At 35.9% G+C, this 68,472-nt stretch overlaps 7 protein-coding genes, 2 long non-coding RNA genes and 1 pseudogene across 10 annotated transcripts; 2 read left to right on the forward strand and 8 right to left on the reverse strand.

Moving 5' to 3' along the window:
* The window catches only part of LOC9310455, a 2,031-nt pseudogene extending 1,631 nt beyond the window's left edge, over positions 1–400 (forward strand).
* Positions 401–2,727: 2,327 nt separating this feature from the next.
* On the reverse strand, positions 2,728–3,781 carry LOC9308349. Its single transcript, XM_021021309.1, has 3 exons — positions 3,616–3,781; positions 3,402–3,490; positions 2,728–3,323 (listed from the first exon to the last, which is right to left on the reverse strand). The coding sequence occupies exons 1-3, from the start codon at positions 3,740–3,742 to the stop codon at positions 2,877–2,879; spliced, it is 663 nt and encodes a 220-aa protein (XP_020876968.1). The 5' UTR covers positions 3,743–3,781; the 3' UTR covers positions 2,728–2,876.
* Positions 3,782–6,613: 2,832 nt separating this feature from the next.
* On the reverse strand, positions 6,614–8,110 carry LOC110227338. Its single transcript, XR_002331103.1, has 2 exons — positions 7,278–8,110; positions 6,614–7,184 (listed from the first exon to the last, which is right to left on the reverse strand). It is a non-coding gene; the product is annotated as an uncharacterized LOC110227338 (long non-coding RNA).
* A 25,571-nt stretch (positions 8,111–33,681) lies between these two features.
* Positions 33,682–34,588, reverse strand: LOC110227362. Its single transcript, XM_021021450.1, has 4 exons — positions 34,448–34,588; positions 34,343–34,358; positions 34,158–34,270; positions 33,682–34,089 (listed from the first exon to the last, which is right to left on the reverse strand). Exons 1-4 carry the CDS (start codon positions 34,586–34,588, stop codon positions 33,682–33,684), a joined length of 678 nt encoding a protein of 225 aa, XP_020877109.1.
* On the reverse strand, positions 34,261–36,103 carry LOC110227364 (submandibular gland secretory Glx-rich protein CB-like). Its single transcript, XM_021021451.1, has 3 exons — positions 35,385–36,103; positions 34,820–34,907; positions 34,261–34,735 (listed from the first exon to the last, which is right to left on the reverse strand). Exons 1-3 carry the CDS (start codon positions 36,101–36,103, stop codon positions 34,589–34,591), a joined length of 954 nt encoding a protein of 317 aa, XP_020877110.1. The 3' UTR covers positions 34,261–34,588.
* Positions 36,104–46,597: 10,494 nt separating this feature from the next.
* LOC9310457 (pentatricopeptide repeat-containing protein At5g27270) lies at positions 46,598–50,824 on the reverse strand. Its single transcript, XM_021021212.1, is given in 9 exon segments — positions 46,598–47,149; positions 47,289–47,353; positions 47,500–47,621; positions 47,713–47,800; positions 47,881–47,985; positions 48,247–48,558; positions 48,651–49,787; positions 49,790–50,054; positions 50,140–50,824. Coding segments are annotated over 9 exon segments (3,114 nt in total). The 5' UTR covers positions 50,680–50,824; the 3' UTR covers positions 46,598–46,669.
* A 101-nt stretch (positions 50,825–50,925) lies between these two features.
* LOC9310458 lies at positions 50,926–55,256 on the reverse strand. Its single transcript, XM_021021208.1, is given in 6 exon segments — positions 50,926–52,434; positions 52,437–52,485; positions 52,487–52,519; positions 52,521–54,432; positions 54,529–54,667; positions 55,071–55,256. Coding segments are annotated over 4 exon segments (3,342 nt in total). The 5' UTR covers positions 54,369–54,432; positions 54,529–54,667; positions 55,071–55,256; the 3' UTR covers positions 50,926–51,022.
* Positions 55,257–56,693: 1,437 nt separating this feature from the next.
* Positions 56,694–60,746, reverse strand: LOC9310459 (FRIGIDA-like protein 5). Of its 2 annotated transcripts, XM_021021215.1 has the most exons (7): positions 60,611–60,746; positions 59,368–60,530; positions 59,105–59,286; positions 58,686–58,980; positions 57,807–58,397; positions 57,531–57,709; positions 56,694–57,433 (listed from the first exon to the last, which is right to left on the reverse strand). In XM_021021215.1, the coding sequence occupies exons 2-7, from the start codon at positions 60,524–60,526 to the stop codon at positions 56,867–56,869; spliced, it is 2,973 nt and encodes a 990-aa protein (XP_020876874.1). In that variant the 5' UTR covers positions 60,527–60,530; positions 60,611–60,746; the 3' UTR covers positions 56,694–56,866. The 2 variants fall into 2 exon arrangements, with proteins under 2 accessions (XP_020876874.1, XP_002874392.1); XM_002874346.2 differs by having other exon boundaries at positions 59,368–60,746.
* On the forward strand, positions 57,086–57,549 carry LOC110227351. The gene is made up of 2 exons (XR_002331126.1): positions 57,086–57,180; positions 57,259–57,549. It is a non-coding gene; the product is annotated as an uncharacterized LOC110227351 (long non-coding RNA).
* A 1,572-nt stretch (positions 60,747–62,318) lies between the features above and the next one.
* LOC9310460 (early endosome antigen 1) lies at positions 62,319–67,041 on the reverse strand. The gene is made up of 5 exons (XM_002874347.2): positions 66,760–67,041; positions 64,173–66,618; positions 63,340–63,912; positions 63,069–63,229; positions 62,319–62,979 (listed from the first exon to the last, which is right to left on the reverse strand). Exons 2-5 carry the CDS (start codon positions 66,580–66,582, stop codon positions 62,548–62,550), a joined length of 3,576 nt encoding a protein of 1,191 aa, XP_002874393.1. The 5' UTR covers positions 66,583–66,618; positions 66,760–67,041; the 3' UTR covers positions 62,319–62,547.
* Positions 67,042–68,472: the final 1,431 nt, after the last annotated feature.

The following is a 68,472-nucleotide window of genomic DNA, read 5'->3' on the forward strand; positions in this document are numbered from 1 at the left end:
GGTTAGGAAACGGGTTATGAGAGAGCATAATCAAGTTTCCTCCGTTGCTACCGTCTAGATCGTTTGATTATTGACGATAACCGATGTCATCAAACCGGTTTTAGTGGTGTGTGAGTGTACCGTGAGTGGTGGAACTTTTCACATGGTCGGTCGTTGGATGACCAAAGAAAGACCCGTCATGAATGCTCGGTGTGGGTTTATTTTTTCCACTCTATTTTATTTTCTTGTTGTTTTGGTTTAGTTTGCGTAGTAGTGAAGTAACATTGGATGCATCAGCTGCCATGAACGTGTGTTTGATAATTCATGGCTGCTTGTGCATGCATTGTTCGTAGGCTTTCTATGTTTCAACTAAATGCTTCTTTTGTTTGTAGCATATATTTCAGTCAAAGACTTTTGAGTCCTTCAAAAATTGGTATTAAGATAATTTAAATGAACAATATTCAAGTTTGTAAAACATACCATAAATCTGAAGAGTTTTAATCTTTATGTAGTGGAACAGGTCTTTCTTCAAAATTCTTTATTTTTACACAGCTTAAAACATCTGCTTATTTTAAGGAAAATGATGTTTTGGTTTAAAAAGCATACCACACATTCAAATGAACGAAAATAAATATGATTGGACCATTGTAAAACGGGAAAAAACCCGAAAAAACCGCCATCTATTTTTTTTTTTACCGTTTAATGCATGTGTTTTTAAATTTGGAATAAAAATACCTCATTTAATTTCGATTGCCTTTTAAAACTATCGTTTTTTAAAACTTGGTAATTTTGAACCCGACACTTAACAGTCGTTACTAGGCGTAACAGAATTATTTAACGGCGTTAAATTTTAACTGGCAAAAAACCCAGCTCCTGAGGTTTACAAAACTGACATGCAACCGCCAAGCCACATTAACTATCACATAAAGTTTTGCAAACAGATAGTATATATTTATATAAACACGTGGGGTTAAAATTTAACGCTGTTAAATAATTCTGTTACGTCCAGTGACGACTGTTAAGTTTCGGGTTCGAAATTACCAAGTTTTTAAAAACGATAGTTTTAAAAGACAATCGAAATTAAATGAGGTATTTTTATTCCAAATTTAAAAACACATGTATTAAACGGCCAAAAAAAATAGATGGCGGTTTTTTCGGGTTTTTCGCCGGTTAAAATTTAACGCCGTTAAATAATTCTGTTACGCCCAGTAACGACTGTTAAGTGTTGGGTTCGAAATTACCAAGTTTTTAAAAACGATAGTTTTAAAAGGCAATCGAAATTAAATGAGGTATTTTTATTCGAAATTTAAAAACACGGGTATTAAACGGCAAAAAAAAAAATAGATGGCGGTTTTTTCGGGTTTTTTCCCATTGTAAAACCGCAGTCTTTAGAAGATTATTCCACATCAACAACACTCTATTGAAACTTTTGTTCTTACCAACAGCTTCATACTAAGCTGTGTAGCAAATTTGTCATCTTCCATAGAGATTTTTATCATTCTTTTGTATTACCACAGCTCGTGTATCCCTTTCCTCCTTTAGGATCATGCACCTGCAAAGATTGTCTGAACTTATTCCGGCTTTAGACATCTTGTAGTAGATCCTTTTTCAGCCTCATCGATCATTCAGCTTTGACATCAAAGCTCTGTAGTAATATCAGAGAACGACCCTCGCTTTGGCCTGTTTGATTTATGGTCTCTTAACATTATGTTTCTCATTTAGACCCAGCTTGATCCAAGCATTGCGGCATCTCCAACTGTTATGAGGCTCTCTTTTGAATCTCTCTAGTTGTATTTGTCGATAATTTAATTGACACCAAGCTTCCTATATTGGTTGCAGAATAATTGTATGGACGAAAAGAATACCAGATATGTCTTGGCCTTTCTTTTAACACTTTTCTTTTTAAGTCTAGAAATTTGGATGCTACATGAAAATGGATATTCTGAGAACTAAGGACAGAAGTCATCATTTACATGTCTTCTCTTCCTTTGTCTTGATTTTGAATGGGTTTCTAGTGTTTAGTAGGCATTTCTCTCTTCATTTGTAAGAAACAATGGCCATTGGGTTTACTCGTGCTAGGGGAGTAAAACAAAACTTTGCATTGTACATGTTTTAACAAGTAAGCGGAACATAAACCTAATGACACTTGCCTTGTAACTTGTAACAATATATATTCACCCACTATTCTCGTAGAACTGGACAAAGATTCCAGCTACATGAACAAATCTCCAACCCAAACTCCAGAAAGAGGCCACAAACAATAACTTAAATCCCCATTGTACAAAAAATTTTGCTCACCAAGTTCCAAGAGCCATCATCCTAAACCCGAGAGACAGATGTCTAGATCACACTGTAAAACATCAACTCATTCTGTAACAGATTCCATCAACACATTCCATTTGCACACAGTCAAAACGCAAACTTAAAATCACTATCTCTAAGCCTTTGAACAAAAGGAGCCACAATAGGTTCACAAAGATGTGTCTCTGTAATCTATCTACTCTCGAAGTGTTAACCTCTATAAACATGCTTTCTAAACCATACTTGAACCAAACCAAAATGGCAAGTTTTATTATCACAAGACAAACCTCATTTGATACTAGAGATCCCATCTACTAAATATCAATCGATTTCTCTGTATCCAATCGCTCTAAATACAAGGTTTTAACACTTACCATTAAAGAGGTAGATTCCAAATCAGAGTAACAAAGCATCAGTCTCAGATCCAAATCTACCTTCCCCAAGAAATTCAGAACATGAGCTATATAACCAATTTATTATTTCCAAATGTTATTTGACACCAAGATGGTAGGATGAAGTAGCTATATACACAGATATATAACACAGATAATCACATGACTGTAGAAAGGTTACTAAATAACTTAGTCCAAACCTCTTTACAAAGGGAAGACATCTTTACTATCACCAGCATCATTATCATTATCATCATCATCCTCCTCATCATCGAAAAGATTCAACCCGCTAACATCCCACTTAGCATCTCTATAGTTGAAGCTTGAGCTGCTCACATAATACTTAACCTCATGAAACAAATTGAGATTATCCACCAGCTTATGGAACACATTGCATCCGCAACACTGCACGAAGACGGTTCCGTCAGTGTAAGCATGAGGATTAATAGCTCTTGTAGTTCTTTGCCCACAGACGTTACAAGTGAATGCAACACGCATTCGCCTACGAGGCGATTTCGTGAATAATGACCATGGAAACGTTGAAACGGTCTCTGTATCGGGTTTAGCCGGTAGAGACGGTCCTTCCATACCGGAACCGGTTGTCCAACCTTTAACCGAAGCTGCACTCAACACCAATCCCATTGCCTCATCCTAAACAATCACAAAATTAACCTAATAAACAATCTGAATTCCACAAAACAAGAAACCATAATAGAGATCGAGATTTACATTGGAGAGAGTTCGATTTCGGAAGAGAGGAACGAGGCTTGATGAGTTCGATTCGGATTGTTGGGGATCGTAATCTTTGTCTTCCTTCTCTGGATCAAAGAAGACAAGAGTAAAATTAGGTTGAGAGACGATTCGAAAACAAAATCATCACGATCTGGAGATTGATTGAAGAAATGGAAATAGAAAGTCACGAGTTATTGAGTTTTTGTTTTACTCTTGGAGAGACGGACGATTCTCGGGGAAGGTGATGAGTCTGTTCTTTTCTTGGGAGAGAAGATGGAGAGTGGTGAAGATGAGGAGGAAATGATTGTTGCTGCAGAGCTTAGAGAGGTAGCTTCCATGGTTGATCTAGAAGAAAATATTTGTTTTTACTTCTTTGAGAGATATTTGTATCCCTGATGCCTGATGGGCTTCAAATAAGAGAAATTTGCATGAATAACCTTCAAAAATTATAAACTGTGAAATTAGCACCAAACAAAAAAAGATTTATATTTTATGTATTTTCAGTATTTAGGATAATTTTGTAATTTATCCTATTAGCCTATAGACTCACTACTAGTTTGGGTAATAAATAGCCTATAACTTACTCGCTTTTATGACCCAAACTGTTGTAATTTAACACCTATTAGCCTTAAAACTCACGCTAAGCTACGAGATATTTTTCTTAAATTGTATTTACTTCAAACAAAAAAAATATTTAAGAAAATAATCTTATATAGTCTAGACTCTAGAGCCATGCTCCATTACACATGCTTCTTTTAAAAAAATCAAGAGAATTAGTGGCGTTATTAGAATGCTTATACGCAACTATTTTGATTAGCATCTTTTCGTTAATACTTATGTCGAGAATACAAAGAAAAAAAATCTTCGATAAAAAGAAAAAAAACCAATCGATTTTGAAGTGATTTTGGCTGTGTCTAATCGCATACAGTAAAACCTCTATAAATTAATAATGTCGGGATCATGATATTTTATTAATTTATAGTGATATTAATTTTCAGTATGATTTATAGTATAATCAATATTTATAAATTTATAGAGTTTTATTTTTATTTTTAAAATTTTAGAAAAATATGAATTCAAAAAGTTTGATCTAAATAAGTTAATATATGTTTTGGATTTTATAAAAAAGGTTAGTTTTGAATTAATAGTTTAATATTTAGAAGAAGAGAAAATTGTTTTTCATAATTAATAACAAGGACAAGATAACTCACTTATATAAATGATAACTAAATTCAAAATTATTATTCGTGACCTCGATTGTTGTATTTGAGCCGCTTATATGACAATCGAAATAAAAATGATGCATATTTAGAATTTAAAAACATACATAAATTTTGGTTATTTATATGAAAACTTATCGACGACACTACAATAAAATAGTTTTAAAACACAATATAATATGTTTTATAAGAAAAATTCAATAAGAAAAACAGTAAAAGATATTTGATTTATATACATATATATATATATATTTACACATGATTATTAATTTATGTTATTAATGGAGCTATATATTTATATAGGGATTCAAAAAAATATTATCTTATCGACTTTTGTTCATTTTTACACACACCCGAGTTGGAACCAGAATATTTCTTATTTCTAGTGATTACTGATTTATCGAATATTAATTTATATAGGTTTTATTGTATAAGTAAGTTCGAAAGAGTAGATCACTGCGAATATTTTTTAAAATTAATTTTGCTTTATTATAATAAGTAATTACACAAATATTTTGTTTTATTATAAATATATAGGAATTTAAAAGCTTTTAGAGTTAATATTTTGCCTTCACTCAGATTTTATAGTTTTTATTGTCATACTTTTTGTATTTCAATATTATAAGGTAATCACTTAAATGTTATGAGAAAGATGAACCTTCCTTCCTGTGTGTATTTTTACTTATTTTTCCTTTTTTTTTACTCTAATTTTATTTTACTTAAAAAAATTAAAAAAAAACTTATTTTATTATTCTAAACAATGTTTTTAAATTTGATTTTGAAAGCAAACCGGGTCACTAGGTCGAGCAGGTCCGAATGCGGATCACTTATTTTATCTTTACATTTATTTTTAGTTAATAATTATATTTTGCCAAAAAAAAAAAAAGTTAATAATTATATATAATGACTAGACATATATTTCCTTATAAAGACTTTAAAACTTATTAGGTTAATTTTTCCTAATCAAAAATACATATTTTATGCTTGTTTGAGTTATTTGTTTGTATAGAGATTTTTAAAGGGAAATTAATTTTCTTTTTATCGAAATCATATTGATAACGAAATAAATAATTAATTTTAGCCTAAAATTATTATTAAAAACTAGTAAATAAGTTGACAAAAGCCAAGAAAATTAGATCTGATATAACATAAATTCTTCGGAAACGTTTAACATTGGACTAAGATATGTTCGTAAGTTTCTTAAACATTGAAGTCCTTTACTATCATTTTCATGTTAGTGAGACTTCATTGAATAATTTTTGTTGTTATTTCCCCTTTTGAATTATTAAACATTCATCACATTGGTTTCTTTATAATCCATTTCAGCACATGGATGGGAGCAATCTAAAAAATTATTTGACAAATCTAGTGAGCTGAAATTGTTCCTTTATTTGCTGAATTTTCTTGCTAAAAGTAAGAGAATTCATTAGAATTGAATTGAGTTTTTGTCTAAATTTCGTTATTAAATTTAGCAAACAAATACAAAAAATGATCTTTTTACTAATTTTATTCAATTGCAACTATGTTATGAACTTTATTCAATTGCTACTAATTCCTTAGAGCAACATTATTGGTAGTCTCTTAATATTGGCTCTTAGAATATTTTAATTGTTAATTTTGAAAATTTAAAACTTAAGAGTTTGGGTAAGAGTTGATATTTTTGGCATTGTCCAATGGTAGTATCTTAAGTGAGGGTTCTTAAAAAAAAAATGTTTTGAAGTGATTTGGTTCTTAAAAATTTGAAATGTTTTGGTTATTAAAATTTTTAAGTGTTTTGAAGTGTTTTGGTTCATAATTATTGTGTTTTCGTTTAAAAAATTGTGTGTTTTGAAGTATTTTGATTATTATGTGTTTTGATTAAATTTATGTGTTTTGGTTTTTGTGTTTTGATTTTGTGGAGAAAAGATAGATATGGTTTTGGTTTATGTGTTTGGTTTTGTGGAGAAAAAAAGATATGGTTTTGTGATCATATCTAATAAGGAGATTTAGTAAAACATAAAATGACGGCATTTTGTTCTCAATTAAGATCAAACATAAAAATACTTGCAAAGGCAAATATGTTAAACATTGAGAGTTTCGTGAAAGACTTAAAAGTTTTATCTAGGAGTATCACAAGCGAACTTGTATCTTTACAATTACCGTTTGGGAAGTGCATTGAAGCCATCAGAACTTTGCTTGTTTTCTGAGAAGCTCTTCAACTTGATTAATCATAAGATTGTTACTAACACATTCAAACTCAAAACCTCTTCTAGAACTTAATCTTCTTAGTGATTTTAGTCACCTAAACTTGTGTCAGCCTGATCTTGTGATCATAACATCTAAAATGCTCACTTAACTCTTATGTGCCAATTGACTTGTCTGCAACTCTAGCCAAACTAAAATCACATTGGACTGATAAGGCAAATCAAATGAAGATTCGTGAATTGTTGTTATAATAATGACGCATCTGCTTCTGCAGCATCACTATCTTTCCTTTTGGAAATTTCCTTGCATCTTTTCCAAACAGAGAATCCCATCACACACACCAAACAAATTTCCTCTCATACTCCATGAACACTCCCTATCATGTTCAGATCAAACCAAATCCAATTAGCAAATGTTAGTTGTGTATTGCATCATATCTCTGAGGTTCGTTTCCAAGTAATTTACTCACTGAGATTTGGGGTTATCGATTCTTCTGAGACTGGTTGTGAACATATGCAGCAAGCTTTCTAAGAGAACACAACGGAAAATAGCTTCATAAGCGAAAGAAAAGAGACAAATGCAAATAGCAGAAACAAAACTCTGTCCCATCTGTTTCACTTGTTCAATTCCTCCAGCTCCAAAAGTGTGTCCTCAAGGTAAAATCATAGCATCAGCCATCAAAGACCCTCTAAAATTGTGCAAAGAAAATCAAATTTAACAACAAAATAGGCTATAGATTAAACGCAAGCATGATCAATACCAATCCAATGGTTTCCAACTTAAAAAGTATCAATCTGATGATACAAATTTCACCAGCTTCTTTGTTCATGCCGATGTCACATTCATTTCTGTCTATGTCATCATCCTCGTCTTCTTCTTCCACGTCAACGTTATCTTCGCCGTCGGATCCACCACTGTCGTTAGGGTTTCCGATAATGGGTTCCTCCGAGTAGAAATTCTGACGGAATTCTAGATGAGGTGTGGATTAGCTGCGGCGGCTGCTGCTGCTGCCGCGAAATACCAGTGGTGGTCGCCGATAAAAGCTGCGAATTCACGGGTTTAAGGGTCTTCTTCACCGACCCGGAAACGTAACGGGTCAGCATCTTGGACAATCATCGGCGGCGCGTTGAAAGGCGCCGAAGATAGCACTTTTCCGGCCATTGAATGATGGAATCAAACGATCGCCCCTCCGGTTTCTCTCTGTTTCTCGATGAAATCGGGAAATGAGAGAGAGAAAAAAAACACCCACTTTGCCATGTGGACGCCTCTTAGTTCTGTTTTTGTCCCTTAACTAAGAGACGTTTTTTAGTTGCAAAGGTGATTTTGTATTTATTTTAATTAACTATTAAAGCTAAGAACTCACTAAGAGCCTTGCGATAAGGATGGTCTTAGTTTAGTTCTTCAATCGTTTCCCCTTAGATAACTAACAATCTAAGTAAGCAAATCGATCTAAGCCATTGATTTTTGTACTTTATATCTTATATTAATTATCATATTATCAGAAAGATACAAATCAATCTAAGGCATTGAATTTTAGATCTAACAGTTGCATTGATTAGTCACTTCATGTCTTATATCGATTATCACATTATCAGAAAAATTTGAATAAATTTAAGCCATTGAACCTTTTTGACCAAGCCCTAACTGTTGCATTGATATTGATTAGTCACTTCATGTCTTATATCGAATATCACATTAACAGAAAAAATACAAATCAATCTAAGACATTGAATGTTTTTGACCAAGATCTAACTGTTGCATTGATTCGTCACTTCATGTTTTATATCAATTATCACATTATCATATAAACACAGTCAACTTAAACCATTTAAATCTTTTTGACCAAAATCTAACATGTGCATTGATTAGTCACTTATTGTAACCTTCACTTCTCTATATAAATGTACACCACTCTATAAATGACCACACATCTTCAATTCATTTTCTTACCGCTAATATTTCTTCTAAAATGACAAGTCGCTATAAGTTAGAAAAAGTACAAATTTATTGTGATCAATCAATAAAAAATAACCAAAAGCTCTACAAAAAAATAAAAATAGTTTAAAATAAAAAACATTTTCTAAAATTAAAATTAAAATAAGATTTATCTCTCCACTATATTCAACAATCATTTATGTAAAAAAAAAAAAAAAAACCAATCATTCATGTCAACAGATAATGTGAATCACAAATTCACAATGCTATTGGTTGATCCGATTTTTCTTTTAACTGAACAAAATTTTTTATTAATAAAAATATATATTAGAAAATACAATACTAAATAAGATTTAAAAGCTGTTGACCGAAAAAAAAAAATCTTCTCCTATATATAGATATATGGAGCAAACAATTCATTTTCAATTGTTTTTGTAAATCACTTGTTTTTGTTTATTTTTCTACTCTCAAACGATTCATTTTCATTTCTCATCACGATCCGAAGAAAAAAGTAAACGAAGAACTCTTTATTGAATCTGAAACTTGTTTTTTTTAATTAAGACAAGAGACACACACTTATATACATATCCTACGTACATAACCGACCAAACCAAACGTTGTGACTTTTGAAACTAAGATATACTGCCGAACCTAAGTCACGCCTCTTACAAGCACCTTTTGCGATAACATATAAACTTAATAATTAAATAACATATTACCAAACTTAATTATAAACTAACAAAAAGAAAATAGCATACACTATTTCATTTCAAGTTATATACTATCAAGGAAATAATTAATTATTTATGATAAAATTTTTTGATATAATAATTAATTCCTTATGATATATTTATGTTGCTAATTTACAATTTATAGGTCAAAAATAATTATGTGAATAAAATTTTGATTGGTAATTGATAATTGACATTGTCGTATTATTAATTCCTTATGATAATTGACATTGTCGTATATAACAAATTCATGTTATGTTATGGTAATATAATTTTTATTTAAATGATTACATTTTTGTTAAAATGTAAAAATTATTTTATAAGATGATTTTTTTTTTACTAATTGTATAATTAATATCATTTATTATTGTCAAATTTAAATTATTACTAAAATTATATTAAATTGATTTTTCATAATTAATATTTTGTCTACAATATGTCTAATGAATGTCCAACCTTTTCACGTCGATGATAGAATATAAATAATATATTACATGTGTTAGTATTCATTTTTAACAGCTATGGATTATATTACCAATCGAACTTTTTTTTGTGTCTTCATCTTTTGTTTTTGTTTGCAATCATATATTTTAAAGGTCTTTTGTAAAAATAACCATTTTGGACAAAATATTTAAGATTATCATACTATAAGTGAAAACTTAAATAAATAGCATAAACAAGGGATGAAAGTAACTTCTCCTCGCTACTTCTTATTAAAAATGAATTTCAACTACGGTAGTTCATCTCTTCTTCATCTTCATCTTCTGATAATGGCTCTGAAAGGAGAAAGCGGATCAAGGGGATCAAATGGAACAAGTGCGAATCTAGCAGATTTAACGGTTCAAAAAGTATGTTTGAATGGTAAATGCGGTCAAGCGGTGCGGATCAAATATTTATATAGTAGAAAATGTCAAAATATGCTAACACACAAATTTTAGATAATATATTAAACAAAATATGACATATATTATAAAAAGTTATTGTAATATTTTTTTCCTTTTTAATATGTGTATGCTTATAATTCAGTGATAAAATATTTATATAATTTTATTAATATAATTTAGCATTTTAGATACTAAATAATAGTATAAACAGATAATAAGTATAACAAATCAGTTGTCTTATATATTATTCATAAAATTATCATTTATATATGATAAAATTAATTAAAATCACTAAACAAAAATTGTTATACTTAACAATAAAATAAATAGACATGATTTAACTTGTAATATAGAGGATCCTCTATATTACTAGTTGATTGTGTTAATGGATCAGATTCAAATGATAATGGTACCTAATATATTAACATAATTTATATAATTAACCCATATTTGTTTTCTACATCTTTTTTAATCAATTAATTCATAAGAATTATTTCTAAAGATGATGTATCGTTGTGTTATCTTATGACCAAAAAAAATAAATTTATTCTTCTTATTATTTTATCATCAAACAAAGTGGTTCACTAGTTAAACTCTTCAAATATGGACTTTGAATGGATAATGGATTTAAAGTGGAATGAATATTTTTCGAAATGTTTTGCTTTTATTTCCATTCAACTTATTATTATTTGTGTTAACTGATAAAATAAAATAAGTGGGAGAAACGTAAATGAGTGATTTTTCTGGCTGTGAATGGAGGAATGGTTCAAACGTGGTTCAAAGACAGAACATATCCTACTATATATATTTGTGTTGTCATTTACGTTACTTTAAAATAGTATAAGCGTTGCTAATAAAAAAAATAAAAAAATATTTGAACCGTCATTAATAAAAGTGCAAGAGCAAATTAGATGAACAACCAGGCGAAACTTGATATGTACCATTTTTGCATGTGTTTTTAATATGTATAATATATGTAATTTTACTTATAATATAGCTTAAATACGACTCAAGTTTTGGCATAAGCTAGTAGAAGGTTCGTAAAAAAGAGGCATAACTAAAAAATGCGGAGGTCGACTACTAGAAAAAATTGAAGAAGCAGTAGAAGCTGAAATAATATAGAGCATTCAGTTTTCTGTGGAGGGTTATATCCAAACCGAGCTCGTAATTCTCCTCGAGGCTCACTCAAATGGTGTTGGTGCACCTGTTGTTGTCGCTACCTCCTCGGATGTGTCTCCCGACGTGGATTTAGTCAGCATGTTGTATTGTGTCTCCCTCTTCTGCAAAAAGTCGGAAAGATATTGTGTTCGTACTTACAATCCCAATGTCTCTGATGGTCATATGCGACTGATTTCGGGACTAAGCATGAGCATAGCTATCTTTCATCACGATTGTGTGATGGGCAGTGCAGTCAGCTGGGATTCCATAATTTAATAAAACATAATGTTACCATAAAATTAAAGTAATTTTGTTAGTTTTATATAAAGTAGAAATATTGTAAATTTTATTCTTTTTTATGCAATAAAGAAACCAATTTGAATGTTTTATTTTTTATTAATAGCTAAATAGTATTAAAAAGAATATGTATAAACCTTGTGGTCGAATTACATAGATTTTGATTTTCATATATAACAGCATTTTAATTACACTTTTACAAGAGGATTCACTTGTTTTTTTTCCCAATCTAACTTGAATTAGTTATATACTTATATGTATTTGTAACACCCATAATTAAAAGAAATATGGAATCAGATTTTGGGTTAAATTGATCAATTTGAAACTCTGTTATAGGGGGATTTTTGATCAATTCAGAAGTTTGAAGCAGAATCTGTAAATAGAGAAAAGTACAGGGACTAAAGTGCAAAACCGGGAAAAAAGGAGAGAATTCGAGTTCATCCTTTCCTAAAACTGAGGGATAGTTTTTGGCAACTCTAATCTTCATCCTTCAACCCTAATATGACTTATATATATGCGTTTTGAAGCCCCGAATTTAGAAGCCGATTTTCCTATCAATTTGTGATTTTTGGTGAGTTTTTGAGTCCATTCTTCACCATCTCGGATTTGAATATTTTGGGAAACTTTTGATAGAAGTTTGTTGTGGCTTAGGTTGATTGTGCTGCACAGTATTAGTATCCTAGTCTTGATTCGTGTTCAGGAAGAATTAGGACTCGTGCTATAGCTTGTTAGAAATCTCTCGTTCATACGGATCCAACGCCACTGACAACTCATCAAACGGAAGTTGGAATTGATCGGAATCTGATTGGTAAATATTTCGATTTTGTTAGTTCATAGTCAAATCGGGAATTATAAATACCGGTTCTTAAGATTTTGAAACCGGTTTTGAGATGGTATGTCAGTTTAAAATACTAACCCGAAAGCTGATTTGAATTTCGTTAAGTTTTGATTTTAATCCGGTTATAATTCGCACCGGTTCAGATGGTTTTAAACCGGTGTTGGGGAATATGATACCTGATTATGATATCTCTTAATATTATTTTTCTAATGGTATATTTTTCGGATTTTTTGGATAAACGGTTGAATTTAGGTGAATTAATTGGTGGTTTGGGACGTGTCTAGAATTGCCGTTAACCACTTGTTCGATCTGAAAAATCTTTCCAGGTGAGTTCTAACTCCCTTATTAGTTATTATACATTTGTATAATATTTAGGGATATGATAGAAAGATGATATGAATTATTTGTATGTTTTGAATTTTGAAAATTAATTATTTGTTTTATTATTATTATTTTGAATATGATGTGGTGATGAAATATGTTATTCTGTTAAGACCGGTATCAGCATGCCATTCTGATTTAGCTAGCTCTATTGGGCAATCTGTGGCGGCCGGCATCGCCAACAGATGTATTCCGTATTCTGTTAGTCTGTTAGTGATATTGAGGTCGGTTAATGCCGTGGACTTTACTTCCTTATCACCTCGTTAGGGGCCAGCATCCCTATCGAGTATATTATGTAAATATTCTGTTAGTATATGGTTTGGGTCGACCAATGCTGGGGTTGTACCATTCCGATGTGGCATTGCTAAATACTTGGTCGTTCTGCTCTGATGTTATTATTCTGTCTGATGAAATTATTCGGTTCTGATGATTTGATTAAGTATTTATGATAGAATATGCTCTGTTGTGATTTATTTTATTATTATTTAAATTCAAATTTATGTCTGCTGGTACCAACACGTGAACATTTTTCTGTGCGGGATCAGACCGTGTTGGTACTTGTTCGTCGGGTTTGTAGTCTCACTAAGCGTTTTTTCGCTCACATAAGTTCTGATTCCGTGCAGAAGACATTGAGAAGGAGGAGCGTGTAGCTGACACTTAGAATCTTTGTTTCGGTTGTAGTGCGAGACTTGGTAGTTCTTTCAGTATTTTAAACCACTTTTATTTCTCAGATTTTGGATTTTACAAAATTTGACTTTGTGTATTTTGAGACTCTTAGAAGTTTAATTTTTATTTTATTAAAATTCAGAATTTATTTAAGAATTTTCGGGACGTTACAGTATTACAATGAAAAAGAATTAGTTAAACCCTAAGAAGAATATAGAATCTTCTAATGATAATTTCTTAATTGTATTTCTCACTATTTTTATTTGGGTTTCTTAGTAAATGCCCTCCCACTTATCTCTTTTTATTTTATTTATATATTTTATAATATGTGAATTATCACTGTTTTTATTTTTATTTTTTTTTTGAGATAATGTCAAACAAAACTATGTTAAAATACTTGGTTAGCCAAAGTAACACTAATTATGTATTTTACTCGCACTATGCGGGATAAAGTTATTATTAAATAAATAAATTATATTTTACTTACAAAATGTATTGTATTATTGATAACATGGTATTTTTGCCCATATTTGTTATTGTTTTCTTGTGTTTTAGGAAGTGTTTGGTGTGATTTCAAGGCCAAAGAGGAGCTATTCAAGTATTTATGCAGTCAAGAAGGTTTTAGGAGTTTCTTAGCAAAATGGACCAAAAGACGAGCAAAACCCGTTTCAGGACAGATTCGAAGATCCAGAAGTTAGGCGTCCGTTGGAGGCCTTCCTGTAAAGAAAATTTGTAGATATTGGACTCTATGGAAAGCTGGAAGAGTCAAGATTACAATGGAGGAAGAATCAACTCAATCCCTTCTGCCAAACAGAAGTTACAGCCGATTGAAATCAGCCTATCAAAGACCGGTCGCAAGTGAAGCCCTTACTTGGACCGGTTACAGCACCACGTGACCGGGGTGAAGCCTCTTGTGTAGAACGGTCATAGAGCCTCGTGACCGGACCAAGCCTCCTCGTCCCTGCACTTAATGAAACTACGTAGTTTTGCCGAGAAAACTCTAAACCGACTTGTTACTTCCCGAGGCCTATAAATACAAGTTGTAAACCCTAAATTAGGGTGTGTCTTTGACCCCTATCACCAGCAGCCTCCTAGAGACGACCAGAGAGGCCTCCAAAGCTCCCTCACCGCCGTTCCTCTTCGATTGCCGCCGTTGAAGCCGCCGATCATCACCAACCTTTCCCTTCATCTCTATTCTCTATTCTCTACTTGTTTAAGGGAGAAGATTCATCTACTTTGTATTCCAGAGAAGATCTCTAAACCCTTTTCATATTCATACTCTTTTATGCAATCTCTTATTCATATGGTTTTGCTTTCTATGAGTATGTGTGAGTAGTTCTCTCGTTGGGCTTAAGGGTTTTCGAAAGGGGATTCATGGATTGTTATTTAGGGTGATTAGATCTAGGTTTTCTAGTTTATTGTTCTCCAATCTAGGTTTACTTTGATGCTTACTGCTTGATTGACCCTCTAGCTACTGCTATTAGGATAGATTTAAATTGCCTAAAGTAATTTAGATTAGCAAAGCGTTATAACCAACCGAAAGTTGAGTTATAAAGCTTTGTGAGCATATTGAATTTGGATTGTTTATGTATGTTTGTCATCTTGATTACTTGCGGAAATAGAGTAATTTAGGGTGTTTAGACATAGTTATTGGTGCTATGGGAGTAGACCAATCTCTTAATCGAAATTCTAGTTCTTGAACATAAATAACCGAAATTCCTAGTTTGATTTCCTAGCATGATTCGATCCATGATACCCTGAGACTTCCCTGCAGCCTGACATTCGTTTTATTGATTTATCTTAATCGTTTACACTGTTTTTATTTTTAGTTTAGTTTAGTTACAAAACCCGAAACCAAACTCCTCTTTTGAATTGTCTTAGACATATTCCTTCTTCATAAAACTCGTCCTGTAACTTATTAGTCTCTGTGGGATCGATCCCTTAAGTACTACAATTGATTTGTTGTGCACTTGCAGCTTTATCGTTGTGTTCTTTAGGATTAAAACCTGACACACATCATGTTTTTGGTGCCGTTGCCGGGGACTAATTAAGTTGCCTACGAGTTTAGGACTATGATATCTTCTAGGACTTTTTTTTTTCTTTGCTTTTTAATTTTCATTTCACTTTCTTTTCTAGTTTTACTTCTTTATTTTTCTTTTCAGGTACTCTTGAATAGGAACAAGAACTCATTGCACTAGGACAGATGGATCCTCTAGGTCGCACAATAGGAGAGTCTGACTCATTGGAAGCTCTCCTTGAAGATCGAAACCCCATCCGTCCTCCACCACCTCTCGGAGAGTTCGAGATCAGTCCGCAACTCATCACTCTGGCCGAACATCACCAGTTCCATGGATTGAATCAAGAGGATCCCCTAGATCATATTGAAAGATTTGAGGGAATCTGCAGTACAAAGAGGTCAAATGGAGTCTCCGAAAACTACTTGAAGTGCATGCTATTCTCATTCTCTTTGGCTGAGAAAGCTCATAAATGGATGAAGTCTCTTCCCCCGGGATCAATCACTACTTGGGAAGAATATAAGCGAACTTTCTTCGAACAATTCTACCCAAGGACCAGATTAGATCACATGAAGAGAAAAATATTGGAGTTTCAACAAAGGCCAAATGAACCATTCTATGAGGTCGTAAAACGTTTCGAAGAGTACAAGAGGGATTGCCCTCACCATAAACTCGATGAACTAAATTTGTTAAGTATTTTATATGCAGGACTTGGTGAGCAATTCAGGAGGACACTCGACCTTTCAAGTGAAGGAGATTTCACGACAAGAACCGCAGCCGGAGCTAGCAAACTCATTAGCAACATGGTGGTGAGCAGTAGAAACCGATACCAGAATAATATGATCCTGGTTAGAGATCACAGTCCCTTGATGCACTTCATGTGGTTGATTGCATGATGATGATGATCAACAGAAAACAGTTTGGGGATTGACTGTTTTTGAGTGGTGGTGATCGAGTATAGGATCAAGAGTGGTGATGTGATCGAGTAGATGGTGTGATAGAGTAGATGGTGTGATTGATTAGCTGGTGTGATCGAGTAGATGGTGTGACGAGTATGGGATGATTTGGTGGTCGAGTATGAGGTGAAACTGAACGGATTGAGTAGCTTGTAATCGAGTAAGTGATGAGATGGTGATGGTTTGATTGGGTGATCGAGAAGAATGGTTGTGATTGAGTAAAACGTATGAACTGGTGAAACTGAATGGGTTGAACGACTTGTGATCGAGTGAATGATGATGTGATCGAGTGGAATGATGATGTGATCGAGTGGAATGGTGAGGTGATGAATTTGAACGGATCGAATGATGAAAGCGAGATCGAGTATGATGAGAAGATGAGGGGTCGTGTAGAACTTCCAAAAGCTGCGAGATTCCTTTGAACTTCTAGGGCTTGATCATGCTTGGATATGACACACCAAGAGCATTCACAAGATGAATTCGAGATATTACACACTCAAACTCAAGATCAAACAAAATAAAAAAAGATGATTGATAAGAAATTGTTTGATAACGTTTACAAAGGAGAAGAAGCGAAATATAAAGAAGAAGAAGAGAGTTCTAGGAAGATGAAGAGTTATTCTCGGGAAAGAAACGACATTAAATACACACAGGACTGATTTCGAATTTGTCATGGGCTTCTCCTTTGGTAATGGGCTGCGAGACATCATGGGGCTCGAGTATGAGTGTGTGAGCTTGCCTCGTTAAAAACCTCTCTTGGAAAACCCATTGGGACAAAACCAAGAGGAGGGAAAAAGAGTGCAAGTCACACACCTCCAATGATGTCACTTAAACGGCTTGAATCACAACCAACGTGGTTGGACAAGCTTCCGGTTTAAGGCTGCCTTCAATGTGTTGTAGAAGTGTGTTGATAGCTTGATCTAACAACTTAGTCTTGGATCTTGTCATGGGTCCAGTAACAACTTTCAATGACATATCCTCTTCAGCTCCAAGTGCTTCATGCTCCTTAGCTTCCTCTGTGGTCGAGTATCCCCTTGGTGTAGCTCCATACTCGATCACATTGTCCTCCTGGTGATCGAGTGTGTGGTCAAGTACTTCTTCTGGTTCAAGCTGTTCCTTAGTTCCTTGACCCAAGCTTACCATGCTCACATCATCCTCTCTCAGTTGAGAAGGATTTGACCTCAAATCTATTTTACCTACAATAAAAAGAACAAGGCAGTAAGATTAAATCTTTTTCCAATATGGTACTTACCTTGGAGATCAGTTGGATAATCTGGGTTGTTGATAAGTTTGAACGCTTGAAAGGGTCTATCCATCATTGGCTTCAGCTTCAACTTGTATATTCCATCTGGTGGTGCTTCTTTGATCAGTATGAAGCTGTTTATGTCTTGATGTCTATCTTGGTCCAAATTAGGAGGTTTAAACCGATTGTCTTCGTCTCTCCTTTCAGTAATTTGATGTGGTTCAGGTGGCTTGAATCGTTTGTCTTCTTCTCTCCTTCTAGTACTTCCCATGTGCTTCAAGACTACTTTAACACCTGCATTGGGCTCTTTTGACAAAGACAAGTGATTCATATCTGTGTGATCAAGAATAAAAGGATGTTTGAAAACATAGAAACTTGGCTTAGGGATGCTCCTCTTCTTAAGTAATGCATCAGGTGGGTGCTCCTTGATTTGAATCGAACACATGAATCTATCTTTTTGATCAGACATCAACACTGCATTGCCTCTAGTGAAATCTCCAATTGCACTCATGGATCCTTCTTTATGTTCTTTACGGATGTATTGAGGCTGACGCCCATCAGGCGACTTTTCTTTGATTGTCAATGGATTTAGTGCACCTTTAGCTCTTCTCAAGTCTTCATGGCTATGGTGTAGGACATTGAATGTGCTTTTCCTTGATGTCAATTCTCCTAAATTTATGCTTCTCCATTGCTCCTGTTCTTTTCTGAGCACTCATGGGACAGAGCAAGTGCATTATACTTGAAGTAGAAAATTTAGGAACATGATTTTTCACAGTGGGATTGCAAAACTCAATGAATGGGTTCAATTCACATGAAATGTTTTTCAGCACATGTTTCATTTCAGAAAATGTTTTTACCAATGCATATTCAGTTTTACTTCTAAACAGCTCAAATGCATTGCTACACAAAGAAATCCTCAAAGAAGAGCTAAATTCATGAAACTCATCAAAAGGAAAACCGTTTGACCTAAAGAATTCTTCAGGTTTGAATGCTTCAAAAGTTGGAATCATATTGTCAAAAACAGATTTTGAAACACGAAACTCTTTTACCTTTTCTAAACCAAAACGTTTTTCATCTTGAGCAGAAACTAACACAAACAAATTAGTTTCCTTACAGTGCTTTAGTTTGCATCCATTTGCCTTAAGGATTGGTTCTGGAACGAAGTCGAGTGGCTGCTCCAAGTGACTAACTGAAGGAAAACTCTTTGGTGTTTCTTCTTTTGCTTCTTCTTGAATGACCTGTGAAACATAAACAACACTACTCGGATGCACCGGTTCTAATTGGATTAGTGTTTCACAAGCTTGATTATTTTCAAGCACAAAATCAGGTTTCTTAGAATCACACGTATCTTTCACAATTTCAGTAGGAAGAGGAAACTTAGCTTTTTCTGAAGGAGAAGGAAGAGCACACTTAGCTTTTTTGGGTTTGTTATAAGTGTTGAGAATCTTGAGAACTTCTTCTTTAAATTGTTCTTCTGCTATGGTGTTGCTCTTAGCGCTTTCCTTTTGTTCCTTGGGAGCTAAGCTCTTCTTATGATGATCAGATCTCTCTTTAGTAGTAAAACGTTGATGTGAGACTGGTTTCTTTTCTCTAACTGCTAACTCTTGGACTGTGGCATTTAGCTAGTGGAGTGCATGGTGCTAGTGGAGTGCATGGTTCTTGCGGAGCATACTTATTCCTTAGTAGTTTTTTAAGATCTCTCCATGAGGTGATAGGTGGCTCCTTGTAATACCAGCGATCATCAACTTCTTGTACCCACCAGTTGTAAGCGTCTCCAGTGAGTTGGCTAATTGCACATCCTAATCTCTTCTTGCTCAAGAAGTTGTGGTAATAAAACCATTCGTCCATGTTTTTCTCCCACTCTAGGTAGTCTCTTTTTCCTAAAAATTTATAGAGTGCATTAGCAGGTGGAGAATCACAATAAAGCACATGTTTGGATTTAGGAGTATGAGAGATTTTCTGCAGGCTGCTCCATGTGGATCTCAATGTGTTGTCTGGTGGCTTTGGTTTAAGCTCTTGTTCCTTTCTTTTCTTGTAAGCCTCAAATTTCTCGTCCATCATTTTTGTCATTGTGGCTGTGAGAGCTTCAAGCACTAGTTTGCTGCAGTTTTCTCCTTCCTTTGCGTTCACCATGTCCCTGCAATGACCAAAACAAAATAAACAAGTAAAGTGTTCCTTGTAGATCGAGTAACAAAGCAATCAGAATCTGAAAAGTCAAAATTCTACACAGCTTCTAAAGAACCCCAATCGAGCAAGCATAGAAGTCAAAGAGTTTTGTTCCTAATCGCTCGATCGAGTACATATTTAACTAGTTCAGAGCGTGATCTAAACGATTTAACAAGTTTCATTCAAATCGGATAAGTACTCAAGCCTAAAACGATGAAACAATTTCGCAACATAAATCAGAAGTCGAAAAGTCTAGATTGATACAACCTGACACGAAGTGGTTCTGATACCACTTAATATGATCCTGGTTAGAGATCACAGTCCCTTGATGCACTTCGTGTGGTTGATTGCATGATGATGATGATCAACAGAAAACAGTTTGCGGATTGACTGTTTTTGAGTGGTGGTCATCGAGTATATGATCAAGAGTGGTGATGTGATCGAGTAAATGGTGTGATAGAGTAGATGGTGTGATTGATTAGCTGGTGTGATCGAGTAGATGGTGTGACGAGTATGGGATGATTTGGTGGTCGAGTATGAGGTGAAACTGAACGGATTGAGTAGCTTGTAATCGAGTAAGTGATGAGATGGTGATGGTTTGATTGGGTGATCGAGTAGAATGGTTGTGATTGAGTATAACGTATGAACCGGTGAAACTGAATGGGTTGAACGACTTGTGATCGAGTGAATGATGATGTGATCGAGTGGAATGATGATGTGATCGAGTGGAATGGTAAGGTGATGAATTTGAACAGATCGAATGATGAAAGCGAGATCAAGTATGATGAGAAGATGAGGGGTCGAGTAGAACTTCCAAAGGCTGCGAGATTCCTTTGAACTTCTAGGGCTTGATCATGCTTGGATATGACACACCAAGAGCATTCACAAGATGAAATCGAGATATTACACACTCAAACTCAAGATCAAACGAAATCAGAAAAGATGATTGATAAGAAATTGTTTGATAACGTTTACAAAGGAGAAGAAGCGAAATATAAAGAAGAAGAAGAGAGTTCTAAGAAGATGAAGAGTTATTCTCGGGAAAGAAACGACATTAAACACACACAAGACTGATTTCGAAATTTTCATGGGCTTCTCCTTTGGTAATGGGCTGCGAGACATCATGGGGCTCGAGTATGAGTGTGTGAGCTTGCCTCGTTAAAAAACTCTCTTGGAAAACCCATTGGGACAAAACCAAGAGGAGGGAAAAAGAGTGCAAGTCACACACCTCCAATGATGTCACTTAAACGGCTTGAATCACAACCAACGTGGTTGGACAAGCTTCCGGTTTAAGGCTGCCTTCAATGTGTTGTAGAAGTGTGTTGATAGCTTGATTCAACAACTTAGTCTTGGATCTTGTCATGGGTCCAGTAGAACTTGCAATGACATATCCTCTTCAGCTTCAAGTGCTTCATGCTCCTTAGCTTCCTCTGTGGTCGAGTATCCCCTTGGTGCAGCTCCATACTCGATCACATTGTCCTCCTGGTGATCGAGTGTGTGGTCAAGTACTTCTTCTGGTTCAAGCTGTTCCTTAGTTCCTCGGCCCAAGCTTACCATGCTCACATCACAGAAGTATGAGGAAGGTATCAAAGATGTCAATGCCAATTTGGAGTCAAAGCATACCCTTGAGCAGAAAGCAATGATGGTTGAATCTCCTAAGGGCCGACAAAGAGGAGTGTACCGACGTGATGACGTGGGAGATTATGATACTAATGACCACCGGAAGTGCAATACTAACGGTTCTCATGAGTATAAGAGGGAAATCTACTACATTGACGGTCTAAGGAACACACAACAACATGAGAACCATGGTGATTTCTCAAGAAGGCTGCATCAATTTGAAGAAGCAGTGGAGCAGATCGTCTAAAACAACAAAAATCTTAGCTTTAAGATTGATGGCGTGTTTGACTATCTCGATAAATAGAATGAAACGGTGAAAGCAACCCTTACTGGCCTATCTACTCATGTCAGGATGGTGGAAGTGCAAGTTGCTCAAGTTGCAGAAGGTGCAAAGAGACAAGTTAATGTTCTCCAGAGTAAAGCCGAGGAAAATCCGAGAGCAACTTGCAACATCATAACAACTGAAAGAAAGGAGGAAGCTGCTCCTATCGCCACAAATCAACTTGTCAAAGACCCACCATCTTGGCCAGAAGATTACGATTCAATTAATAAACCGCCACACCAGAGAAAGCTTCAGAAGATAGACGATCCGGTGAAGTTTCTCTTCCCTTGCACTATTAAAGGTATGGATTTTCTTGACTCTCTTTCTGACACAGGAGCTACTGTGAATGTGATATCTACGACCATTGCAAACAAGCTTGAGCTCGTTGAGATTAAACCTTCAACAATCTCTCTTAAGTTTGGAGACGCTTTCAACACCACTCCACACAGTTTTGTGGAAAATCTCTTGGTGTTAGTGGGAGGCTGTCTTGTTCCGGTTGATTTTTACATTGTGGAGCTGAGAGATGGATCCCATATGCCATTGATTTTTGGGAGCTCATTCCTTGACACCGTGGGAGCGATCGTTGATTACCCTAAAAGGCGAATATCTTTCTCCAAAATCAAAAAGAAAGTCTTTCACCCCGCAACTCCCGCGGAAGACTCTCATCGTGCAACCAAATCCAATGGAGAAAAGCTTATTCCGGGTGATGGAGACAAGGAGAAGTCTCAAAAGGTTACAAAAGAAACTCTAACGATCACGGTGAAAGAAGCTGTCAAACCGGCATTGACCCCACAAGGATGTTCTAAGAATGTGGTTGAACATGTCCTACACATTGAGAGACGTCCTAAGGCACCTCCAATACCAATCCCCTCTGGTCTTCCTTGGTTTAGACTAGGCCTGGGCAAAAAACCCGGACCCGATACCCGAACTGATACCCGGACCGAAAAAATCGGGTTGGGGCGGGTTAGGGTATTAAAAAATTACTTCATTGGGTAGAGTATTGGATTACCCGTGGGTATCGGGTCGGGTCGGGGATTACCCGTTACCCATTTAGGGTACCCACAAACCCGAAGAAATACACATGTTTATATATGTATATAGATAATTAAATATATAGTCTTATATAGTTATATACTTATATGTATGTCCTAGGTTTTAGGTTTTGTGACTTTTGACGTTTGAGTTTATATATGTATATAGATAATTAGATATATAGTCTTATATTGTTATATACTTATATATATACTTATATATATGCAATACACATATGTTTATATATGTATATAGATAATTAGAATCTACTCTTAACACTTAAGAGTGAAATAGTCATCTTTGTTATTTTGGATTGAATTTAGTATTTAAATGTCATGTTTGATGTTCTATTCTCTTTATTTGATAATTTGAGTATGTAAAGTGATTTTAAACTTCGGGTATTACCCAAACCGACCCGAACCCGACAATACCCGAACCGAACCGGAACCAAAACCATAGGAATACCCGAATGGACCATAAATTCATTATCCATTCAACCCAAACCCGAACGGATTTTACCCGAACCCGAACGGGTTACCCATATGCCCAGGCCTAGTTCAGACACATCACAAACTACTTAGCAGCTGAAGTCGAGCCTCCTCAATTCGTTGGTTACAAAAAGAAAAAGTTTTTGTGTGAGGTTAGAAGGTACTATTGGGATGAGCCTTATCTATACAAGAATTGCTCTGATGGTTTATTTAGGAAATGCGTTTCAGAGGAAGATGTTCCAGGTATTCTCTTTGCTTGTCATGGATCAGATTATGGTGGACATTTTGCTACTTTCAAAACTATCTCTAAGGCATTAAAAGCTGGTTTTTGGTGGCCAACCATGTTTAAAGATGATCATGCCTTTATATCTAAGTGTGATTCTTGCCAAAGACAAGGGAACATCAGCAGACGAAACGAGATACCGCAAAACTTCATACAAGAAGTTGAAGTTTTTGACGTTTGGGGAATCGACTTTATGGGCCCTTTTCCTTCATCTTATGGGAATAAATACATCCTCGTTGCTGTTGACTATGTGTCAAAGTGGGTGGAAGCCATTGCTAGCCCCACTAATGATTCAAAAGTGGTAATGAAGATGTTCAAGTCGATCATCTTTCCGAGATTTGGTGTTCCACGAGTTGTGATTAGCGATGGAGGTACGCATTTCATCAACAAAGTATTTGAGAATCTTTTGAAGAAAAATGGAGTGAGACACAAGGTTGCTACACCTTATCACCCTCAAACCAGTGGACAAGTGGAGATCTCCAACAGAGAAATCAAAAGGATCTTGGAGAAAACTGTTGGAAAGACAAGGAAGGATTGGTCGGTGAGACTTGATGATACTCTATGGGCATATAGGACCGCATTCAAAACTCCTCTTGGTAACACTCCTTTTCACCTCGTCTACGGGAAAGCATGTCATCTTCTTTTGGAGATTGAATACAAGGCTGAATGGGCGGTAAGAAAGTTGAATTTCGACATCAAACCAGCAGCTGAGAGACGTTTGGTTCAGTTAAACGAGTTGGAGGAAATTCGTTTCAATGCCTATGAAAATTCAAGGATCTACAAGGAAAAGTCAAAGGCATACCATGACAAGAAGATAATTCCCAAGAATTTCTCACCAAATGATCAGGTACTACTCTTCAACTCTCGTTTGAAACTTTTTCCAGGAAAACTCAAATCGCGATGGTCGGGACCGTTCAAGATCAAAGAAGTAAAACAATATGGTGCCGTGGTACTTCATTACCGCGATGGGGGTGAATTCACAGTCAATGGACAACGTCTCAAGCCATATCTAGCAGATGTGGAAGAAGAAATGGGAGATCCAATCTCCTTAGAAGATCCGCCTCAAGCCTAACAGGCTACCAACGTCGAGCCAACGACGTTAAACAAGTGCGCTGAGTGGGAGGCAACCCACTAGGTAAATACTCTTTCTTAGGATTTAATTTGCTTTTGCTTTTGATAGTTTGTTTTTGTTTCAAGTTTTTCTTAAAAATATAAAAAAAAAATAGAAAAGAAGAAAACAGAAAAGACCAAAAAGAAGAAGAAGGAGAAGGACCTGTGGACCGGTCACTCAACCCGTGACCGGTGCCACCAACACTCACCAGACTGGTTGCAAACTTCCGTAACCGGTGTGCACACCATTCCTCGGACCGGTCGCAACAGCCGCGACCGGTGTCGTCCCAGCCGCCCTGGCCGTTCGGGTACGGCCGTTCCTCGTGTAGCAGCTGCCAAGCGCATGAACCTTTATCGATCCACGATCATCCTAACAGCCATCCCACGGTCGAGCACCTTCCCACTCCCCATCCCGCAACACGACCCCCCGGTCGCTACTACCCGTCCCTAACACGAACCGCAAACCGCGACCCACAACACATATTTCTTTCCAGCTAGTCATTAGAACTATGATTGGTGCCCTGATGGAGAAGAAATCGGCCTTCTGGCCTATCCAGAGTAAGTTTTTATTTTTGTCTAATATCATAAAACTATTGATGGTTTTAGGTTTTCGTATCAGGAAAGATGCATCTAAAGATTTATATTGCCGATTTCGATTAACTTACCCGAGTTAAATCGACTACAAGTAAGTACCGAAGAAGAATATACGGTTAGTCGCCACACCAAGGTGACATTGTTCTTAACCCTATTGTTCTTACTCTTCCCTTGCTATTTTCCCACCGAGGACGGTGTGATTTAAGTCTGGGGGGATTCGTACTAATGCTACTCTTTATTTGTTTACCTGAGAACTTTTTCCATTTTTACATCAAGAAATTTTAGGGAATCAAGACGTTTTATCGAGTCAAAGTTTTATTGAGTCAAAACCAGTAGGGAATGATGACCTTATCATATGATGAAACCGACCGTTTATATGTTCTAACTCATTTCCTAAGTGACAAGTTTTGCAGGACTCGCTAAGAGCAGACAATACCTAGAAACTCTCAACGGGATCTTTCCCCCTGAAATCTCTACCGGGGAGATTTTGTTTGATCGAAAGTTAACTCTATTTTATTTGGACGATCTAACCTGAACTCAATTCTTTCTCATTAGGAGGTGTTAGATCGCGGAAACGAGCATATACATTCAGGACTTCTTATCCCTTTTCACCACTCTCTGCTGATCTTGAATGGCCACTCACTTTTAGTGGTTCCTACCCTTAAAACCCTATCCTGTTTTCAGACCTCACGGATTCTCTTTTTCCTTTTCTCATTTTAGCAGCTATGTGCAAAAACGTCGGAGAGAAAGGAACGACACAGTTTCCCGCCACGAAGATGGAGATTCGGAAGCTACAGGGAGGATGTGATGATTTGGTCTAGAGCTTATTCTTCCGTAGGATTCGATTTCAAAAGGTACTTATTTCGTGCTTATGAGACTCGTGTATATAATGAGTACCGCTTCCCCTTTAAAAAAAATATATATATATATATACGAAAGGAAAGGAAGCGGTTACCAGATAAGAAGTCTCATAGTACAGAGAAATCCCAAGGAAAGACATGGATCACATAGAAGAGAGATGGAATCATTCACAGAGATCCCCACAGAAAAGCCTAAGTCGGGGGGAATCGGAAAGACGAAAAGAAGTAAGGAGATGAGGTGTTTACAAGAAGAAGTGGTTGGAAACTGTGGACCTCAACAGATCCGTTCTCTCTCGCGGTTTTGCAACATATCCTGCATTCTCGAGATTATACGGTAACCCTAAACACTTTAACTCCACCACCAAACACCAAAAAGCCCCTTTCATACCAAGCGCCGTCTACTCTAAATGATGCCTCCTATTGAGAAAGTCCACGCCACTTTATTAATAAATGAAGAGAGTTAACTAATGTGATTTCAGAGTTCTCTTGTAGGTTTGAGATGGATGGACCAGGATTGTGAATGTCGTGAGTCTATAATGAGAATGTTCTAACGTGATGTCTTTGTATTTACAAGTCCGCAGGTGATCTTTTGGAACATGGTCTCTGATCATAGGAGAGTTCCCGCGATTTTCAAACCTCTCCACTTTATTTGCTTTCTTGTTTGCTTGAGGACAAGCAAAGTCTAAGTCTGAGGGAGTTGATAACATGGGATTTTTGCCCATATTTGTTATTGTTTTCATGTGTTTTAGGAAGTGTTTGGTGTGATTTCAAGGCCAAATAGGAGCTATTCAAGTATTTATGGAGTCAAGAAGGTTTTAGGAGTTTCTAAGCAAAATGGACCAAAAGACGAGCAAAACCCGTTTCAGGACAGATTCGAAGCTCCAGAAGTTAGGCGTCCGTTGGAGGCTTTCACGTGAAGAAAATTTGGAGATATTGGACTCTATGGAAAGCTGGAAGAGTAAAGATTAAAATGGAGAAAGAATCAACTCAATCCCTACTGCCAAACAGAAGTCCCTGCACTTAATGAAACTACGTAGTTTTGCCGAGAAAACCCTAAACCGACTTGTTACTTCCCGAGGCCTATAAATACAAGTTGTAAACCCTATATTAGGGTGTGTCTTCGACCCCTATCACCAGCAGCCTCCTAGAGACGACCAAAGAGGCCTCCAAAGCTCCCTCACCGCCGTTCCTCTCCGATTGCCGCCGTTGAAGCCGCCGATCATCACCAACCTTTCCCTTCATCTCTATTCTTTATTCTCTTCTTGTTTAAGGGAGAAGATTCATCTATTTTGTATTCCAGAGAAGATCTCTAAACCCTTTTCATATTCATACTCTTTTATGCAATCTCTTATTCATATGGTTTTGCATTCTATGAGTATGTGTGAGTAGTTCTCTCGTTGGGCTTAAGGGTTTTCGAAAGGGGATTCATGGATTGTTATTTAGGGTGATTAGATCTAGGTTTTCTAGTTTATTGTTCTCCAATCTAGGTTTACTTTGATGCTTACTGCTTGATTGACTGTCTAGCTACTACTATTAGGATAGATTTAAATCGCCTAAAGTAATTTAGATTAGCAAAGAGTTATAACCAACCGAAAGTTGAGTTATAAAGCTTTGTGAGCATATTGAATTTGGATTGTTTATGTATGTTTAGCATCTTGATTACCTGCGGAAATAGAGTAATTTAGGGTGTTTAGACATAGTTATTGGTGCTATGGGAGTAGACCAATCTCTTAATCGAAATTCTAGTTCTTGAACATAAATAACCGAAATTCCTAGTTTGATTTCCTAGCATGATTTGATCCATGATACCCTGAGACTTCCCTGCAGCCCGACATTCGTTTTATTGATTTATCTTAATCGTTTACACTGCTTTTATTTTTAGTTTAGTTTAGTTACAAAACCCAAAACCAAACTCCTCTTTTGAATTGTCTTAGACATATTCCTTCTTCATAAAACTTGTCCTGTAACTTATTAGTCTCTGTGGGATCGATACCTTAAGTACTACAAGTGATTTGATGTGCACTTGCAGCTTTATCGTTTTGTTCTTTAGGATTAAAACCTGACACAAATCAATTATTATCCAAAATCTGAAATATTAATCCAAAATAAATTTTTTCTATTCAAATCAACGATTTTTTGTATTGAAATTCGTTTTAGCCAAAATAACACTAACTATGTAGTATACTCGCACTATGTAGTATAAAGTTATTAATAAATAAATAAATTATATTTTAGTTATAAAACGTATTGTATTATTATCCAAAATCTGATATATTAAGTCAAAATAAAATTTTTCGATTTTTTTTTCTTTCTATCTTTTGTTTTTCCCCAACGTAAATAGGTTTTAGTTTCCAAGTTTTAAAAGAAAAATGGATTAGTTCTTTATTTTCTTGGTGATTTTGTTTTGGGGAAAGATTATTTTCTTTATTTTCCAAAGCAAACATGTTTATCTTCTGTCACCCAACAAAAAAGAATATTCCGTACATGTACAAAAAATTAGGAGATAATGGACTAGTAGAAAATTGCAACCCTATCATTTATCTGTGCTTCGATGTTATCCTAATTACGAGTCAGCTCATACATCGTATTATCTAGATTAAAAGATGTGGTCGGATGCGAAGATTAATGGAAAAGTAATGGACAAGTGAGTGGTCTTCTATTTTTCTATAACACGACTATTAAGAAATTATGATTCTTTGTTATTCTTTGTAATGAACAACGCGCGGTGAATAAATCTAGTAGTTATAATTGTGCATATTACATAATCACAATAATGCATGCTATTATTTATATTTAGTTGTAAATCATAATTATAAAGAATTTAAAATAGTTGATTTTATATATATATATATATATATATATATATATGTTAAAATCAAAATATAAATATAATGAAACATGTAAGATTAACATACACATAATATATATGACGTCTAATATTGTAGATATGTAAGATTAATATTGTAGATAAGACGTGTAATCGCCGACAAAACAAAAATAGTTTCGTGGAAGCTTATATAGATTTTCCGACAGAAACATCAGTATGGGTAAATATTTTCTATTTTTTCTCCAAATTTTAGCATAGTTAGATTATAATGGAGAAATTTTTGAATCTTTTAAAAATTTATCGACCAGAGAAATTTTCAAATAGACTCCTAACCGAGAAAGAATATTTTTTTAGTTATACGATAAAGCTATTGCCATGACTAATTACCATTTAAAAGACTTTAGACAATGTTTGCTTATGATTATATCAAGACTCTAACAAGAACAAAATATGAAGAATTCCTAAACGATTGCAAATAGATCGAAGATATTGGCCATATTTTAGTAGATTTGTTAGAGCAATAGATGGAGTTCATGTATGCGTTAAGGTGAAGCCCGAATTACAAGGAATGTATTGGGATTAACATGGTAGAATATCATTCAACATCATGGCAATAGTTGATTTGAATATGTTGTTCACATATGTTTGGAATAGAGCTTCGGGATCTTGTCACGATACAGAAGTTCTCACAATCGCATAAGAAAGTGATTTTGAAATTCTTTTCCCTCCAGCAGAAAAATATTACGTAGTTGATTTTAGCTATCCAAATAAACAAGGTTTTCTTGCTCCAAATAGATTTTCACGAAATATGGTTGTTCGGTATCATATGTCACAATTCGAAAATGGTCCTCTAACTAGGAATAAGCACGAACTGTTTAATCAATGTTAAACATCTTTACGTTATGTTATTAAGAAGACGTTTGGAGTATGGAAAAAAATGTATAAGACGTAGGGATGTTAACTTGGGCATGGAACCCCCATTTAGTAAATGGGTATGTATAAGAAAAATTAACCCATTTAAATCCATTTATAGATTAGTATTAAGTTATATCATTATTTATGATATATGGGTATCATTATTTAATAAATGGGTATGTATGAGAAAAATTAACCCATTTTCAACCAAATAATATGCACACTTATATCATTATTTATGAATTAAATTTAATAAAAATAATCCGTAAATTTTAATAATTAATTAAATAATTATTGATTATATTATTTTTTGAACAAAAGAGAGTTATATGGGTCTAAATGGGTTTAAATGGTCAATCAAAATTAAATAATTTTAAAGAGGGTAGATAAATGGAGTGTAAACTTAAATGGGGTTATATGGGCTTACAGTAAATGGAGTCTGTTTTAAATGGGGTTGGGTTTACACATATTAACATCTCTACCTAGATATATTGCTACAATGAGATTACATAATTTTATGAGAATTTCAAATTTGTTAGATAATAATTTTGCAAAAGTAATGGGAGAGACAAAGAATAGGAACACAAATTCCGAAACTAATCTAGGAAACATGGAGGTTGCAGATATAGTTGATGGCGATCTTAATATCAGAGAAAATATTGCAGATGTGTTATGAAAAAATCAAAATATTCAATATTATACTTTTAGTGTTGTATTTGAAGTAATTTTTGTTTAATGTTTTAATATTTATGAAAATAATTATATTTAGTGCTTTCATAAATTGACACTCTTATTTAAATATTTTTCATAATTTTTAATTGCATAAATACAAAATGGAAAATTATATAAAATATTTTATTTTAATTTTACCTTTTCATTTTATAAATATTGATCCTTTTTCACCATTGAAACCCATTATTTGGACCGCCAGATCTGCTTTATCCGCATTTGTTCCGTCAGATTCGCTTGATCCACATTTGTTCTGCTCTGCTTGATCCATTCAAAGCCATGATGCGTTTTTACTGTGTCAAGCGGAACATAAATTTTGTTCATGACTTTGGATCACAGCGGTTCATATTGATATTTAATTATATATTCTAAGAAACTATTAAACTATAGACTGTTCAAATTATTTTGTTGATGGCATAATATTTGTGGTTTCTCTACTTTGTTTCCGGATCGCCTTTGTTCCGTATCTCCATTCAGACCCAATGATTATTACGATGATATAGAAAAACAGGCAGCAACTCAAATTTTTGCAACAACAATTTTCTCATTCACTATAAAAAAAAAGAAAAAAAACTGAGACGAAAAGAAATTGTCACAAATTTGTAACTTTGTTAGATATTATGTTATGAAATTTTTTTTTTTCATAAATTCGTAATTATTTCGTCACAATATTGTTACAGACTAAATAGTTAATGTAAATTGTCTCGATGAGTGACAAAATAGTAACTTTAATATCAGTCGTAACGGTATTGACGTTTGTATTACCAATATGTAGTCACAAATGGTGACAATAATTTGAGACAAATTATTGGTCATAAATTTGCAACTTTTTAGATACTTCGTTGAAAAAAAATAAATTTTGTATCAAATTCGTTATTTTTTTGTCATAATATTGCTACGGAATAAGACATGACAAAATAGTGAAAATAATATCAGTCATAACAATTTTGATGGTATTATGACACTTTTCTCAAATATATATAGATTATTCAGTTAAAATACTTATATATAGTGAATATTCATTGTATTTTAACGTGGAATATATAAAATATTAAAAAAAATTAAAAAAAAAATTGATTACATCTTTCACAATTCATAATTATCCTTAAAACTTTAAATGATTTTATTGTTTTATAAAATAGATAACTATTTGAAATTATAATAAAACATCCATTTTCTCAACCTGGAAGGTGTAGTGGTAAAGCAAAGGAGTTTTGGTTTCAAGATAAAGACTACCGTTTCGCACACATATATATATTCTCCTGAACTGTGAAGAAAAATTGGTAAAAATTTTTGAAAATTAAGTGAAAGACATACTTTACATTTTCATTAAAGAGTAAATATAATAAATGTTATGGTTCTAATATTAATGTTTTTATATAGGTTGTTTGATGAAAGCATGGTGATTGCTAAATGTTGGAGTAAGCTTGAAGTTAACTTAAACCGGAAGCAACTAAACCGAGTTATGGTTTAGAGAGGATAATATCAAATATATTAGGAGTTATCTAATATATATGTAATCCTAGTGAGATTAGGATTTGAGAGATTAATATAAATAGAGAGATCGAGTCATGACCTAATTGTATGAGAGTTATGTGGTTTTAAGAGAGAACAAAAGCTTAAGTTTTGAGTTAGTTTCTTAAGCATAATAAAGTGAGTTTTACTTTGTTGATCTTGTAGTCTTATTCATACAAATCTCTATTCTATATTGGTATCAGAGCAAAACGTGTAAGATCCGTGAGACATCATGAGTGAAATTACGGATGGATCAAACACGGCTTTGGCGACGGTGAAAGACGGAGGAAGCTCATCATCCATCAAGTGTCCTATGCTCACCGCTACTAATTACACAGTATGGGCCATGAGGATGAGAATCCTACTTCGTGTTCACAAGGTGTGGGATATCATTGAGAATTCATCGGAGGACGAAGAGAAGAACGACATAGCCATGGCGTTGTTGTTTCAATCAATTCCCGAATCACTTGTCTTACAAGTTGGAAAGTCGGGTACTGCTAAGAAGGTTTGGGAATCTATAAATTCAAAACACTTGGGCGCAGAAAGAGTTAAGGAAGCAAGGCTGCAAACCTTAATGGCAGAATTTGATCGATTGAAGATGAAAGACACCGAGACAATTGATGACTTTGCAAGCAAGTTATACTACAAGAAAACAAACCATTTGCGACTCCCATAATAGTCGGAAAACAGTCGCAAATCACTTGTTTGCGACTGTTGTCCGACTAATTAAATTGGTCGCTAAAAAACGGTCGCTAAATAAAACAGTCGCAACATAGTCACTTATTTGCGACTACTTTCTTACCGCACTATATAGTCATAAATAAGCGACTAATTTTTGACTTGTATATGTTGTTGCATATTCCCGACTAAAACGCAACTGAGTTTGATTAGAGACAGCTTTGTGACTAAGATTTGTAAGGTGAAAAAAAAATAGTAGTCCCAATTTAGTCGCTGTATCTGTTTCTTCCAGTTGCAACTTAGTCGCAATATAGTCTTTCGTTGTTGCGACTAATGTAAGACTATTTTCTATAGTCTCGTATTAGCAACCATTCTGCCACCAGTGTATTTTGGTTTAGTCACAAAATGGTCATTACTTTGTGGTTTGTCGAGTACAAATTGGTTTTGCAATCATAAACCTAATTCAATTTCGAATTGAAAAGCAGTAATCAAACAGAAATCAGATTAACAACTGAGTAATCAAATAACCATCCTAATTAAACAAGATAATCCTAGTTTTAACCAAAATATTAGCATCCTAATAAAACAGGTTTCATCAAACTTACAAAAGCAACAATTAAGAGAACAAGTTCATAGGTTAAAAGAAGTGTCTTCTGGGGTGCATGTTGCGTCTGGGATGGCTGCAGCTGCAGTTGTTGTAGTTGGTAGAGTGCCTGCAGCTGTTGTAGTTGCTTGGATGGGTGGTTGAGGTTGTGTAGAAGCAGAAGACAAAAAAGCTGCCAACTCAGGATCCTTATCTTTCATGAAGACGAGGAGCTTCTCCAAGCTGGAGATCCGAGATTGAGATTGGCGGTGCTCCTCATCACGTCTTGCATTTTCAGCCTCATGTTCAGATATCTTGCGCTGTAGCTGATCTTGAAGCTCCACAATGGTTGCTGTAGAAGAGCTCGCATAACTCTCTTTCCTTTTTCCTTTGTTCAGTGTCTCCATAAGCGATCCAAGACCATAAGGGGTACCTTTGTCATCTTTATGAGTACACTAAAACAAAATCCAAAGAAACAGTGAACAAGAACAAGAAGGATGTCCAATAAAACGAAATCAATTACCTTAAGAAAGATCTCATTCTTTTCATTAATGTTGAGCATACGGTCAGTGGAATGTTCAGAGGAATTAGTAGAATTCTGAGGACCCTCCTCGTCCAACTCAGCAACTTCTTTAGCTTTTTGATCCACAAATGATCCATCAGCCCTTGTATGTGTTTTCATAAACACTTCGCCAAGTGATACAGGACGCTTGAGCTCTTCCTCCTACAGTTAAACTCAAACAGATTTAAATCATGGAAGCAATATTAGAAAATCAGAGAAATGATTTGTTTGGATGGAAAGAGAACTCTTACCATTTCTTGATGAACTTGCACAAAAGATTTCTGACTGGCTAAGTGTTTGTGCACTCCAAGACCTCCACGATCAGAGTTTATGCACTGTGAAGCATTCTCACTCCTCTCAATAGCATCCTCAGTCTTCCAATACACCCACATCTAAACCCAAAGTGTATTACGGATCCACGGTGGTTGTACACCACTCTGCTTTGCTTGACTGACAATCCCTTTCAACCGTTTCTTGGCTATCACCAAGAATCCTTCTCTAAGAAGCTCAGTAATCCCGACATCCCAATTATACTTCCGCTACATAACAAGCAGTTATGTTAGCAAAGTTACTAAGTCATATATATTAAACAATAACAGAATGTAAGGTATATATGACATTACCGCAAAACTTCTGAAGTAAGGCCCATCAAACTTCCTCCGGAAGATTCCAGCAATCACTCTAGACAGCTTCCCTTTGTGCCGGTTAAAACTGTAACGAAAGTACATTTCACTTTAGTTAAGCACTAAGACACTGTGAAAAATAACTCCTAATTATATTCATTTCTTGAAATCACAGAATTTATTTGATGCAAATAACCAACAGATACTGAGCAAGAATGAAATATGTTTGATTAACAGCAGAATCAACTATGACAAGTCTCTAAACTTCAAGTTGAATTACCAAACAAAGCTTTAGTCATAAATGAACAAGAACCATGAGTCTATCAATGAACAATAACTTGGTCCAACACAGAGATAACATAGATTCTCAAAACAAACACGGAAAACAAACCAAAATGTTTAACAAACACTAAGCTTTCTACTACAGGACATGACTACATGATTTGCAAATGCTTTTAAAAAAACACAGATGCTCACAAACAATCACAAAATCAGATGATCAATCAAAAACACAGATGCTCACAAAACAATCACAAAATCACAAGGAGAAAAGGAAAGAGATTACCAGAGAGTCTCAACTCCAGGGATCGGGTTCTGAGACAGAAGTGGAAGATGTTGTCGGCCTGGAAGGGCTAGCAAACGATCCAACATTTCTTGGTAGTCGACATTTTGATCTCCATTTTTTTCTTCAGGCTCTTCGTCTACTTCTTCCTCATAATCGTCTTCATCATTAAGGTTTAGCTCTGGTGGTATGACATGTTGCTCCTCTGGATCCTGACGAGGAGGAGGCTGTGGTTGACACGGAGGAGGCTGCTGTTGACGAGAAGAAGAAGGCTGATGTTGACGAGGAGGCGGCTGCTGTTGACGAGAAGATGAAGGCTGCTGTTGACGAGAAGAAGAAGGCTTTTGTTGACGCCCAGGAGGTTGCTTTCGACGAGCAGGAGGTGGTTGTTGAGAGCCAGCCGGCGGTGGTTGTTGAGAGCCAGCCCGTGGTGTTTGTTGAGAGCCACCCGGCGCTGTTTGTTGAGACCCACCCGACGGTGCTTGTTGAGAGACAGCAGGTGATGTTTGAAGAGCAGGAGTCGAGGGTACTTGTGTCGCCGGCGGATATTGGGAAGGACGACTTACCGACTCTGTCGCCAAACTTGGGTTCGACGAGTGAGAAGAGGTTCCGACGCCACTGGGGATGAGTTTAGGATTCTGACCATGGTAGACTCTGGCACCACGGTTATTTGTCGATTTGCCTCCGCGACCTCTCGCTGACTTGCCTTTGGTAGGAGCCATTAGAAACAATCAATAGAGAAAGAAACGAAAGAGGGATTCAAAAGAGAAAGAACCGGATTAGGGATTCGAAAGAGAAAGAGACGAAATAGGGATTTGAAAGAGAAAGAATCGGATTAGGGATTCGAATGAGAATTAAGAGAAGGAATCGATTCAGGGAGAGAGAGATTGAAACCCTAGATCGAGAGAGAAGAAGAAGAATCGCAGAGTTGGAGTGAAGAAACCCTAGATCGAGAGAGAAAGAAGATCGAGAGAGAATGAAGAAAGTGAAAAGTCGAGTGTGTATTTTGCCTAGTAATTAACGAAAAGGAGTTGCTCTTTAGTCGCAAAACAATAGCAACATCAATTATTTGGGGGGAAAATTAAGCGCCCAAATACTTAGGGAAAATTTCATAAGATTTAACAAAAGTTGCAAAACAGTTGCAATATTCGTCGGAAAATGGTCACAAAACTTGTCGTAATTTAGTCACAATAAAGGTACAAGTCGCGATAATGTCACACAATAGTCGCAAACTGTGACTAAGTTGAGACAGACAATAAAAAATCACAACACAAAAAATTCAAAATCTATGGATTTGATTCACCTATTGATAGAAATCACTCATAAACACTCACTTTAGTAGCATAGAATACATGTATAAGTGTTAGGTTGGTCAAACCTGGCTTTCTCAACATATTTTATAAATTTTACAAAATTCCCTATCATGTTCATAAAGTAACATAATGAGTTCATATGGATTTAGAACTTTTGAATGTTTGGATTGTAAAACATTGAATTTCAAGAGGTTGGTTGAGTCTTTTTTTACTAACTTCAATAAAATCAAAGTAGTAACATATAAGAAAACATGTAAACAAACTTCAATTTAAAAATTTCGAATTGAAAATATCGAGCGTTGATAATCTGTAGCAAAATAGTCGCTAATCTCAGGTGCTAGACGCAAAAGGGTCACAAAATAGTCGCTAATCTCAGGTGCTATACGCAAAAGGGTCACAACATCAGTCGTACAATGGTCACACAATATGTCGGATTATGGTCACAAACCTCAAATCTGATATTTCGAATGTTTAATATCGAGAGTTGTTAATATGTAGCAAAGTGGTCGCTAAATCTCAGATAAATGTTATCGATTATCTTTGTTCGTCGCAAATATGTTGCAAATTTGCGACCGTTTTGTGACCTTTAGTCAAATTGTAAAAAAAAAAGAGTTCTATAGATAACAAGTCGCTAAGTGGTCTCAAAGTGCGACCTTTTTGCGACCCAAAATATTGAATTGGTAAACGGTCGGATAGTAGTCGCTTAATTGAGACATTTGTCCAACTACTTATTTCCGTCGCTAATAAGCGACTAGTTTCCATCTGTTTTGTTTGTAGTTGTTTAACACTCGCAAAAGAGACACAAAGTAGTCGCGCTTTTTTGCGACCATAAAAATAGTCACAACAAAGAGTCCCAAATTGCAGGTTTTCAATTATCCGAAATCTCTTCAAAGTCAGCATCATTGGGAGAAACCATTGAAGAAAGTAAGCTTGTAAAGAAATTTCTCAAGAGTCTTCCTCGCAAAAGATACATTCATATCGTGGCTTCACTTGAACAAGTACTAGACCTCAAGAAAATAAGTTTCGAAGAGATTACAGGGAGACTTAAGGTCTATGAGGAGCGTGTCTCATAAGAAGAGGAAGCTCAAGATGAACAAGGCAAGCTGATGTATGCTACTATGGAGTCAAATGCCTCTCAGCCTACTCGTGAATATGGAGGAGAATATAGAACCAGAGGACGTGGAGGAAGATTCTTTAACAGAGGAAGAGGACGAGGCCGGTATAATGGAACAAGAGATACCTCAAAAGTAATGTGCTATAGATGTGATAAGCTTGGTCACTTTGCATCTGATTGCCCGGACCATTTGCTTAAGCTGCAAGAAGCACAAGAAAACGATACAAAGAGCACAGTGAACGCAGATGAGTTAATGATGTACGAGGTAATGTATCTAAATGAAGATAAGGTCCTACCTAGAAAGTATGAAACAAATTCTGGAGAAGACAATGTGTGGTACCTTGACAATGGCGCTAGTAACCATATGACCGGAGATAAGCGATATTTTTCAACTATGGATAAGACTATCACCGGAAAAGTAAGGTTTGGTGACGATTCTCGAATAGATATCAAAGGAAAAGGTACCATAGAATTTATCGACAGAAACAGAGAGCTAAGGAAGATGGTTGACGTCTACTTTATTCCTGAACTTAAAAGTAACATCATTAGTCTTGGTCAGGCAACAGAATCGGGTTGTGATGTGAGGATGAAAGGAGAGAGTCTAACAATGCATGACCAAGACGGGAAGCTACTTGTGAAAACATTGAGATCAATAAATCGCCTCTACAAAGTAAGTATGGGAATCAAGGAGACAATGTGTTTATATACAACAACTCAAGCTGATTCAATAAGATGGCATGCAAGGCTAGGTCATATCAATCATGAAACAATGAAGACAATGATAAAAAGGGGATTTGTAATGGGAATCTCACTTGGTAACTTTGAGAAGGAAATCTGCGGCTCGTGCTTACTTGGGAAGCAAACAAGGAAAGGTTTTCCTCAAGCTACAATATGTATCGTGCCACTAAAACACTTGAGTTGATCCACGGGGATCTATGTGGTCCAATCACACCTAGCACGGTGGCGGGTAACAAGTATGTTTTTGTGCTTATCGATGACTACTCCAGATATATGTGGACGGTGCTTTTAAAGGAGAAGACTGAGGCTTTCGAGAAGTTTAAGAGATTTAAGGCTGTAGTAGAGCAAGAAACAGGGGAAAATATACAAACCTTCCGGACAGACAGGGGAGGTGAATTTGTTTCTTTAGAGTTCAATGATTTTTGTGCAGTTTCGGGCATAAGCAGAAATCTCACAGCTACATACACTCCACAACAAAACAGAGTTGTTGAAAGGCGCAATAGATCTCTCATGGAAATGACTCAGAGCATCCTAAAGCACATGAGGGTTCCAAATCGTTTTTGGGGAGAAGCCGTGAGGCACTCCACGTATCTTTTAAACAGAATAGCTACACGATCTCTAAAGGACAAGACACCATACGAGATGATACGACAAAAGGTCCCGAATGTTAATCATCTCAGAGTTTTCGGGTGTGTTGGATATGCGAAAAAAAAGGCGTCACATTTGAAGAAACTAGATGATAGGTCACGTGTGTTGGTCCATTTAGGTACGGAGCCTGGATCGAAAGCATACATGTTGTATGATCCGAAGAATAGAAAAGCAGTGGTGAGTCGCGACGTGATCTTTGATGAAACAAAGGGCTGGAATTGGAACAAAAACGATACGGAGAACGATAACACGAGAGAGCTTAGAATCGAGTTTGGTATTTTCGGGAATCATGGTATACTAGAAACAGAGCATATAAAAGAAACAGAGAATGAAGCTGTTGAAACCAACACCGGAATAGAAGAGAATGAGTCCACAGGACACGAAACCGGCGGAGAGTCCTCAGAGAATGAAAGCAACGACGATAGTGAGAATCAAAACCAAGCTGCTGCGGGAAGAATAGTAACTAAGTCAGGAAGAGTAGTGACAAAGCCTAAGTACCTACAAGACTATGTGTTGATGAGTGAAGTAGAAGGAGAGAGGCTGCTGATGGCTTTAAATGATGAGCCATGGGATTTTTCAGAAGTAAGAGAGTCAAAAGAGTGGTTGGCTGTGTGCAAAGATGAGATTCATTCAATTGAGAAGAACAAAACTTGGAATCTTGTTGAACTACCACAAGAAATAAAGCCTATAGGACTAAAATGGGTATTTAAACTCAAGAAAAATTCTGATGGTAGCATAAGCAAGCACAAGGCCAGACTCGTTGCAAAGGGATATGTGCAGCGACATGGAATTGATTTTGAGGATGTATTTGCTCCAGTAGCACGGATTGAGACAATTCGTCTTCTCTTGAGCCTTGCAGCGTCTAGTGGATGGGAAATACATCATCTCGATGTTAAAACTGCGTTTCTTCATGGAGAATTAAAGGAAACAGTTTATGTGATGCAACCAGAAGGCTTTGTGGTAAAAGGACATGAGAAAAAAGTTTATAAGCTTAGCAAGGCCTTGTATGATTTGAGACAAGCTCCAAGGGCGTGGAATGAGAAGCTAAACCAAGTGTTGAATGAACTTGAATTCAAGAAGTGCACCAAAGAGCCATCAGTCTATAGAAAACCGGTTGATCAACACATTCTTCTTGTCGCAGTCTATGTTGATGATTTATTTGTCTCAGGAACAAGTCTTAAGGTCATAGAGGGTTTCAAGAAAGAGATGGCGGGAACGGAAGCTGCAAAGCAAGCCATTTGGCTTCAAGACCTACTAAGTGAAATCGTCGAAGCTCCTTGTAAGAAGGTTACCATACTTATCGACAATCAATCGGCAATTGCACTCACAAAGAATCCTATCTTCCACGGCAGAAGCAAGCACATACATAGACGCTACCACTTCATAAGAGAATGCGTTGAGAATGGGCTAATCGAGGTACTACATGTTTCGGGTGAAGAGCAAAAGGCGGACATACTAACCAAAGCACTTGGGAGAGTCAAGTTCAAGGAAATGAGGAGTCTCATTGGAGTTAAGGACATGGCGCAAGAAGACTTCAAGCTTAAGAGGGAGAATGTTGGAGTAAGCTTGAAGTTAACTTAAACCGGAAGCAACTAACCGAGTTATGGTTTAGAGAGGATAATATCAAATATATTAGGAGTTATCTAATATATATGTAATCCTAGTGAGATTAGGATTTGAGAGATTAATATAAATAGAGAGGTCGAGTCATGACCTAATTGTGTGAGAGTTGTATGGTTTTAAGAGAGAACAAGAGCTTAAGTTTTGAGTTAGTTTCTTAAGCATAATTAAGTGAGTTTTACTTTGTTGATCTTGTAGTCTTATTCATACAAATCTCTATTCTATAATCCTGACATAAGTGAAGACAATCTAACCTTGCTTAGCGAAAAGGAATTTGCAAGTTGGTTACAAAAACATGTAAGAATTATTGTTATTTTAAAGAAGGTTATGATTTATGATTAATTTGTTAATATAAACGTTTTTGTTGATTAAATCAGGTGGAAAATATTTGGAGTGATAGTTTGTATCCAAAGTGGTTACAATCACTTGTTTATGGTCCGTTGATTAAAGTTACTATTTGACCTATGTATTTTTGTTGTGGATATATATTTCACACATACGACTATGGGAAAAACAAGAAAAATGCTAATTATAGAGTTTGTGTAAAAAGTTTATCATCTTGTGGCTCAAGTGAAAAACATGATTTCTATGGAGTTTTGAGAGAGATTTTAGAGCTTCATTATCCAGGACCACTTGATCTTAAAGTTGTGCTTTTCAAATGTGATTGGTATGATTCAACCATTGGAAAGGGTATAAGAATGAACAAGTCAGGAATTATTGATGTTAATGCTGCAAAGATCTATGAAAAATATGATCCTTTTATTTTGGCCTCACAAGCTGATCAAGTGTATTATGTACCATATCAACGGATAAGTAAGAAAAATGATCAACAATGGAAAGCAGCAATCGTTATACAACTAAGGGGAAAAGTGATGCTCAGTCAAAATTTGAATTTTGAAGCAATGCAATATGAAAACAGTTTTACATCTGTTGATGTTGAACCACTGCAAGTCGAAACACTAACAGAACTACATGGACAAGTAGAAGATCTTGATGATATAGAAGAAGAACATAATTTTGAATCAGATGCGGAAGATGAAAACTCGAGTCAAAATCTAACTGTTGATGAAGAGTGATTTTATAGAATTTTGTCTTGTCATTCTCTTTATATAATTTTAATGAACGTTGAAACTTTATTATTATTTTTAATTAAATTTAGTAAAACAGTTTTAGATATTGAATATTTGACTTTTACTACTATGAAAATATTCTAGCGGCAATTAAAATTCTACTGAAGTGCCATAAATATTCCCAAATATTTAGTAAATATTTTTATTTTTCCTCTTAAAATTTTTAGACCCTAAAATTCTAATCACTATATAAAGAATACATGTAACCTTAAACTCTTCAAACCTAAGACATCTCTTTCTTCTAGCCGGCTCATTTTCGACGAGCACTTTTCTCAAGGTTAGAGTTCGTCGTCTTTCATTAGATTTCAGATTTAATATTTTTATACAGATTTAAAATAGTTTCACGATTGAATGAATATTTAAGTTAATTCACCTTCTCTGTTATCATGTTTCAGTCGTATATAGATATAGTCCCCAGTCCACCATTTCTATTTATTTAATCTACCGCTTATGTTGTTATGTTTCAATTGTTATTAATAGTCGTGTATATCCATTGAATTTTTAACTGAATCTATGGCTTGAATTTTATGAATCTCAAGCTTTTGCTAATAGATCATATAATAGTATATTGAGAGTGGAATTTTGGAACATTATTCTCTTCGTTATTAAACTTATCTCCTGGTTATTTTGTTTGGCTATTTTTTTTGGTTTTGCTATTATTTTTGGTTTGTGAGAGGAACAAATTTCCAATCTGCTGGTTCTCAATTTGCTGGTTTACGAAGACCATTGGCTCCTCCACCCCAAAATTCACAGGATGTAAATGTTGAACCAAATGAACAGAGAGAAGAAGCTGCACCAGTAATACGTGATATTCGATAGCTCCACCCGTTAAGAAGGAATGAAACTAAATTGTTATAAGCTTATGTGTATCATTGTGACAATAATTTTGTAAAACAATAGTGCCAAATCCGGATAGTAGAAGACGTTTTCTTTTGTAATTAATAGTGAAAATTTTGACATTTTAACTCCGTCATAATAAGTAAAAATTTGGAACGTAATAACAGTAACAAAACATAACGGTTTTGAGACCATATTTTTAGTTGGTATTTTCTACCGACTGGCGACAATTTTTTGGTCATCATATGTGACGGTTTGAGACTATAATTTTGTCGTAATGAGTGACATAATTAAAACGTTATGATAGTCACAAAATATGACGGTTTAGCAACAATATTTTTAGTTGGTATTTGTGACCAATTGGTGACGAGTTTTTAGTTTTTTTTTTTTGAGACAAAAAATTTTTTTGTCATAATAAATGACAAAATATGACGGTTTTGAAACAGTTTTTTTAGTTAGTAATTGTGATGAGCAAGTGACATTTTATAAGTAACTAAATGCGACGTTTTGAGACAATAGTTTCGTCGTAATTAGTGACGAAACTGAGACGTAGTATCAGTCGCACATTATGACATTTTTGGGACACAAAATTTGGTAAGTAACTGAGACAATTTGGATACGTTTATGGATCGTTATATTGGTGACAAAATTGCTACTCTCTTTAAATGTCACAATGTTTGTGACGTTTTAGTTACACAAAAACATTTGTGACACTTGTATTACAACTATTCACAAATCGTCACTGATTCGTAACAATATTTTTATTGTGACGAAAAATTTATTATTATGACTAAATATTTCGTCATAATAAAATCATTTTTTTATAGTATATATCTATATAATGTTGTGTAATATTACTCAAAACCTATTTCACTCTGAGGATTATTATGTTGGATCTATATCGAGTCATATAGTTATCAACCGTGACTGGGAAGATGCTTCTCGTAATCTCTTCAACAATTATTTTGCTGAAAATCTTTTGTTTCCATAAGACAATGTTACGACGAAGATTACGGATGGTCGTCCTTTGTTTCTGAGTATTTATGCTTCTATACAAAGACATGACAAATACTTTGTCCGACGAAAAGATAGTGTCGGTAAATTTGGATTGTCTGGTTTAAAAAAATAACGGTTTTATTTCGAATATTAACATACGGTTCACTGGTAGATTCCACCGATGAGTATATCAAAATAGAGAAGTCTATAGCTATAGAAAGTTCGAAACGATTTTGTCGTGCTGTTGTTGAGGTGTTTTTCAGCCGCTACCTTCGATCACATGTAGATTCCACCGATGAGTATATCAAAATAGGGAAGTCTACAACTATAGAAAGTTCGAAACAATTTTATCGTGCTATTGTTGAGGTGTTTTCCAGCCGCTATCTTTGATCATCTGATGCTAATGATGTTACACGACAACTCCACATTGGTGAACGTTGAGGATTTTCAGGTTTGTTCAATAGTTTAGATTGTATATATGCATTAAAAATGGAAAGACTGCCCAACAGCTTGGGGACGACAATATGCTGGTCGTAGTGGATCTCCTACTATTATTCTAAAGGTTGTAGCCTATTATTATCTTTGGATTTGGCATGCATATTTTGGTCTACCAAGATCTAACAATAATATTAATGTGCTAGAGCCGTCTCATCTATTTGTCAATCAAGCTGAAAGAACTGCTCCATTCGCTAATTATGTTATTGATGGGAAAATTATACTATCTCTGTTTCAAAATATAGGATGTTTTAGGATTTATTTTTGTTTCAAAATATATGATGTTTTACAATTTTCTATGCAACTTTTAGGTATATTTTATATCTTAGGACCATTTGTATTTTGCAGTGTTTAATATCATTGGTTGAATTTTTAAAAATTAAATATTAAATGATAGTTTAAAAAAAAAAAGAATTCTTAAAATGTGTGCTTTTAACTAAAACATCCTATATTTTGAAACAGAGAGAGTAATATGGGTTATTATCTAGTTGATGGTATATATCAAAAATAGTCAATAATTCACGATTCAAAAAGAAATTATTTGTAAAGAAGCAAGAAGCATATAGAAAAGACGTGGAACGTGCATTTGGAGTATTGCAGTCAAAATTTGCAATTGTGGTTGGACCAGCACGCTTTTGGAATAAAAAAGTGTTACATGGTATAATGACAACTTGTATCATAATGTATGATATGATTGTAGAGGATGAACGTGATCTTGATGCAGCAATTGAAGAAAGAGGCGAGGTTCCAACTATAGAAATTGATATAGCGGGCGATGATGACGCTCAATGTCAAAAATTCTTAGCTCGACACATGCAAATCAAAGACCTGAAAGCTCACATTAAACTTCAAAATGCATTAATTCAGCACTTATGGTCCAAATATACTAATTATGAGAATTAGTACAATATAGTTTAATTTTTATTATTTTTAATTTATCAATTGTACTTTTATATTAGTTAAATTAAAATAAGTTAGTTATAAAAATAATTAGTGTTTATCAAACTATTAATAAACAGAATCTTAAATTTAATAATATAATACAAAGTTTTATTTTAGTGTGATATTTGGTGTTGTGGTTGGAAATAGAAAAAAATTTAAAAAACAAAAAACAAAAATGCCAAATTTGGTGTTTTGGTTTGTCATGGTTGGAGTTTTTCTAAAACTTTCCAACGAAAAGTCCACTGGTCATGTAATTTGACAACACCGCTTTTGGAAAATGTAGAAATAGATATCTAGGTTCATTATTTTAAAGAGTATTCTAGTTTTGGTATAAGCAGTTTCGTTAGCCGCAAATTTTTTATGTTTTTTGTGGTTGGTTTTGTTCATCTTAGATGTTGTTAGTGATTTTGGCAAATCGTGTTCTTTAGAAAGCTTGTTAAGTGATTAATTTTTGTTTTTTTTCGTTTTTTTTTTTAATTTTACCATGTGTATTTATTTTACTTTCCTATAATTTGATGCTTTATGTCCATAGTTTGGACTTTATTTTCGGGGATATCTAGTTATCATACGGTCTTCTATAGTATCACCATGTACATTTCCTTTACATTATTAGTAGAAAAAAGACCAACAAAATATGAAAAAAAGAAAATAGAGTTAGAGGAATAAGATAAATAGAATAAATAACCACTTAAAATGGTATATTATATTACTTCATTACAGTTAAACTGTAAACATATTAATAAATGTCCTAGTTTATTTCAAATGTTTATGAATAAGTCAAGAGTAAATTTGTATTTCCTTGAATCAAAAATTCAGAACCAATAAAATGGTTACATTTAGATTAATTCAAGATGTATAAACAAAACAGAAAATATATTTCTCTCATAGTTGAATTCCGGAAAGGAAAACCAAGGTCTCCATTTCCCAATCCCACCTATGACCTATTCATTGGCACTTTTTCTTTTAACTCAACAAAGATTTCATTTCACCATTAAGTATACAACTCCACCTATGGTTTATAGGTTTCGACAAGAGCATGTAACCATCTGGTACACAATTGCTTATCCACATATCAAAAGACGCAAATTTAAGAGTTTGAAGTGCTACTCTAACAACTACTCTGTTACATTTGCGGTGTCCAAATTAAATAGAGAAATTATCAAAAAATGTGTCGAAGAGTGGATATCTTGTCGATAGAGGATTGTAGAGCAAGGCAAGTTGTGCGAGGTTATAAACCTTCAACTCCATCCTTAGAGTCTGACTCAAAGATAACCCTGCGAAAGCGCAGATTTCTCACACTCAAAACTGCCCAACACTCTGCAGAAGATCCAAGGCCAACCGGAATCTGTACAATAAAGATCATTTCCAGAACATTTTCCGAGATTGGCTACAAGACAACCTTTCTAGATAGAACAAATCATAAATGTGAATACTTTTGGTTCAAAATTCTTTATTTTATACATCATGTTCTTTACCAACAGCTTTATACAGATCTTGAACTACACTGCTAACAAATCTGTCATCTTCCACAGAGCTTCTTATCACTTTCTTATAGAACAATATACCTTTCTCGGCGTCACCACAGCTCATGTATCCCTTTAGGATAGTCCGCTTGCAAGCACTGTCTGGACTTATACCGGCTTCAGACATCTTGGAGTAGATCCGTTCGGCTTCATCCATCATCCCAGCTTTGGCAAAAGCAGAGAGCAATAAACTGAAATGGCTGTGAAATAGCGGGATGCCTTTCTCTTGCATGAGAGTTATCGTCTTCTCTGCTTCTGCGAACTGTGAACTCTCAGCATAGGCTTGAATCAGGGAGAGGTATGTGGATGATTCCGTACAGATACCAGTTCTCTCCATTGCTTGCAAAAGTTCATCAACCTCGCGATGGAGTCTACTGGTTGCACATATTTTGACCACCATGTTGTAACTAGGCTGCAATTTTTTCCCAGTATTATTCACAATATCCATTGTTAGATTTGTTTTCACCCGTTGTTAGATTTAAAGAAATATCTCGTTGTTAAGCCACTAAATAGATGTTACGAAGAATTTGGTTGAAAAACGTAAAACCTACCGTTCCAGGTTTAATCCCTTTCTTCTGCATTTCACTAAACAAAGACAATGCTTCACTCATCTTTCCTGGAACAGCAAGAGAAAGGTTCATTAGTTAATGTTATTAATCAGAATCAAGACTGTCAATGTTACAGAACATTCCATGTCAGCGAGAAACTGTGATTCATATCATATACGGAACATAAGTATAAATTTCTCGATTAGATACATACCCGCCTTGCCATAATGCATAATCATGTTCGTGTAAATTTTCTCGTCCAGATACAACCCTGATCTGCGAGCGTTACTAAATATCTCAATTGCTTTGTCCAGCTGCAGACCCCGCCCATACACACTGCATCAACCAACCAAGATAGCTGGAATTTTACACGACGACCAACTTACTTGAGTCTTAAGCATAAGGAAGCCAGATTGAATGAGTTTACCTGATCATTGTGTTGTATGTCTGAATCGAACAAGGAACACCTGAGGTATGCATCCGCTCATAAATTTCAGATGCACATTGTAGTTTACCTGTGACAACAGAGATATGAGTGTTGGTTCCCTGCACCATAAACTTCAACTGGAATTGATAAAGATCTTTTCTGTTGTACCTGCTTCTAGCATTGCCTTGATAAGAGTATTATAGCCAACGGTGTCAAGCGCCATGTTTTTTTCGAGGCAGGTCCGTGATATATGTTCTGCTTCTCGGTGTTTTCCTGTGATTAGGATAATACAGTGTTCTTACAAAATATTTTAACATCGCAATTAACTGGAATATAATACGTTTAATGTAACTGAACTCTGCAAGTAGTTGATGGAAATGTAACAGTTATATCAATTTATAATTTTCAAACCCATTAGAATATCTTCAGCTCAAATTTCCAATCATGTGCTATAACAAGATTAGATTATTTGGGGACCTGAATTTTACTGAAGTTTTTGGGATGGAAGGAGATGCAATTTTCCATTTGACATACCTCGATTTGTTAGAGCATTCACAAGTATGCTAATGGTAATAGCTCCTGGGTCACAGCCCTTTTCTGCTGATTCCATAAAGAGTCCAAACGCATCTTCAAGCCAGCCACATCTGACATAAGCATCAATCATTGAGCTGATAACAGATTTCCCCAGAGTTTTAGATTCTCCTGCTGAAACGTAAAGCCGTTTCGCCTCTTTAAGCTTATGTTGCCTCCCATATACAGCAATCAAAGTCGCGACTGTTTCCTCCTCTATCCGGAGTCCTAGTTTGATAATTATATCGGCAAGAATTTCTGCTTTAAATACATCACCTGCATAAATGAACTTAATCTTCAACAACGTGTCCAAAGCTTGTTAAAAACACCAATATCTAAGTAACAAAAAACCAGTTAAATTTTCTTACCTTCTCTCACAAAGGTACTTAAGACTCGATTTACTGCCAGTGAACCAAGATCAGTCTGGAACATTAAATTCAAAATTGCTTTAGTCTCAATCAAATTTCCCTCTTTTAGTCGCAAATTGAGCAGCATTCCAAGAGCTGTGACATCAAGTCGACTCACGTTTAAAACTGCTTCGTGTTTATCCAGCTTGTTTATTTCGATATACATAGCCTCTGCAAGTGTTTGTACAAATCTGTCATCCTTAACCACAGCCACTCTACCCATTTTATCTACCAGCTCTATAGCTTCTGCCACCATTCCCTCCTTGCAATACACTCTCATAGCCATCTTGTAAAGCTCTATATTAAACTGAACTTGATCAGCCGTTATCTGCTTGATAAAACCCTTAGCTTTCTCTCCTAGATTGAGTCTGGTATACAAATTGAGCATGTCGTTACAAGAACTGGCATCAGGAAGTCCAGTGTTTGATAAAGCTCGAAATGCTTCCTCAGCACAATCAACATTCTGTATTTTAGCATAACACTGTAACATGACAATATAGGCAAATCTGGAAAGAGGAATATCTCTGGTCTTCATCATTTCAATTACATCTAATGCTTTGACAACATTCCCCGAATTTAAATGAACTTGAGACATTGCCAGATACGTTTTCTCATCAGCCAGTAGATTCAGGCGTTCAGTCTCTTCAAAAATACTCTGTGCATCATGGAAAAGTCCGAGCTTCCCGTATATTCTGATGATCAACCCGCGGATGACCTCATCAGCCGGAATCTTATTTCTTTCCATGTCTGCAAAGAGAGAAAGCGCTTTCGGGTAATTCTCCGTTTTGTAATATAAACTTAACATAGATGCACAAGTATAGTTACTCGGAACGATTCCCCGAGATCTCATATCCTCATACAATCCAACAGCCTGATCCCAATCACCAGCCTTCACACTTAACCCAATAACTGAGCTGTAAGTTACTTCCTCCGGGATAAACCCCAAGCTCTTCATCTCACCAAAAGCCCACAATGCCTCCTCTTTAAAACCCTGTTTAGCATACGAGCTCACAACTAACGTATACGTGAATTCATTCGGAGGCACACCTTCCTCAACCATTTCTAACCATAAATCTATCACTTTCCCATGAAACGATTCTTCTGAAGAGACGACAACATGAAATTATACACAGAAGTCGATAAAATTATCCGCCGTTCTTGAACAGCTTTATAAAATGTCAACATAGCGTTATGACGTCCCCATCTAGCATAAGTACACAACATTGTACCACAAGCTACTCCATCTGGTTCACATCCAACTTCAAGCATTTCCAAAAACGTTTCCTCCGCCATCTTAATCTTCCCAACTTGTCCATACAAACGAAGAACAATCGTATACACAACCACACTCGGACGATAACTCAACTGTTTAACACAAAAACCTATCACCAAAACTTCATTAAACAACAGAATCAAGATCAAAATCAAAGCTTTAAGAAGAGAATCGAACCTGCAATTTCATCCAAGAGAAGAAGTCCCTCACTTGTCTCCAACCTCTTTGTTCTTTCAAAACAACACACATATCTCTAAAACTCAGCTTCGCTACAAAGCTACTCATCACAAGTCTCATATCATCACTACCTTCTCTTCTCTGTGACAAACCTCTAACCGTCTTAATCGCAGCCACCACATGTTTCCCATACATCTGACCATTACGATCATCTTCCAAATACTGAACCATTTGCTCTGGAGTTCGCTTAATCCACTTCGGAGTCATGGCGTGTGAGCCTTGGTTCCTTCTCAACGTGCTTAGATACTGTGCTTTCTTCTTTATGATTCGTCGAGCGTCGTCGTCTGATAACGGATGTTTCGGTCTTTCGTATCTTGGTTTTGGTTTTTCCGGGTTACCGTCGCTGAGTGACCACGGGTCGGGTCGGACTTTGGAAGAAGAAGAGGACTTTATTGAGATTTTAGAGTTTCTTGAGGGTATTTTCGGAAGAAATATTGAAGGATTGAAGTGTGTTGTGGAAGTGAGGAAGTCACTCTTCATTGCTTCTTCTTCTCGAGTTTCTCCGGCCACAACCTTGCCGTTATCTAGCTCAGAGACGGTCTCGTAATTTAGACCTTAGATTATCCGGTTAAGTTCGGTTTGATGTGGTTTAGTTTGTCTCCAACAATAATTAGCTTTATTTCCGGTTTCATTTGGTTTAATTGTTTTGGTATTTCTCGTTTGATTGAGAGCAATACTAAACCAACATGCCAAGCCTACTAATGTTGTTGTCGCTGCATAGTCTGATGTTACTAAACACTAACGTTAAATTCTAATAATGTCACATTCCAGAAATCATGTCCCAACTAGATAAATATGTGCGATTGACAAATGAAAGAGAGACCTATGGGTTCTTTAAGTTGAGACCCCTAACTGCTTTCAGGTCAAGCTCCCAGTATTCGCCATCTCCAAACCGAGTCGCTCTTCTCTCGTGTCTGAACGCAGGAATCTGATGCGAGAATCTACACACTTCAGTCTTTGGAATGTCTACTAGACTTGCATTTGACTCTTGACTACTTCCGTAGAGAGGCTTGTTGTTAAACTCTTTAGCAGTCAAAAGCATTGCTTGTATCCTTTGCTCGTCGGTTTCCACTACTTCTACAATCTCAAGTTCTTCAGTCTCAGCACAATCTGTGGTATTCCAGTTCTGGTACAGAGCCCAGATCTCACCCTTCCCCGGGTATACTTCGAATCTGTTCCTCTTAGCCTTCACGGCTTTAACCTGATGTGAGAAGCTGCTAGGTACAAATATTTCTGCTTTACCGGTTTTCAACTTGAAGCGCCCACAGCACACGGGGCGTGGCATGTGTATTGGAGGGCGATACAGCTCTAGAGGTGCTACATGTAACTTGAATTCAGGACTTGTGTCGATTTTCTTGATCTGAGCATACTTTCTGGGAATCCCTTCGTCATTGCTATAAATGGCCCATATTTGATCAATCTGGAACTTGTCCCAAGATCTCTGGTACTCGAAGTTAAAAGTGTTTTCTTTCACGGTTTTGCAACTGGATGGAACACGAGTCTCTGGTTCTGAGCATTTTATACTACCATTCAACTGAGTTAGCAAACCATTACCCCTGGACTGAGACAATGACTCATCATTTCTCCCATGTTTCTTTAGGTTCCCTGTCGGTTTGTGTATATCCTGAGGTGTTTTTCTCATTCTTGAGGAATCCGTTGTGATAGTCTTCTCAGATATCATTGGGGTAGACATCCTCTCACCAGATACAGACAACCCACCTCGCTGTCCACAGTATTCACCATTGTTAGCACTCTTCTTCTCAGCTATTTGTTGGCCTGACCTTGAATTTGCTTGACTGTTTGTTTCACTCAAAAGACGAGGAGATTTTCGCAGATTCAAGACATCTACTGCTTTGACACTCTTTCTGGACTTCTTCACTGAGTTCTTTTCATGATTAGTGCATCTACCATCAGATTCTTTGGAGAATGAACCATGATTGTCATGGACTTTTGGACGTTTCTTTTTAACTGGACTGCTCTCTAGAGTAGTATTTGCCTGCATTTCAACCTTGGAAGCTTCAGGAAAAGGACCACCAGTTTTGCCATTCGGCCTTTCTCTCTCCAACCCAACATCAACTTTAGAATCACAAACCTCGAAAAATTCTTTTGGTAAAGCAGCAGTATCTAATTCAAAGCACCCAGGAGGAACACCTTCTCTCTCCTTTCCAGTCATTTTGAATGATGGGACTTTATGCGAAAACCTGAGCATCTCGCTGGGTGGAATTTGAAGTTGAGGACTCCATCCTGTGCATTTTGCCGAAAGAGGGAAACAAACCCTTCCACTTGTTCCCAGAAAGACCACTCCAAGGCCAATCTCATCGGTTAAAATTAGACAAAACTTCAACAAAATCATATTCATAAGGATGTTTATGATTTTCTGAGCTAGCACTCCAACTGATATCCCAGCCTCTGAAAATTGCCCAAATTTCTCCCTTTCTTGGATATATGCCGATGCTATTGTTGCGAGTTAAGTGAAACATCTGACTAGAAAATTTTAAGTGGTCGTTTTCTTCGGCTGAATCCCCAACTTGAAAGATTCCACAAGCAATGGGAATAGAGTTATTATCCTGTAGCGGGTCAATCCATGTAATCCACAGCTTGAACTCAGAATCCAACACTTTTTCTATCCGAGCATACAACCGAGGCATACCGTCAGTCGGATCATACAAAGACCACACCTGGTTGACAGCAAAACAGCTTGTCGTCAGTTCAAAATTACTGAACTCTGGATCAGGCGAATCCTGCGTAATAAGCTTCTCATTAGCATTGTGGTTATTGTCAATCTTTGCTGCCATAACCACCCCTTCTCCACTTTCTTTACATCCTTCTCTCACTTTGTCTTTGGATGCTGAGATTTCTGGATATCCAGAATCCACGAATTTCTTAGCTTTTCCATTAAACACACATGAAGGGGCAGTTGAACCACCACCAGAATCACGACGTGTAGATGATCCAACACCTACTAATCCTTTTCTTGTAGTTTGCTCAGATTTTAACCCAACATTTGATCTTGACCTTTTTTTTGGAGGGCTATCATCACTGCCTACCTTCTCTGCCCAAGAACTCTGTTGGCCTCTCCTTGGAGATTTCCACTTACTATTATCATTTGAATCTGCTTTATCCTTAACAATATCAGAACCATCAACATTAATACTCTCCTCAACACACTTTTTCCTTTTGTTCCTGTCCTTGCTTGTAGAGGGTGCTTGATCACTCCTTGAAATTGACTCATCAGGTACAGATTTCGATAAACCTATTTCGGGTTCTGTAGCCTCAGGTTGTGGCTTCTGTAGTTTAGCTGCACTATTCATCTTTCCCTCGTCTTTCTCAGGTATACTTGATTGAGCATAACTCTTCATGGATTCAGCCTTTCTTTTGGGTTTTTTTACATGAGTCTTTTTGATCTCACCTCCTCCGTTCTTCTTGTTGAATTCCTCATTGAAAGTTCCTTTCTTATCCACCTCAGCTGCTACACTTCCTGGTTGAGCACCAGTAGACTCTGCATTTATATTCACAGATGTGTTACACGGCCCCTGATTTCGAACATCTTTCTGACCAGTGCTTGATTTAAATGATGCTCCATTAAATCCCGTGTCGTAGGCCATGTAGGATCTTTGACAACTGGTACATTGCAGAAGAGTGTTCGCATACTCTATCAAGTATCTATACCTATAACCACAATGCTCACAACATGTCCAAAATGTAACACTATCACTGGCACATTGTAGACCATAGTTTGCTGCATTCAACTGGTAACTAGCAACCCGTAAATAGATTCTACGCTTTATATCATACTGAGACCGTTTATCCTTGTCAGCAAGAAATCTACTTGCATCCCAAACCAACTTGAAAGCAGACTCAGCACCAGGGAACTGATTTTTGTCAGGATGGAGAAGCAAAGCAAGCTTCCTGACCTGCTTCTTGATTGTAGCATCGTCAGCAAAATGCATAACTTGAAGAATACCGTACCAGTTCTCAAGACCGTTGAGTTTCTTCTCAGCAGAATTATGGACATCACATACAGCTAACATTTGTGGTAAAGTCTCAAGACCTGAGAAAAGACTCTGAGCCTTCAATAAAAGCTTTTGTGCCCCAACAAAATCACCATTCTTCATCTTATCCTCTGCTAAAGTTTTTGCCCTAGAGGCCTCTTCCTTATTGCAGTCCATTAAATCAGCTAAATTTCAGAGATCAGAAGAACAACAAAGACATCAAAGAACCAATATCTCAGTCCTGCAAACACAAAAGTCCATTGCAGATACATTATTATTATATATCACTTCCCACTCCCAAAACTAGCTAACAGTGAAAATAGAAAACTCAGCTTACCATATAAGAGACAAGAATCGCAAGATCTTTAAACAATATACTTCATCCTTCATCCGATAAACAAAACCTCTACCTCCATGACGCCTTCAAATTGTAGGATATGAGTCAAATCAGTTTAATATAGTTCAATAGTATAGACCTGAAAATATAAAGAAGAAATCATATGTCACGTCAAAGTATTACTCCATTGCAATGCTGAGATTTTAAAATCAAGTTTCAATTTTTAAAGCAGAATAAAAGAAAAAACTCATGGACTAAGTAATCTCACAAGGAATCAAAATCAAACGGAGAAATCTGTCAGAATAAACAATCAAAGCAATAATCGAAAACAGGTAAGGTCAACAAAGATTAAAGCACCGATTTTTTTTCTCCCCACTTTCGACAAAATTCGGAACTAAAACTTTAAATCGGGAAGAAAAATACGACGGTGATACACAACAACAACTGTAAAACGAGAGCATTTCCACTGTACTATACAAAATTGTGATCATGAGTCGTACAACGGAGAAGGTAAAACCCTAAACGAAGGAAAGAATACAAACCTAGAAGCTTGAATCCCGAAAGAGAGGATGCTGAGGAGACGATCAGAAAAAAAAACTCAGAAACCCTAGATTTGGAGTGAAGAGGGAACTGAAAATTTTGATTTTAGAGAGGAAGGCCTGAAGGTGAAGGTGAAGAAGGTGAGTGGTCGCTATTTTTTAGTAATTTTTTTTAGATGTGTTTTTCCTTTTTCTACCTTAGTCCATTTTCTTACTTATATTCACTCTTTTGACAAAAATTTAGACGATTTCTATATTTATTTTTTTTTAACAAATTTGAAATGCTAGTTTGATAACTTCAAATTATCTCACCTATACTTTTATAATGCGAGAATACGATGAAACTTTTTTTTTTATTATCATTATTATATATACTAGTGACTGATAGAAGAAAAATAAATTGTACAAACAATAGAAAAATAGAGATATTTTGAAACCAGTAACAAAAAATTCTACATAAAAAAATTAGAAAAAGTTTTGTATAATATATAGATTAGAAGGCTGAATCATCATAAATGAGTGATTTACACTATATATAAGGTTATAAGAGTGATTAAATAACTAATAATTACAATTATATTTTTAGTGTATAACTTTTTTACACGTCCTCTTAAGATGGAGTGTCTTGATCGACTCTAATCTTGGACATGAGCTCCATAAATTGTGAACGAGAAAGAGCTTTCGTTAAAGCATCGGCTAGTTGGTCTTTTGTGGACACATGAGTTACACGAAGCGCACCCGCTTGTACGTGATCTCGAACAAAATAAAAATCAAGTGCAATATGTTTCATGCGTGAATGGAAGACTAGATTAGTGGAGAGATAAATGGTGTACCTACGTTGTCACAGTAGATTACTGGAGGTGATGCTACCGTGATACCAAGTTGTGTAAGCAGAGAACACACCCAACGAAGCTCGGAGGCAGTGTTGGCAACCGCTCGGTATTCTGCTTTTGTTGAGGAACGTGCCATCCCGCGTTGCTTCTTTGATGACCACAAAAATTGGATTACCACCAAGATAGAAGATATATTTACTAAGACTCTGAATTACAACATGCATTAAATTTCTATTTGAATTACAATGTCTTATTATTAGTCGTCTCTGACATCTAAAACTCTAGGAACGGCTGATCATGATACAGTGCCGGTCCGGTAAATTTGGGTGCCCTAAGCAAAACTTAAAACCCATTAAAAAGATTTTTTTTTAAATTAGATTTTTACCATTAAAAAGAATGTTGTAGTTGTCTCTTAAAGCCCACAATATTTTTCAAAAACCCTACAAAAATTATTGTATCTAAAAAAATTTAACAAATTTTTAGGTATAAAGGTCCTCAAATTTTGAGGCCCAAATCGGTGGATTCAGTGACTTGCCTTTTGGGACACGACAGATACACATTTAACACGCAAAACAAGCACAGAAGACACTACAAAAAAATCTAGTATTCGTAGCACATGAAAAAACATATTTATAAAGAATCTTAAAAAGATAACCAACCAAACAACATCTTAGAGATACTCTATGCGAAAACTAGAACATGGTGTTTTTGAAATGATCGCTATTATTTATGTTTTCAAGTACGGTTTTTGTTTTGTTCAAATTAAAAAGAAGACTCAAGAAAAAGACAAAAGTTAAACGTCAAAAAGTTATATACCATTTATGTGAGTTTTTATAATTTCACATTATATAACAATGACAATGATTATAATTTGTGAACAAAATAGCGGTGGAATCAAATCTAGCAATCCTGCAAAAAAAACAAAAAACAAAAGAAAACCAAGAGACTTTAAAAGTAAAGGAGCGGCTAGAAGTTCCTGTAGTGAGGATTTAAAGGTTGATAATGTTGGTAAAATTGGGATCCCTCTGGTTGTCTCCACTGGTTATAATTGTAGTCTGCGTGAAATCCGGTGAAACCTCTGTCGTCGTTGTCGACCGGCCAAGTTTGTCTTTGATCCAGGGAATAGTCATGGTTGGGAAAGTGATTGCTCGTGTGCGACGCAACATGTCCTGAGCTCTGATTGTTTCCTGACAGGCTGCGTTTTTTCCCTCTCTTATTCTTCTTCGTTGAAAACGGTTTGCTCACAGAGGAGGATGCAGCTTCTGTTGAAGGTTCCAAAGGTATGTTGCTAGTGACAGAAGCAACCTCTACTACAGTTGGTGGTTTTGCCGTCTGAGATTGTTTGATTGTCGAATCAGGTTTGGACGATGTGGATCCGGATTCAGATCCACTAACTGTGTTTCTTCTAAGCTTCAAAAGCGACTTGATTTGTTCTTCGAGGTCTCCGAGTTGGAACTCTGATTCAAGTTTGTGGCACGATATGCATTTAATGGCGGCTCTAAGTGCTCTAACTTGTCTGTCTATGGCTGCAACCTGTAAAATATGCTTTGTGTTACAACTTGCAACAATCTCTATTTGAGTTTTATTGTGATACAAAAAGTTGAGAACAAAGAAACGGCTTAAATTTCACCTGCTTTGCAGATTCGTTATTGGCTTCTCTATACGACTTCTCTGCAGATTCCTTTATAATCCTCAAGGAATCGTTTATAATAGCGGATACAGGTTGGAATCTATGGACCATACCAAATGAGTATATGTAGTCTATTGCCCTGATTCGATGTCCTGTTTTTATGAGATTTTGAATGAAACCTGTCGAAACAAAGCCATATGAACAATTAAACAAGTTCACAGAGTTCAAACATTTTCACTAGAAGGCATAGCAGGAGAATAGAGAAAAGGGAATAACCTGGAATGGCGTTGTCCAACCCGAGAAACTGGCAAAGATCAGGAGATACAGTTTGCCAATAAGAATTGTCCAGTAGACCAAGAAGGTCATCAGCCTTGAACTCTGACACAATTCCAAAGATACCCACAAACTGTAGAAAGCAAATGACTTCCAATTCATCTCTTTTGCTCTTTGAAATCTTATCTTTCCAGTAAATGGCAAGTTTCTTCGCATCGCCTTTCACAGGATGTCCAATTTTAGGCAGGAGCTTCTTCAGCTGATTGAACAATAAAGAGCAGCTAGCTGTAGTAACCAGCAGCTTGAACTCGTATCCCCCCTCGGCGTTTGTAGGACACAGAACCATGGATGTGTCTAGAACAAGCTTTGCTGGATCTGGTGTGCATTTCAGAGCATTGGAGAGACCCTCACTCTCCTTTAGAGGTTGCTTTTCTACTAGCTCCCTTAACATGTCCGCGTTAATGGAACCAGAGAGAATGTTAGGCTTGGTTTCAGTACTTGCTGGATGAGTTGTTATAGTGTCTGGCTGATGATTTACTCCAGATTCTTTAACCTGCTTACCAGAAGGAGCGGACACACCCTCGGGCTGCTTCACTGGATGATTTCAAGGCATAAGCAAAATGTCACTTTAAGGTCGATCACACATATCTTAAACAAAAGAACAATGTTCTGATTAAATTTATTTCTCAAAGTTTCCCCAAAGACAAAAAGAAAGATTCATTATACAGGTAAGCTCTTTGTGCATTTTATGAAGCAAACCTAAGCCACAGGAAACAGAAACTTAAAGTGCTACAAGAGTGAAAGTCAATGAAAACGAATGGCATAGATACGTAGGGTCTAGCTACTAATTCACGAGCAAGGTTGATACATGAATCAACATACCTGTTAAATTCAGAGAAGGAGCTGTTGGTTCAGTTAGTCTTGGACGTTTAATTTCACGCTTCTGTTCATATGGACTAATAGATTTAGCTTCAGGTTTCCCTACCGCTTTGGTCGTACTCTGTCTTTTGTCATAACTTTTATGAACTGGTTCCGTTGCTCTCTGAGCTGATTCATCGTTCTTCAGTACAATCAGCTTTTTAAGAATTTTAGCAGGAAACATATTCTCAGCTTTCGCCTCTTTGATGTACTTAATGGCCATGACTGCATCAGCTCTTCTCTTCTCCCTCCTTGCTTTCTACACCAATTCAAAAAGCTTAATCAACTTACATCAGACATGAACACACATCATAAGCCGGGATTCAATAGAACACACATCATAATCCAGATTGAATAGAGCACAGAGAGAGATATTAGCTTACCTGTGCCTCCACCGAAGTTCCAGTCCCAGCAATCACTTGGGCAGCTTTATTTGAGGAAATCAAGAACTCAAGCAAAAGTTCTCCTGGTCGATTTCCTGGACAAAGCTTGTATAACCGGAATTCACAGATAAAGTTCAGTGTTGCGAGATACTCATCCCTTTTCTTTAGCGTTTCAACCGCACCTGCAGAGCAATTCACATGAAGTTACCATTTTTGAGCAACAACTACTATTAATTAGTCTAAAAACAAGAAGCAACCCTTACCAAAAACTTTATCTTCTAACCCCAGAAGCCGAAACAGTTTCGGGGCATGATCATACAAAAGAAAGCGCTCTAAAAGGGTTAAGAGCACCTCACTAGTAGTCACAGAAGCCAAACCGTAAGCAGCCAGAAACAACAAGCAACCTAAAACCCGCGGGTCATTATTCAGATTGGCTTTTTCCTTGCCTAACCAATCAATCCCAAGTTGAGTCGCTTCCTGTTTCACCTCCGGTGTGATTCTCCGATTCATCTGTAACAGATTCTCTAACAGAACAATGCAACTATTAACTACTCTATCATCAGCTTCTCCTAAACCTTTATTCCAGTACTCCTTCAAAGACCCTTCTACAGCATCCAAAATAACCTTTGCCGGATCCAAATACGGAACCATTCTCGCCAAAGCTGTGTTTTTCTTAACCAAATCATCTACAAAATCTTTTGCATTCTCTTTCAGGTATAAAGCTGAACACTTTACAGGCATTGTCACACTTGAGCCCATGTTCTTAGCTAACAACGAAACCAATGGCTCAAATTCATCTCTCAACTTACCTCCGGCGACACTCCCTTCTCTTTGCTTCTCTACTTCTTTCACCTTCTTTTCAAGCTCTTTTGCTCTGACATCAAGTTCCATCAACTTCTCATCAGAAAACCTCTCCACCGATTCCATCCTCGTCGTAAACTTCTCCAATTGTTCAACTTCTCCTTTCGTCTTCTCAAACTCTGCCTTCTGTTCCAAATCAAACTCCTTCTCCTTCTTCTCGAACTCGCTCTGTTTCGCTCTCATCGACTCGTCAATCAAACAAAGCTCCTTCTCCTTCTTCTCGAGCTCGCTCTGTTTTGCTTTCATCGACTCACCAATCAAACAAAGCTCCTTCTCCTTCTTCTCGAGCTCGCTCTGTTTCGCTTTCATCGACTCATCAATCAAACAAAGCTCCTTCTCCTTCTTCTCCAATTCCAAAGCTTTAACCTTCATCGATTCCTCCAACTCCTTGGCTCGTTCCTCGAGGACGTTTCTTGTGGACTCGAAATACGATTCGATCTCTTTCCATTGAATTGTAAGTAGAAGAAGCGAATGAGCACCTTCTTGGAGAGATTCTAGGGTTTTGCGGAAGTTACGCTTGCTTAAATCAACAAGCTCTAAGCCACTCGTTACCTTCTCCATCAAGCTACCCATTAACAATAAAACCCTAATAAGTTCACCACAAAAGCAAAAATCAAAATCAAAATTCTCAAAAAAGCAACGAACTTTGAATTCTTCACTCTTCTGCAGTTGTTCTCTCTCGGCGCCTGAAAAGTTGATAATGATGAAAAATTAGCCTATTAGGGTAATATTTTTTTATTAATTTTATTTCCTTTTTTGAATTAAAGTAACATATTTAGGAGTAATATATAATTGGGAAAATACGTCCTCGCTGCCTTACCAGGAAAAAAAAACTTTGTAAGGGAATGTTTATATTTTGATTTTTGACCAAAGAGAAAAAGAAAGTTTATACTATTTTATAATTTTTTCACCGTTGTTAAATATCTTTTGAGTTATGTATGCATGAAATCACATTAAAAAAAAAAATTCTAAAAAAATACTAGAAAATACGTTTTAGAAATGTGTATATAAGATTTCTCGCCTTATTCCGGATTTTCATAAAGTTTTCTTTAAGCTTGCGTCCCCAAAAGCGAATTCAATTGCAAGAGATATTGCTAAAAGTGTTACTCGAGAAGGACGCTTCAGATCATACCTTGCCGTTGGATGTCCGGCATGGTTGCATTCGCGTACAGAAAAAGATAAGCGACGATAAAAGCTTCATCAGATTACGTTTTTCAAATTCAATTCCGTTATTTATTATGAGCAATGTTGTTCTGTTTTGTGATGTTTTTATTGCTCTGTTTCTTTTGTTTCACGAACCTTACCTCTATTTTAATACAAACTTTTGACGACAAAAAAAAAGAAATGTGTATATATATATAACACCTAACATCAAAAACTATATTTTTAAACAAAGAAAATTGAAAGAACACAAGTCTAATGCATAAATATTAAAAAAAAATTAACTAAATTATAAAGATTTAATAATGTTTAAAATCAACGATTTAAACCATCATTTTTCTTAATTCGAATGATTTATATTTTCCAAAAGAATTAGTTTACTTTAAGTTATAAAAATACCATATATATATATATATATATATATATATATATATATATATATATATATATATATCCATTAGTAGCAACATTTCGCCATGTTCTTAAAACAGAATCAGATGTTTCGGTCACGCTTCAAAAAAAATTTAAAAAGTTAGACGTGTCCATCACGCTTCAAATTAAATAAACAAATTAAGAATTGTGTTTCTACCGCGTTTCCCCTTGTTTTTAAGAATTTCCGATTTCAAAATATTTTTCCGTGCTTCCAAGAGTTTACGAGTCCAAAACAATAAACCAACCTCAAGTTTTCTAACCAAAAAACTGATCTCGGATATAGTTTTCATGCAACATACTATTCAACTAAATGTTCTTTAACTAGTAATTAATGAAGTTATTATTATCATTATAGCATATGAAAATGATTTTGCGTAAGAGAATTAATTTTTAAATAGTCTTGAAGAGCTAGTTTGGAAAAACTTGGTGTTATTCAATTATGGAGTTAAATTCAATTTTTTAAAGTTTACATTTGAAATTTGATATTATATTTAAGAATATTTTTGTGTGGATATCAAAGTCACTACCATATATCTTTGATTTTGAATCTAATAGTTTACTTATGAAACTCCAAAGAAAATTAATTTTAAATGACGTAATATACAAAAATGTAAATTTTTTAATTTTCAATAACAAGTATTTAAAATTTTAGTTGGATAACACAAACTTTAAAATCTATTAAATATGATTTACAAATATAAGATCCAATAATACCAAATTTTAAAGCATGATTTAGAATCATTAATTGAATAATAGTGGATTAGTGTTGGATTTCAATTCTATTAAGATCCATGATTGAATAACATCCCCTAATTAACCTTGTCATTCTGAAACACAAGGATGTTCCCTCTGCATATTCCTTTTTACATTAAGACTTTAGAAAGAGATTAACAGCTATTAACCACAAACCAATCTAGACAAAAAGACCAAATCTATTTCTTGTTATTTACTTATTAACTACTAGCTAAGCTAGCTTGAACCCTAGAACACTAGAATCTGCCATAGCTTGATGGATTGAAGCAAGGTCTAATCACAGGTCTAGAAACTGAAGGATCCATCCTTGGGCGTTTGAAACCAGCCTGGTGTGAAGGTTGACCATGGAACACAGTTGAACCACCAGCTTGATATGTTTCCATGTCTAGGACTTGTTGATTTGGTGATGCACCAAGGATTGTTGGAAAGGTCGGGTTTGAGCCATGAGTGGCGATGTATGAGCTGTGAATGACTGTGTGTGAAGCCTGCATATGAACCTGCGGAGGTTGAACTGGGACAAATGATGAGACCACATATTGGTTCTGATTTTGAATTTCCCGTGGAACCATGAATTTGACGATAAGGTCCACAGGAAGATCTATATCCAGCTTGAAGTCTTCGATGAGTTCGATTATGTCTTTCAGTTTTGCAGCATCTCTGTCTTCAGCCTAGAAGTCAACATATAATACAAATATAAACAATCAATGACAATGGAATATACAGTTTGGGAAGAAATGTAACAGAAGCAAGCTTTAACCTGTGAATCAAATCTCCTCTCTTCCTTGGCAGAAACTCTAAGATTGACGATCTCATCTTTCAATAATTCCAGGGGAGAAAAGTTGGACTTCAGCTTGAAATAAAAGATAAACCGGATAGCCATAAAATAATGGCGTTCGTCTAGGAGTTGTTTAACCACGTCTGCAAAGACAAAAACGAGTCAAACATATTTCATTTATCTTTTGGGTATCACTACTGCAAGGAAGAACTGTTAAGAAAAAAAAACAATGTGTTGCAGAATTAAAACTTACTTGGGATGGCATAACTAAGACCAAGAGATTCAAAGAGTTTCGGAGCCTGTTTGAAGTGAGCAACATATGAAGCAAATCGTAAAGTATTTTCTTGACTTGTAGCATGCACCAACCCATATGCCACGATGAGTTGCAGAAAACCCCAAGCCTCAAGCGATGACATTTGAGCACTATTTCCCATCATCCAGCTCCATAGATTTGCCACTTTTAGTGCATCTGACAGTACATGTTTGCTAGATCTTACAACACGTGGCAGCTCCTCCAAAAGGGGAATCAAAGTTTTAACTACAGGCTCTGCTAAACCCAACTCTCCTCTATGTTGAGCACCCATGAGTTCATCGTTGACAAAATTTAGAACATATGTGGCTGGATCTTTCATACCTTGAAGTCCAGTAAAGACCTCGTTGGGTGAAAAGGAAGCTGAGCCCTCAGGGTCCAAAAGAACATCTTCATTACCCAAATGAGATGATGCTATGGTTTCTTGGACATCCGGGCTGCGAGAATCACTGCTATTTCTGATTGCTTCAGGGGGCTGCTGTTCAGGCTTATCATCCAATAACAGTACATTGTTGACTGGGCAAAAAAAAAAAAACCTTCAATAAGCATCACAAGACTAAATAGTAGATCTTTGACTCTTATTTCTTAACGCTCTAAAGTTTTAGTATTGGTTTGCTTGTAGCAGAATTAGATATCTAGAGTTCTAGACGATATGAGATCCGGGTTTAAATAATAATTTATGGCAGAACAAAAAAAAAATCATGAAAAGAATCTTTATGCTACTTGAAGAGAAAGAGACGAGAATACAAGTGAATCTTTTTACTGAGAAAACTTACCAGGTGCTAGAGATGATACTCCTAGAGCCTCACACAGACTTGGAGCGTATTGGCGAAGAAAGGCGGCATCAAACAGATTTTGGACTTTGTCGGCATCAAAAGTGTATGCCAAACTGAATGCAGCTAGAAAGTGCAGAAAACCCAAAACCTCCACTGGATTCTCTGCCTTAACCAGTGTTGTATTCTTCCATTCAGTGGCTGATTTGATAGCTTCTACTTGTACTTCAGTCTTGGGCTCTTGTGACATATTCATTAAGCATTCCAGCAAGCAAATACTACTCCTTCTAACACTATCTGGATCAAGCTTTGTTACTGCCATCCTTTCATGAAGCCCTTGTATTGTGTCTAACACAAGCTTTGCTGGGTCAGAAGATGCTTTTAGAGCACCCAGAACATCAAGGTGAAGCTGATCACATTTCTTCAGATGCCCACGTAAGAGTAACTGCAAAGTTTTCTCATCACATACACTAGCGTCTCGCACCAAGTCAACTTGTTGATCCGGGTTGTTTTGTTGACAAAAGCTGGCCAATTTCTTTGCATTCAGCTCATAATCCTTAACACATTTAGCCAACTTTAGTTCTGTGGATTTCAGTTGCTCATCTTTTTTATCAATCCTTTCTTCCCGAGCATCAAGCTTTTTCTCTTTCAGTTCAATCTTTTCTGAACGGGCACGAATTCGCTTCTCCTTCAGTCCAAGTTCTTTCTCACGTTCCATCAATGATGCTTTCAATTTGACTTGCTCAGCCTCTTTAGATTGAAAGTCTTTCAAGCTGTCTTGAATCTTTTTAATCTCTTCTTGTAAGGACTTTAACTCTTTCTCTTTGATTTCCCAGTTTTGGAGGCACTCTCTGTATGTATCTTTCACAGAGCCAAGTTCTTTTTCCTTTATAACAAATTCTGCAGTGGTATTTTCTAGACGTTTTTCAGTCGAATCCAGTTTTCTCTGTTTTACAAGTTGTTTCTCAGAGAGTTGCTGGATAGTTTCCTCTTTAGAGACAATCTCCGAAGATAGTTTACGAATAGCCTCCGTTATCTCATTGTGTCTCTCCTCTTTAGAAGCAAGTTCTTCACTGTGTTCCTCGAGCAGCAACTTGATTGATTCAATGTGACCACTCCGTTCCTGAATCAGCCTTTCAATCTCCTCCAACTCCCTACCCTTTGATTTAATCTGTTTACATGTTTCCCTCATCTCATTATTTAGTGAGTTGGCCAAGTCAAGGTCCAGACTCAGTCCGTCCAACTCTTTCTTTTTAGAAACAAGTTCCGAGGACCGTGTCTCAAGCAACTTCTGCTGAGAAGCTAGTTGTTGTTCCACCGACTCAAGCTGCTTCCCATACTCTGCAATTTTATCAAGAACCGCTGTAAGCTCTTTCCTCTTTCTCTTTATTTCCTGTGCCAATTCTCTACTGTGAGTTTGGCTCTTATCCAGATGCTCCATCTCTGCGCTAACCTCACCACGACGCCTCTCAAGATCAATATCCATCTGCTCTAACTGTTTCCCTTTCAATTCAACCTCACACTGAGTCTTTATTAGTTCTGAGGACCGTGTCTCAAACAGCTTCTCACATTCTGCAATTTTATCCATAACCAATGTGAGATCTTTAGTCTTTATCTCTATTTCCTCTTCCAATCCTCTCCTGTGAGTTTGAGTCCTACCCAAATTCTCCTTCTCTGCGTTGACCTCAACACGATATTTCTCAAGATCAATCTTCATCTGCTCTAACTGTTTCTCTTTTACTTCAACCTCACCCTGAGTCTTTCTTAGTTCCAAGGACCGTGTCTCAAACCGCTTATCACATTCCGCTAACTTATCCCGCACCAATGTGAGATCTTTCGTCTTTCTCTCTAACTCCTCTTCCCACTCTCTCCTACCATTTTCAGTCCTACGCAAATACTCCTTCTCTTCCTTGACCTCAGCGCGATATCTCTCAAGATCAGTCTCTATCTGTCGCAACTCCCCCCCCTTTAAATCATGATCAACCTGAGTCTTTCTCAACAATTCCACTATCTCATTAAGTTGACTTCTCTTTGACCTTTCCTCAACACTACACTCTTCCAACGACTTCCTAAGAAAACCCAATTCCTCTCTTTTCTCTTCAACTTCACTCCTAAAACCATTAGCTTTCATCTCTAAATCACCCATCTCAGCTTCCGCTGCTTCAACAACTTTAGCCCTTTCTTCAAGAGCAAAACTTCGACTCTGTAACTCAACCTCCTTCGACACTACTTCCCTAAACCTCAACTCTACCTTCTCACTCGTTGATTTCAAATGATCCTCTAAATCACACCACTGAAGATTCAAGATAAGTACATCAGAGGCTTGAGACTTAATCGTATCCATTGTTTTACGAAGATTCTCTGTCTTCACATCACAAAGCCTTATCTCGTTTTCCAACTTAATTTCCTCCATTCCGTTCAATTTCTTCAACTCCACGGAAGAGAGAGTCTACAAAAGAGAAAAACCCAACAGAGAAAACTCACTAAATCACCTTCGAAATCAATAAAGCTCTCTCCTTTGTGCCAATTGAAAGCAACAGAAAACCCACAAACAAAGAAAGTAACAAAAACCCAAAAAAAAAGACAGTACCTTTGTCGTCTCCGTACAGAACCAGAGACTGAACAGAGAAAACGGTAAGAAAATTAGGGTTTGAAAAAACCAGACGAGAACGACGGATTCTCGTCGGGATTCGCAGAAATTAAAAAATGGCAGAGAAGGAAGAATCAAACCCTAAAGGCGAAAGAGAGAAGAAAAAAAAAAGAGAACTTTGTACGACGAGAGTGCTTCAACGGTGTGTCTTCCTTATTTCGCAGCTTTTGACAGAGACTTTTCGTTTTCATTAGTTAATGCCTTTATTTAATTATTAGCGAAAGTGTGGTTTAAAAACTGAGATAATCTCTGCTTAAATTCGTTCGTTTCGAATTTTACCTACCAAAACGTTACTAAATCATTAGTATTTCATTTAATATTAGTACATGTATTTTAAAATACTTCAATTATTTTGTTCTTTTGCAGTCTAAAGTCTAAACTAAAATAGTATTACTTTTTCGTCTGACATGTCATATGGGATAACATGCTTGTCTTTCTGAATGTCAATATCAACAAAATCATGCCAATATTGAAAAAATCACATCTTTTCTTGAACTTTTAAGCTTTCAAGTTTTTCTTTGTTTATCAACAACAAAAGATCGAAATAGAGTAAGACCACGAGCAGTGGTACACTCTTTACCCGAGTGTGAGTAATTTTAAAACAAAAAATATTGCAAAAGTTGGAAAAGTTACACAGTTCGAGTGTGGGATAACACCCGAATGTGAGCCACGTGGGAGCATTTAGTTGGTAAGCTCTTCTTCTCTCTTCTTCACACTCCCTATCTCTCTCTTCTCTCTCTTTTTTATTATATTAATATAAATTTATTAACATCTATCCCTACAAATACACCACTGCTGATACCCTAATAGCTGCAAATAGTTATGATTTTGATTGGTACACTATGTACAGTCGTAACCAATATTTAAAAATTACTGATATTGGCTTTGATCGGTAACAAGCTGTTAGCTGTTAGCTGGAGCTGTTAGGAAATAGTGCAAAGTTGTACAAAATAATAAAACACGAAAACTGTACAAAAAAATAACGCATAACAAATTTTAAAAATTTACTCTGATTGGAAACATTATAACGGTACACATAATAAATAATATTAAGAATTTAGAAAGAAAAAAAAATTACATAGAAATGTACTTTAGTATATAATTACATACGAAAATTAAGATTATATAGAATGAACAATATTTTATTATTAGAATAATAATATAAATTTACTAGTCCTATAAGAAATAAAATTTTCTTCATTTTGAGCAATATAACATTCCAAAATAATTGTTTGAGAAAAAAACCATTATTTCTAATGAGATTTTTCATAGGCTGTATTATTTACTTTTTCGGAAATCTTTATCTGAACATTCAAGATTTTTTTTTTTGCATTATACATAGTTACAATTATATTTTATAAAGTTTAATTATGCGGTTAATAATACGGTTAACCGTGCGGCTAATCGTACGGTTAAATAACGGTTTTGATACGTTTCCGGTATATTAACGGTTACGGTTAGTATATTTTTTTTAACCGTAACTAATCTAGTTTTACGGTGAAAGGTTATAGTTTTTAACTGTTTTATACAGTTACGGTTGAAAAACGGTCCAGTTACGATCCAAAATACGGTTACGGTTACCTTAAGGTCCTGCTTAACAAGCCTGACCCAAAAGCTAACCGGAAACCATGTTGTACCGTAACCGGCACTGTT

The sequence above is a fragment of the Arabidopsis lyrata genome (assembly GCF_000004255.2).
Source record: "Arabidopsis lyrata subsp. lyrata unplaced genomic scaffold ARALYscaffold_6, whole genome shotgun sequence".
NCBI classification, from domain to species: domain Eukaryota; kingdom Viridiplantae; phylum Streptophyta; class Magnoliopsida; order Brassicales; family Brassicaceae; genus Arabidopsis; species Arabidopsis lyrata.

Bases quoted from the DNA above. Each gene is read 5' to 3' on its own strand.
- LOC9308349 (XM_021021309.1), bottom strand. From the start codon at position 3,742: ATGGAAGCTACCTCTCTAAGCTCTGCAGCAACAATCATTTCCTCCTCA. The intron at 3,491-3,615 runs GTAAAACAAAAA...TCTTTGATCCAG, and splicing joins AATCGTCCGTCTCTCCAAGA to AGAAGGAAGACAAAGATTAC. The intron at 3,324-3,401 runs GTAAATCTCGAT...GTGATTGTTTAG, and splicing joins GAAATCGAACTCTCTCCAAT to GATGAGGCAATGGGATTGGT.
- LOC110227362 (XM_021021450.1), bottom strand. From the start codon at position 34,588: ATGTGGGTGTATTGGAAGACTGAGGATGCTATTGAGAGGAGTGAGAAT. The intron at 34,090-34,157 runs GTAATTGATTTC...ATTTTGTTTTAG, and splicing joins AGAATGAGATCTTTCTTAAG to TGTACTCATAAAGATGACAA.
- LOC110227364 (XM_021021451.1), bottom strand. From the start codon at position 36,103: ATGGCTCCTACCAAAGGCAAGTCAGCGAGAGGTCGCGGAGGCAAATCG. The intron at 34,908-35,384 runs GTAATCTCTTTC...CTTTCGTTACAG, and splicing joins CCTGGAGTTGAGACTCTCTG to TTTTAACCGGCACAAAGGGA. The intron at 34,736-34,819 runs GTAATGTCATAT...CTTGTTATGTAG, and splicing joins CTTACTTCAGAAGTTTTGCG to CGGAAGTATAATTGGGATGT.
- LOC9310459 (XM_002874346.2), bottom strand. From the start codon at position 60,538: ATGGGTAGCTTGATGGAGAAGGTAACGAGTGGCTTAGAGCTTGTTGAT. The intron at 57,710-57,806 runs GTTATTCCCTTT...TTGTTTCGACAG, and splicing joins GTTGGACAACGCCATTCCAG to GTTTCATTCAAAATCTCATA. The intron at 57,434-57,530 runs GTGAAATTTAAG...CATATTTTACAG, and splicing joins ATAACGAATCTGCAAAGCAG to GTTGCAGCCATAGACAGACA.
- LOC9310460 (XM_002874347.2), bottom strand. From the start codon at position 66,582: ATGGAGGAAATTAAGTTGGAAAACGAGATAAGGCTTTGTGATGTGAAG. The intron at 63,913-64,172 runs GTAAGTTTTCTC...TTTTTTGCCCAG, and splicing joins AGTATCATCTCTAGCACCTG to TCAACAATGTACTGTTATTG. The intron at 63,230-63,339 runs GTAAGTTTTAAT...TTGTCTTTGCAG, and splicing joins TCTTAGTTATGCCATCCCAA to ACGTGGTTAAACAACTCCTA.